This window comes from Hippocampus bargibanti, linkage group LG10 (genome assembly GCF_051943395.1).
Source record: "Hippocampus bargibanti isolate YZ-2025 linkage group LG10, ASM5194339v1, whole genome shotgun sequence".
In the NCBI taxonomy this organism is placed as follows: Eukaryota; Metazoa; Chordata; class Actinopteri; order Syngnathiformes; family Syngnathidae; genus Hippocampus; species Hippocampus bargibanti.
The window spans coordinates 8,786,591-8,858,679 of record NC_142743.1 but is presented as its reverse complement, the minus strand read 5'-3'; the positions used below and the strand labels follow the sequence as shown (position 1 = coordinate 8,858,679).

The 72,089-nt window shown below is 41.3% G+C and overlaps 3 protein-coding genes and 1 long non-coding RNA gene across 6 annotated transcripts in view; 1 reads left to right on the top strand and 3 right to left on the bottom strand.

The window, feature by feature from the left end:
* Positions 1 to 14,852: 14,852 nt before the first annotated feature.
* LOC148892304 (uncharacterized) lies at positions 14,853 to 34,984 on the bottom strand. Of its 3 annotated transcripts, XR_016116289.1 has the most exons (5): positions 17,970 to 20,091; positions 17,694 to 17,859; positions 17,368 to 17,514; positions 16,635 to 16,701; positions 14,853 to 15,891 (listed from the first exon to the last, which is right to left on the bottom strand). It is a non-coding gene; the product is annotated as an uncharacterized LOC148892304 (long non-coding RNA). The 3 variants fall into 3 exon arrangements; XR_016116288.1 differs by lacking the exon at positions 17,970 to 20,091 and adding an exon at positions 34,970 to 34,984 and having other exon boundaries at positions 16,635 to 17,514; XR_016116287.1 differs by having other exon boundaries at positions 16,635 to 17,514.
* Positions 34,985 to 39,012: 4,028 nt separating this feature from the next.
* On the bottom strand, positions 39,013 to 48,622 carry cfap97 (cilia and flagella associated protein 97). The gene is made up of 4 exons (XM_089006681.1): positions 47,138 to 48,622; positions 45,272 to 45,543; positions 42,617 to 42,761; positions 39,013 to 40,530 (listed from the first exon to the last, which is right to left on the bottom strand). The coding sequence occupies exons 1-4, from the start codon at positions 47,661 to 47,663 to the stop codon at positions 40,409 to 40,411; spliced, it is 1,065 nt and encodes a 354-aa protein (XP_088862807.1). The 5' UTR covers positions 47,664 to 48,622; the 3' UTR covers positions 39,013 to 40,408.
* A 1,359-nt stretch (positions 48,623 to 49,981) lies between these two features.
* On the bottom strand, positions 49,982 to 55,741 carry ufsp2 (ufm1-specific peptidase 2). The gene is made up of 12 exons (XM_089006677.1): positions 55,640 to 55,741; positions 55,397 to 55,484; positions 54,874 to 55,057; positions 54,739 to 54,802; positions 54,325 to 54,479; positions 54,050 to 54,242; positions 52,621 to 52,767; positions 52,392 to 52,556; positions 50,729 to 50,853; positions 50,586 to 50,662; positions 50,335 to 50,459; positions 49,982 to 50,241 (listed from the first exon to the last, which is right to left on the bottom strand). The coding sequence occupies exons 1-12, from the start codon at positions 55,640 to 55,642 to the stop codon at positions 50,155 to 50,157; spliced, it is 1,413 nt and encodes a 470-aa protein (XP_088862803.1). The 5' UTR covers positions 55,643 to 55,741; the 3' UTR covers positions 49,982 to 50,154.
* Positions 55,742 to 60,462: 4,721 nt separating this feature from the next.
* The window catches only part of gucy1a1 (guanylate cyclase 1 soluble subunit alpha 1), an 18,130-nt gene continuing 6,503 nt past the window's right edge, over positions 60,463 to 72,089 (top strand). The window contains exons 1-5 of the mRNA XM_089006673.1: positions 60,463 to 60,910; positions 61,030 to 61,088; positions 62,772 to 62,851; positions 65,710 to 66,422; positions 71,889 to 72,089. The exon at positions 71,889 to 72,089 is cut by the window's right edge and continues 285 nt beyond it. Coding sequence (XP_088862799.1) covers positions 60,674 to 60,910; positions 61,030 to 61,088; positions 62,772 to 62,851; positions 65,710 to 66,422; positions 71,889 to 72,089 — 1,290 coding nt within the window. The 5' untranslated portion in view covers positions 60,463 to 60,673. The remainder of the gene's footprint in view (positions 60,911 to 61,029; positions 61,089 to 62,771; positions 62,852 to 65,709; positions 66,423 to 71,888) is intronic.

The window sequence follows — 72,089 nt, the reverse complement described above, 5'->3', positions numbered from 1 at the left end:
CCGGGGTTTCCGTTGCGCCACAACAGTTTTTTTGTCATTTCATTTCAATTCCAGGACCCACAGACTATTGAGTTTTTGGACCACATAAACATTCAATGTAACGTAAGAAACTTTAGGCTCTCTTTTTTCATTACAAACATAGTTAATTCCTAAATTATATAGGTCTGGAGTTATATGAGCTTGAAATGATGGCGGCTGTCCATATTACAATGCAATGCATACATATTGGTTTATATAGCGCTTTAACAACCGCTGAAGCTGGAACAAAGCGCTAACACGGACAAAAGTGAAATGCTGCCCACTTGTGGAAAAGAAAAAACAGTTCCAGAGGCCATGGCCAGCACTTTATTGGCATCCAAGTATGAAAAAACAAAACCAAAACAAATTTGGGAATGGTGTTCTACGTAATATCTTCAATAGATGTCACAAAATAAACCGCCGTTTGAACAGGGGTTTGTAGACTTTGATGGGAATTCTTTGTGGAGGATGCTTCAGTGAAAGATGTCCAAGTGACGGCGGACACTGCAGCTCACGCGGCTGCGGGTTTAGCGCACAGGGGCAGTTGCCAGCACACATGTGGGGGGGGGGGTCGCGGGTTCATGGGGTCAATCGTCGGCCGATCCCTTAATCAAAGGGTCAGCAATACATTGTCCGGGGCACACAAATTGATTTATCAGACCTCCGTGTACTAATGGGTCTTTTCATGGGCTATCTTAAGTCATTCACTGCCATCCACAAATTTATGTGGGAATTGAAAATATGATGTAGAGCACGATTCCTGGATTTGTTTTTTTTTTCTTGTTTGGGTGCCGATAAAGCGCTGACCATGGCCTCTTGCTATGTTTTTACCTTTCCACAAGGGGCAGCATTTCCCTTTTTTCTATGTTAGTGCTTTGTTCCAGCTTCAGCTGTTGTTAAAGCTCTATATAAACCAATACGTATGTATTGCATTGTATTTTGGACAGACGCCCCCATTTCAGGCTCAGATAACCAGACCCATATAATTTGTGAATTAACTATTTTTTTTCTCATGAAAGAAGAGAGTCTCGGATTTCTTCTTACACTGCATTGAATGTTTATGTAGTCCTGAAACTCAATATTCTGTGGATCCTGGAATTTGAGTGACAATGACAAAAACCCTGGCACTGGAGTGGACACCTTTTTGCACATGTCTGGCATTGAATGAGTTAATGACATTTTCAATTAACTGTTGACCTCTCAGTATTTTTTGGACATGTATGACGACATCCCGTACGTTGTCTTGGAAACCTTGTGACTGTTAGCTAGTTTTGAATCCTTAAATGTAGCATTATTGGAAGAAAATGTGAAATTTTCCATCTAGCTGTTTCACTGCATGTCATTCTACTGTTGAAGTGTACCGAATAAATTGTCAGGGGGGGGGGGCTTTCCAAGCACGTTCCCCTCCTGTTGGGACTGATCTTGTTATCCTCCAACATGGACTGTGAGCAACGTTGACTTTGTCTCATTCATCCAATTTGGTGGTGAAGATTCCAACTATCGGCCAATAACCTGTCTCTCCACAACATGGAAGCTCATGTCAGGCATCATTGCGGCTAAGATAAGTGGACACATGGATCAATACATGAGCAAAGCACAGAAAGGCATTAGTAGAGATACTAGAGGTGCCAAACATCAGCTGCTGGTTGACAGAACAGTCGCTCAAGACTGCAGGTCCCGACATACCAACCTGTGCACAGCCTGGATTGATTACAAGAAAGCATATGACTCGATGCCACACACATGGATCAATGAATGCTTGGAGTTGTATAAGGTCAACAGGACCCTGAGAGCCTTCGTTGCAAACTCGATGAGGATGTGGAAAACCACACTTGAAGCCAATGGCAAGCCACTAACGCAAGTGTCCATCAAATGTGGCATATATCAATGTGATGCACTCTCCCCACTGCTGTTCTGCATAGGACTGAACCCCCTCAGCCAGATAATCGCCAAGACAGGCTATGGATACCGCCTCAGAAATGGAGCTACGATCAGTCACCTCCTCTACATGGATGACATCAAGCTGTATGCTAAGAGCGAAAGGGACATAGACTCCCTGATCCACACAACCAGGATCTACAGCAGTGATATCGGAATGTCATTCGGGCTGGAGAAATGTAGTCGGATGGTGACTAAGAGGGGCAAGGTAGTTCACACTGAAGGGGTCTCACTCCCTGAAGGAACAATAGCAGACATTGAAAACAGCTACAATTACCTCGGTATACCACAGGCCAATGGCAACCTCGAATTAGCAACAAGGAAAGCGGCTACGACCAAATACCTCCAGCGGGTGAGGCAAGTCCTCAGAAGCCAGCTCAATGGCAAGAACAAGACCCGGGCAATAAACAGCTATGCCCTGCCAGTGATCAGATACCCTGCAGGAATAATAAGGTGGCCAAAGGAAGAGATTCAGACCACGGATGTTAAGACCCGAAAACTCCTCACCATGCACGGAGGGTTCCATCCCAAGTCCAGCACCCTGAGACTGTACACAAGCCGTAAGGAAGGAGGCCGGGGACTAGTGAGTGTGAGAGCCACTGTCCAGGATGAAACATCCAAGCTCCATGAATACATCAAAGAGAAGGCTCCAACGGATGATGTACTCAGAGAATGTCTCAGTCAATGGGGAACAGAGGATGAGGTGCTGGAAGAGGGACAATCATGGGAGGAAAAGCCCCTACACGGGATGTACCACCGAACCATAGCAGAAGTGGCTGATCTCAAGAAGTCCTATCAGTGGCTAGAGAGGGCTGGCCTAAAGGACAGCACAGAGGCACTCATCCTGGCTGCCCAAGAGCAGGCCCTGAACACCAGAGCCATAGAGGCAGGGATATACCACACCAGACAAGACCCAAGGTGTAGGTTGTGCAAAGAGGCACTTGAGACAATTCAACACGTAACTGCAGGGTGTAAGATGCTGGCAGGGAAAGCCTACATGGAGCGCCATAACCAGGTGGCTGGCATAGTCTACCGAAACATCTGTGCGGAGTATGGACTGGAAACCCCAAGGTCAAAATGGGAAACACCTCCCAAGGTGGTGGAGAATGACCGAGCAAAAATCCTGTGGGACTTCCAGATACAGACTGACAAGATGGTAATGGCCAACCAACCAGATATCGTGGTCATAGATAAAGGGGAAAGGAAAGCCGTTGTCGTGGATGTAGCGGTCCCGAGTGATGGGAACATCAGAAAGAAGGAACATGAGAAAATCGAGAAATACCAAGGGCTCAGAGAGGAGCTGGAGAGAGCCTGGAAGGTAAAGGTGACAGTCGTGCCTGTGGTGGTCGGAGCACTTGGGGCAGTGACCCCCAAACTCGACGAGTGGTTGCAACAGATCCCGGGAACAACATCGGATATCTCGGTCCAGAAAAGCGCAGTGCTGGGAACAGCACGGATACTGCGCAGAACCCTCAAGCTTCCTGGCCTCTGGTAGAGGACCCGAGCTGAAATGGGGACAGACACCACCCATGGTGGGTGAGACGAGGATTTTTTTTTTTTTTATATATATATAAAGTCATGTCAGCATTCTTTATATACTGAATACAAACTGTCGCATAGAAAAAACAATTAAAAACACGTTATTATCGTATTACCTTTACTTATAAATGAAGTCCAAGTCTCTCTGTCTCAATGGAGATCACTGCCAGTGAATAAAGTCGTCCTTGATCAGTCCTGTTCTGACTGTATACATGTTTTCAGTCTTTTGTGCTGAGAATGAGCGCTCCACTGATGCTGTAGTAGCTGGAACATTGAGCACAAGCTGGAGCAACTGTGTCGCCTCAGGAATAGTTTCAATGAGATCCTTCTGTGCCAAAAAGCTGAGAAGCTGTCCAGGAGATTTACATTCATCCCTCGCCGTTTGTGAACTATACAGTTCGGTGTTGGTCTTCCTTTAATTATTATTTCCTGCTTCGATTCAATTTATATATGTAATCCACCATTCTGAAAATAAAGCCAAGCAACACGAAAAAATGACTGGATGGTTGCACTTAACTTGCTAACTGTTTACTGTAGATTGCTGTCACTAATTCTATTATTCCGCAGCTGAGGAGTCGCAAGAAGAATCTCTGGAATCACCAGCGCCCCCTGTCATGAGGCAGGAAAACTGTGCCTCACTTACGCACACACTTTTGATCAAATTAAAATAAAATAAACACTGTTGAACAGTGTTTATAATGCACAGTGACTCTAAATTATATACACCAGCTAAACTGTAGCAATTTAGTTCGTATACTAAAAGCTTTTGAACACTTTAATACGATATGCATAGGGACAGCAATGCGGTCTCACTGCAGAGCAAGCCAGCACAGTTCGCATAGTGATTGCGCAATCCATGGTCTGACACCTTCAAAGAAGTACAGATGACGGCTGAAGAAACCTTTTCATCGATGGACCACTCCTATACGACTGAGAACTGAGAACACAAACGCCGGGGTTTTCGTTGCGCCACAACAGTTTTTTTTGTCATTGTCACTGAAATTCCAGGACCCACAGACTATTGAGTTTTTGGACAACATAAACATTCAATGTAACGTAAGAAACCTTAGGCTCTCTTCTTTCATTAGAAAAATGGTTAATTCCTAAATTATATGGGTCTGGAATTATATGAACTTGAAATGATGGCGGCTGTCCATATTACAATGCAATGCATACATATTGGTTTATATAGCGCTTTAACAACCGCTGAAGCTGGAACAAAGCGCTAACACGGACAAAAGGGAAATGCTGCCCGCTTGTGGAAAAGAAAAACCAGTTCCAGAGGCCATGGCCAGCACTTTATTGGCATCCAAGCATGAAAAAACAAAACCAAAACAAATTTGGGAATGGTGTTCTACGTAATATCTTCAATAGATGTCACAAAATAAACCGCCGTTTGAACAGGGGTGTGTAGACTTTGATGGGAATTCTTTGTGGAGGATGCTCCAGTGAAAGCTGTCCAAGTGACGGCGGACACTGCAGCTCACGCGGCTGCGGGGTTAGCGCACAGGGGCAGTTGCCAGCACACATGTGGGGGGGGGGGGGGGGGGGGGGGGGGGGGGGTCGCGGGTTCATGGGGTCAATCGTCGGCCGATCCCTTAATCAAAGGGTCAGCAATACATTGTCCGGGGCACATAAATTGATTTATCAGACCTCCGTGTACTAATGGGTCTTTTCATGGACTATCTTAAGTCATTCACTGCCATCCACAAATTTATGTGGGAATTGAAAATATGATGTAGAGCACGATTCCTGGATTTGTTTTTTTTTTCTTGTTTGGGTGCCGATAAAGCGCTGACCATGGCCTCTTGCTATGTTTTTATCTTTCCACAAGGGGCAGCATTTCCCTTTTTTCTATGTTAGTGCTTTGTTCCAGCTTCAGCTGTTGTTAAAGCTCTATATAAACCAATACGTATGTATTGCATTGTATTTTGGACAGACGCCCCCATTTCAGGCTCAGATAACCAGACCCATATAATTTGTGAATTAACTATTTTTTTTCTCATGGAAGAAGAGAGTCTCGGATTTCTTCTTACACTGCATTGAATGTTTATGTAGTCCTGAAACTCAATATTCTGTCGATCCTGGAATTTGAGTGACAATGACAAAAACCCTGGCACTGGAGTGGACACCTTTTTGCACATGTCTGGCATTGAATGAGTTAATGACATTTTCAATTAACTGTTGACCTCTCAGCATTTTTTGGACATGTATGACGACATCCCGTACGTTGTCTTGGAAACCTTGTGACCGTTAGCTAGTTTTCAATCCTTAAATGTAGCATTATTGGAAGAAAATGTGAAATTTTCCATCTAGCTGTTTCACTGCATGTCATTCTACTGTTGAAGTGTACCGAATAAATTGTCAGGGGGGGGGGGCTTTCCAAGCACGTTCCCCTCCTGTTGGGACTGATCTTGTTATCCTCCAACATGGACTGTGAGCAACGTTGACTTTGTCTCATTCATCCAATTTGGTGGTGAAGATGCGGGTACTTCCGCTTACACGGACGGACAGGGGTCATGGAGCTGCTGTGTAAACTTTTGAACCCTGACAAACTGACAAATCGGACCACAAAAGGGAGCGGAAGACTTTTTTTTTTATCCCTTTTAGTTGTTAGTACCTTTGTAAACGTTTTGACTTTTTGAACCTTAGACACAATGTGTACGTATAGTGTACGAGGAGTCAAGCTTCTGCTTCATGTTTAAATGTGCACTCTAGAAAATAAACAGAGTTGATTTGTGGGTGCGAAAATGGCACCTTTCAATTCTTGTTCAATGTGGAAGATTATAATCTAAATATTTCTTCTAAAAATAGCAACATGGTAAAGGGTGGTTTTAGATTTACTCAAGAGTCATGGTTGACTCTCACCCGCAGAAAAAATATCCTGATCCTGTGACTGTAAAGTGTCCTTGAGAGTTTTGTAAGGCGCTTATAAATGAAATGTATTATTATTATTATAAGCCTTAACCAAAATCGTAACCTAATTTTTAAACCAAAACCAACATATTACAGACACTCCCCAATTTACAAACATTCGAGTTATGAATAATAGTACATACGAACATTTTGAGAATGTTCGGACAGAGATGCTTTGGCGGCGGAGAGTATGTGGGCGGGGAGGAAATCCCTCTTCCCAGTTGATGCTCCAGGAGGACGCGATGCTAATAAAAAGCAATGGCTGCAGGCACGTAATTCAGTAATTACATGTCAACAGCTTCAGTAATGGTTTACTGAAGACTCAAGGATATATGTTGTCGTACAACAATAGGTGTGAATTTATTTGACGACTGTTTCATACTTCACCGTTCTATATCCCATACAAAATACAGCACTGAAGCAACTTACAAACAAATTCGCCTTATGAACGCACGCTCGGAACGTATCTCGTTCTTAAAGTGGGGAGTGTCTCTACCTCTCACTTATCCTTTCGAGAAAGCAAAAAACCCAAAAGAATTATCATAGAGGACAACACCATTTTTTTGTTTCCTAACTAACATCAGAAAAAGGTTTTATAGCATCTAAAATACCCAAAACACACAGGTTGATATTTTTAGTCAAATGCAAAACACCAATACAAATTACTTAAAGTGTCCCAATACTACTTCAAAATGACCTCAGAAAGTTTCAGTTTCAGAAGGTCCCGCCCCCTTGTTCGTGACGTCACGCCAGGACGTCTTGCCTTGCTCTAGAATCAAAACAATGGCTTCAGATTCGGAAAAGAAGCTTTCTTGTTACTCATCCAGTTGTGAATATGATTTAAATAGTTCTGAAGAGGAAAGCATAAATGTTTGCAATCGATAAAAGAAGTCCTTCCGTATCGATTCGAGCCATCAATGACAGCAATGTAGCGTCCCAGAAAATACACAAGATGGCGCCCAAGCTCCATTGGAAATGGGCTGATTTGTCTGCTGGGAATTTGTGTCAGCGAATATCAAATAGTAGTCTCGGTGCAACACACAACGATTCACTATCGCGTTATTTATGTGTTTTCCTTCTAATTTCGCCATCAACACAGATCAATACAACGTTTTCAGGCCAAACAAAGTACCCAAAATGCATTGTGTGTCGCTTTCTCGGTCAGGGGCGTTCCTTCAGTGACGTCACGTACGGACTCGTCACCAACTCGAAAACAAGACTTCCTGAATATTCAGCACGAGTCTTAAAATGTGAAATATAGCTATATACGATGGAATCTTTGTAAAATACGCTCAGTAGAAGTCATTTGAAGTGATTTTACAAATTATGGACACAACTTGTCCGGAGGTGTCGGTTGTCCTTTCAAACTAACATCTTTTCTTCCTGGTTTCTCACCAATGCCATCTTTCAGTCTTTCGCTCTCTCCATCCATCATTACTATCTTCCGTCTCCATCATCTGCCCCCGTCCCCCTCGCTGACTGTGTGTCTCCATCACATCCAGATTGGTCACGCTGAAGCTTTGAAACTTCTGTCAAAAGGTACACACGCCGCATCCGCGCACGGCTACTTTGGATTTACATGGAACGAGGCCAAGAGAAGAGAAATAATCAAATAATCTTCTTTTGCCTGAGCTACAGCTCCAGCCAGCCCCCCCGACTGCCCCGTGGATTTGAGGCCACCGGCTCATCCTCAAAGAACAGTGGGATTCCAGTATTGTGGAGCAATAAACATGTATTTTTAAAATACTAATAAATTGGGAATTCTACATCAGAATCAAAACTGAATGAAGGAGAAGGTACACAATAAAATGGCATTCAGACTGTTGACTGTGGCAACGGTCTTCCTTCAAATCGTGAATTTCACCTTCACAAATGTCAAACTGACCAAAGCATATTTTCTAGTCTTTTGGTTTGACATGTCAACCATAAATTGCTCATTATGAAGACCGTAATTTCCAGTGTGTAAGGTGCACCGGAGTATAAGGCGCACTTTCAATGAAAGAAAAAAGTTTGCCAAATCTAATATACAAATATTGTCATGATCTGGTTGGCGACCAACAGGGGGGGGGGGCGCTGTCGGCCCCGCCTACACCTGCACAGGTGCTGGTCGTCCCGATCAGATTGGCGACCAGCGGGTAGCGACGTCAGCCCTGCCTGCAGCCTCGCAGGTGTTGGTCGTTTAATCATTGACACTTAAAAAAGGACACCCGGCACGATCATCCGGTGCCGGTTCATTGTTTGTTTGCTGCTTGTTGGCTGCATGCATTGTGTACGTGTTTGTTTAACCTTGGCGGACTTTTACTTTTGGTCTTCTTTTTACTTTGTATTTTTTCCATTCAGATGATTTTGATGTTTTACATTTTGTTCCTGCTGACTTTATTTTAATACAATTTGTCAAACACAACCTCCTGCTCCCTCCTGCCTGCTTTTTGGGATCCGCACCCGCCATCACCACCTCGCAAACCGTGACAAATATATACAAAAAAATCCGAATATGAGGCACGCCACATGCAGGTGCTACAGTAGAGGCTGGGCTTACACACGACTTCCACGGGGGGAAATAGAGCTGGTGGCTGCTGACAGTCTTTGCCTAACCTGTTGCGGCTCAATATGAGTTGTTCTATAAGGCGCACCTGCGTATAAGGCGTAGGTACATCTTTTGAAGAAAATAAAAGCTTTTGGGTGCGCCTTCTACACCAAAAAATACAATACTTATAATACAATAATAATAATAATAATAATAATAATAATAATAATAATAATAATAATAAGGCATGATTGAAAAAAAAATCATGCTTTCAATGATGTAAAAATATTGATTGAAAAAAATAAAAGATTTTATCTGGTTTTAACCAAACGAGAGCAATGCATTAATGTATGGTGCAATAAAATCTCATAAAATAGTACTTTGAGATAACATGACATATGAGATGAGGTGGGCTACCGTCAAGCAATTGGATATTGTCTATCTCCATGTGTTGCTGCACTATTTGTGTTCCTATATTTAATACTTACGTCATTCACTGCCATTCACGAATTTATTCCGGAATTGAAAATATGACATAGAGCGCCATTCCTAATGTGTTTGGTTTTTTTCATGCTTGGGTGCCGATAAAGCACTGGCCATGGCCTCTGGCTAGGCTTTTTTCTTCCACAAGGGGTCAGCATTTCCCTTTTTTTACATGTTAGCGGTTTGTTACAGCTTCACCTGTTGTTAAAGTGCTGCTATAAACCAATATGTATGAATTGCATTGTATTTTGGACAGCCGCCGTCATTTCAATCTCATATAACTCCAGACCCATAAAATTTAGGAATTAACTCATTTTTTTCTGATGAAATAAGAAAGTCTAAGGTTTCTAACGCTGCATTAAAGGTTTATGTAGTCATAAAACTCAAAATTCTGTGGGTCCTGGAATTCAAGTGAAAATGACAAAAACCCTGGCACTGGAGTGGACACATTTGCACATCGTCTGGCAGTGAATGAGTCAGTGAAATACTAACAATTTCAATAATTGCACTTTGGAAGTCAAGCACAAGCAAATAAGTTTCTAGATCTGCTCCATGCTAAGATGGGACACTTTAATTTGTGCTTGTCACCCTTTAAATACACATTAACTATCGTCAAATGGAACTAATAATCCTTATAAACACACACGCGCGCACACACACACACACTTTCTCCCAATACGTCACGGTAGTGACTGTAGTGGATGTGCAGCGCTTTCAGTGAATGTTGATGAGGGTCGTGGGGTGTTTTTTTTTTTTTTAACTGTCTGACACCTGCAGCTCTTCATACTCAAAATGCAAATCCCCTCCATGATCCCCTCCCTCAAACTGACAGATCTTATCAAGAAACGACTTTTTTTTCCTCATGCTCAAAATCTTTACCCAACCTCATCACTGAATGATATCACACTGTATATAGAAACTTGAGAAGGCAAGTTGCGGGGTAAAATATTGTAAAAGAAAGTGAAAGGTCAGAAATGTAGAATGCAAGGGGGAAACACTGACTTGTCGTATTCATAAAAGTAGCTAAAATCATCGTCATCAATGAGGATTTTGTATGAGAATTGAACACATATACGACGAACAATTTGAAGTTGGAAAGTGAAAAATGTTAAAGAAAATAAATTGATTGATGTCAAATGTTGATTCATTTTGGAAATTTTGTGCAGAAATGCACAATTCTGAAAAATTCATTCACTGCCAGATGTGCAAAAATGTGTCCACTCCAGTGCCAGGGTTTTTATCATTGTCAGTCGAATTCCAGAACCCACAGAATATTGAGTTTTAGGACTACATAAACATTCAATGCAGCAAAAGAAACATTAAACTCTCTTCTTTCATCAGAAAAAAAATAGTTAATTCCCTAAATTATATGGCTCTAGAGTTATATAAGCTTCAAATAAGTGTGACTATGACTACTCAAAATACAATACATAGAGCTTTAGCAACAGCTGAATCTGGAACAAAGCGCTAACATGGAAAAAATGGAAATGCTGCACCCTTGTGGATGAAAAAAAACCTTGCCAGAGGCCATGGCCAGCGCTTTATAGGCACCCGAACAAATTCGGGAATGGCGCTCTACGTCATATTTTCAAATCATTAATGGCAGTGAATGAGTTAAAGGTGAAAAATAGGTGTTGAGATCTCTTGAAATAGCTTAACATTTTTTGTCAATTTAGAAATGGCGTGGATAAAAAAAAAAGTCTGATTTAATTTGGGAATGCTGTCTTGGAAAATGCGGGTAAAAAAAGTATCTATAAAATGTATTTCATTTGTATTGCAATTTGTATTTCATTTGTATTTCCAAATGTATTTCATTCACTTCGTTTGTACTCACTTTGACTTTTACATCCCAAATTTGTCCACGGGTGTGCAGACTTTTTTATCTCCACTGTTAAAATACTATCGCTGTCGTGTTGACAGTGCGGGACGTTTTAAATGAGATCAGATAAATTGCCGATAATGTAGGATGTCGGCCACAACAAGTGGAGCGAGTTTAGGAATAAGCCGTAAGTGGCAGGTGCAAGCAATGCCTGCTGCCCTGCCGGCTGCGTGAAGAGCTCACGTGAGAGGGACACTCCATCCCCGGCAAACCTTCTGTGTCTGCCAGCTGAGATTCAACTCTGACCTCGTGGGGGGTTGGGGTCGGGAGCCCCACTCAGTCTGGGCTGCTCCTCCATGCCAAGGTCGAATAAAGTGCGGTGTTATTTCTAATGTGTCGCCCAATAAAAGCCTCCCGTTTGAGAGTTGCCTCTTAGCTCATCAGTGCCACCGACTGGCCGATGTGGGAAGGTCAAGGAGCGGTAAAAGTCTAGTAAAACCCAGTGGTGGGCCGTGGATTTCATTGCTCGGCCTTCAGTAGTGCTACGTCTGAATTAATCCACAGCTGCGACTGAAAAAAGTGTGGTGTGATTTACTACAAGTTCACTAAAGGGTACCATTAGCCAGAAAATAACTGACCAGATTTCTTAATGATGTCCATTTTTTCTTCAAAAGTCCATCTTAAAAATGGCTTTAACAGTAAATCTCCAAACTAATATATTCCTTCCTCACCTTCAGCCATTGTGGGTTGACAAATATAATTGTATTTTATTTATTATTGTATCTATGCTTGTCTGTGACTGTAAAGTGTCCTTGAGAGCTTCGAAAGGCGCTTGAAATAAAATGTATTATTATTATTATTATTATTATTATTATTATTATTATTAAAACCACTATTAAATCAACTCAACATATTTGTTAATGCTAGTAGCTACCGATACAGTGTGCTAGCTCTGGCCAGTATGCGATTGTAACTAGCAGCTCGTGATAAGAGCAGATTTCGCAAACTATGATTGGCCAATCACTCGCCAATCATAGTTTGCGAAAACTGCAAGAAGGCGTTGGTACCGCTTTTGGGATGCCAAATCGAAATCTGATTGGCTAAAGCAACCGTTTGATCCACACATTTGATGGGACAGGACCCGCAGAACTGATTGTGCAGGCGTCCATGTAGATTTCTGACCCTGGTAACAAATGATAGCGGAACTGTGATTGGTTCATTGCTGAAATACGAAAGCACACATCTGGAAGCAGCGCAACAGGGGAAAAGTAATGAAAGGGAAACTGAAAGACAATTTGGAATTACTTAGTAAAAATTCATGGACAAAATATAATTAACATTAGTCTGTGATACAGATATTTTTAGGCCAGCAGAAAAGGCTTTGCAGGCCTTGACGGTCCGCCACTGTTAAAACCATTTTGAGCTGATGCGTTTTTATTTTGTATCTAGCCTCAGAAATATGATTTGAGGGTCATATTTCTTGTAATAATTTAGTTTTCACCTAAAAATGCTGTATGTTCAAATTCTTTTGTTAGCTTAGGTCAAGGCTTGATTCCCTGCAGATAAAAAAAAGATTAAATGGTAAATGTGACCCATAGTATTTATTATTTAATAATAACCTGATTAATCGTGAAGGAATAAACCCTAACATCATTAATTAATAATAATACATTTTCAAAACTCTTAAGGACATTTTCTAGTCACAGGATTAATTGTAATTATCATTTCCTAAAATTCACAATTTTAATGTTTATTTAATTATGATAAAAGATTGCATACATTTTGTTATAAAAATATATTATTTATAAATTTCAAAAAATAATAAAGAATCACTGATGAGATATATTTTAAATATTTTTACCTGTACCTTATAAAGTGACCAGTGAATACTGTCCACTGTCGCCACGGTGTGGTGTTAAAGTGCGCTGCAGCACAATTGAGGTTGAATTTCCCTTTTCACGATTTTGGCTCAAGTTGTTGTCCAAATAAATACGTTTAAATCATCAAATACTGTTAGTTTCATTTGTTGTGTAAAACCTGCATTGTTAGCTAATTTTTTCAAACATCAATGTCATGAGCGAGTTGACAGCGGGGCGGGGCCTCCGCTCCCGACGCCCGCCAGCTTCTGTCAATTCCCTCATCACCGACTGTTGGACATTTAAACCCGACGCTGGCACTTACCCAGCGTCGGAAGATACGTCGTCTCGCGCCTTGCCCGTACCTTGAACTTTAATTCAGTACGTGAGTTGCTTCGCCCGAGAATTATCTAGCCACGATCGCGTCTGTTTGTATGTATACGATGCGTATGCTATTTTGCACCCTCGCGTGCCTTTTATTTCGTTAGTTGGTGTGGTTGGGTGGATTGCCGCCGCCCGCCCACTAGCCTTGCTGTTTTTGTCACTTTTGTTTTACAAACCTTTTACCGGGTCCGTGTCATCTTGAACCCGCGCTTTCTGTTAATAAATCTTCTGCCTGCACCAACGCCTCTGTCACCTGCTTGGCGATCCACTACCACTCCCTACGTTCCCACTCGTCAGCTGCCACTGTCGTCGTCGGAACGTGCCACTATTGAGCAGGTGTTCAAATAAATCGAACGAATTGTGAGGGCTAATGTGTCTAGAAGAAGTGTGGTCGTGAAAGAATATTCTTCCCGTGCGTAAAAGTTGATGACGGACGCTGAAACGCGCACCAGGCGTTGTCCATCAGGATTATTAATTGACCACATTTTATGCATGAAAAGTGTGAATAAGTCAGAGAATCGAATGACAAACTACTGACTACCAACTACTGAAATAAACCAATCAATTAACTCGTGCGAAAAAGTTAACGAATCAAACGTGCGTAAAAGTGAATCAAGTAATTAAAAACATTAAGAGGAGCGTCAAATTTACATGCGTTAGTTAACACAATCGCTACCGAAGTGAATTAATCAAATCTCCATGTTCATAATTCGTGGGCAAAACTTGCTTCCGCCTTACGTGTTGTGAATATGGAGCCGAACTTTTTTTTGAACGCACAGCAATGATGGCTCTCACCTTGCCAAGTTAGATTTCTGTGCATCACCTTTGAGGCTCATTTTACACTTCTGTGAGTCAGTTTAATACTTGACTCGATCAGAAGCAGTGAAAGGAAAAGTGCCAAATTTAACTTGTGGACCTGTAACTTCATACTCAGACGTTCTCAAGTGAAATTGACATGAATTAAAATATATAATGAGGTAACCTACACTTCGCGTTTTCCTCAAAGAAAATAATGGAAGGATGGAGGGGGCAACTGTAAAGACAGGATTTTCACTCACGGTGGCACACTGTAAAACCCAACAAGTTGAAACTACTCAAAATGTTTGTGGCAACTGATTATGTCAACATTTTTGAGTAGTGGAAATACATTTTTTTGTAGTTTGACTGAACTTAAAAGATGTACTTTCAGTTTACTGTAATGTTTTTTTGTTATCTTAATTTTTAAGTTAAAATTAGGTTTCATATTTAAGCTTAACCAACTCAAATTTATGTTACATGAAAACATATATTCATGTATACTGTACTTACATTTGCCTTCTATGTCTAAAAACAAAAAACACACCTCACATGTCTGTTTTAGTTCACAATTTTTATAAAGGTTTAAACCAACCTTTGATAAAACAATGATAACATTACCAAAATACACAGCATCTCCACGTACCAAAACAACAAATAAACCCCTGAGCAGTTCTTTTTTAGTAATTAACACAACATCATGATAAAGATGTGAAATAAACACAACAAAACAAAACAGAAAAAACAACAAATTATACTCTGCTGTTCTGTTAAAAAACACATTCATACATAAGCATATACTTGAATAAATACAAGAGAATATATTTCAATGTACTCGCTTTTACCTTGATTTGCACCTTAAGGTGCAAATCAAGGTAAAACTTACTAAAGACAAACAGTATTCATAAAATGAAAAAAGACATTTTGGTGGTATCCAAGTTTACACATCAAATTATTAATAGAAAATCAGTCACAAACAGTACATCAATGTTGAGGTATACAAAGCAGAGTAAAACTATGAAATTACTTATCCAGTGTTGCTTTGTTCCGTAATATTGGAGGCACTGGTGCCTTAAATGTTGCGGAATAAAGCATTTTTCAAACTTAGCAGGCGTGGTTTGAGTGGTCTTTTATCATCAAGACACAGCAGTATTTTCTGAGGTGAATGTGAATCTGTGGATTAATTTTTTTGGATAATCTAAATGCAATGTGTGTCGCTTTGTGCAAGCGGGTTCGGTAAATGATACAACTTCTGGATAGAGTTGAGGTTCTTTATTAGGACGGCTGTGTTGGTTGGAGGGAGAAGTAAATTGACATGTGTGGCTCTCGTAGTCTCTCATCAGACTGACTTGCGCGCATGCTCCTTTTGTCTTTAGCCAGGCATCACTAGTTGAACATGCAAATACGATATGATCATATCATTACACAATGCATAGATTACACCAAACAAGAGGAGGTTGTGCATCAGCCAACCTGGGGAGACATCTCACAATAATGCCATCTTCTATCACAACAGAAATGCTGTCGAGGTTAAACAAGATGGCGCTAGTGAGGTTGTCAGTTGTCACGGAGAGAAGTGCGACAGGAGTGTTTTCAATGTCTGGATCCTCTTCCCACTGCAAAATACACACACACATACACATACAGAATAAAGTAAAAGGTTATAGAGATGAGTCAAGAAACTGGATTTGGTGTTATGCACTGGAATTACATGCAGAAATAAAGATGAGTTTACATTTCCTTGTCTTTAAACAACACTTGCATGCAATTTAGTTAAGTTAGTTGGTTAAATTAACAGGCTTTTAGGAGTCATGATTTGTTCTCTTTATCTTGACTCAAAAATCTCAGCCAAGTGTGATTTTGGGATTTATTTTCACATTAGGAACCCAGGTAGGCACTTAAGTATTCTTGGGCCCAATGTCTGTTTTGTTTGATAAGAATTAACACAAACATGCCGGTGCTCGGGCACTATATCGAGTACAGTGCCCGAGTACAAGCATGTTCGCTTGAAAAGCTGGTCTCGTGCTTGAATTGCTATTTCAGGAATGGAATACTAGAGATGTGAATGCATCAGTTTGACAAATAGTATGAGACAGATATTCTTTCTTCCTCGATATTTAACTTTGTTTAAACTCAACTACTTTCTACATTCAACAAGAGGCATAAATTTGTCACAGATTTCTTAAAAGCTTGGCCGTGCAAAAAGAAGTGATGCCTCAGCACCAATAGGCCAGGCCAAATAGATGATCACTGTGATTTTTAAGAAGACAGATTTTGTTTGCTCAAAAAAGATAAACAACATGTATAGTATATATTGTGGCCATAGATAGACATTTGTGTTAAGTCAGGCAATACATACATTGCATGTCTTGAAGAACTCTGTGTCATCTTCTTGTAGGTATGATGGGAGCGCAGGAAGGGCCAGACTGCATCTCATCATGGTGTTCCATTATCAAAAGTAAGAGGAGACAAAAGCAGTCTTAATTTGGAGAAAGCGACATGATCTTAACATTGCAGCACTTGTCTGCAGCATCTCAAAACCAAGACAGTACATGCCCTATATAGAAAATTAAGTTTAACTTCCAAAAATCCAAAAGATGGCAAGAATTTGTTTTTAAGTAGCTTTTTTAAACCTGAGAGGAAAAAAAACAAACACATCCTATTTTAAAAGAAAACATAAGTAGAGCAGGAGTTTGTCAATAGCTCAGTATAGCTTCAATTTACCGTATTTTTTGGATTATACGTCGCTCCGGATTATAGGTCGCACCAGCCAAAAAATGCATAATTAAGAAGAAAAAAACATATATAGGTCGCACTGGAGGATAAGTCGCATTTTTGGGGAAAATTTGATAAAATCCAACACCAAACAACATACATGTCATCTTGAAAAGCAATTTAAAATAAACTAATTAAATTAAAATAAAGTAGAGAACATCAGGCTCCGTTTCACTTCCTTTTTTTTCCCAACATAACACCGCAGCTCTCGCTCTACGCAACTCCGATGGACACACCTCCTTTTTGGTAACCCAGAACAGTCTTTTACAAGAGTTATTCAGATAACTCTAGCACAAAGGAGATGTTAACAAGTTTACCAAAATATCAGGTTTTACTCCAAATCACCAAATCCAAGGAAATCTTCATCCTCTGTGTCACTTTTAAATAACTCCCCCAACTCGGCAGGTAGAAAAGGCGCCACTTCCTCTTCTCTGCACTCTTGCGGTTTAATGTGAAATGATACACTGTAATAAAAAAGCATATATAAGTCGCTCCGATTTATAAATCGCACCCCCGACCAAACTATGAAAAAAACTGCGATTTATAATCCGAAAAATACGGTACTTCTTCTTCCTTTTGGCTTTTCCCTTCAAGGGGTCGCCAGCGAATCAGTAACCTCCATCTTCAGAGGTCTGATACTTACTTGCTGGTCATAAATCCTTAATTCCCTGCAGCGCCTTTGCTGTCTTGCCCGTTCCAGAAGCCCTCTGCCTAAACAAGGCCACCAGTTGTGGTGTGTGTCTATCAAGCTCACGGTAGAATGTGATGCGTAGGTTCACATTTGTGATGTGATGGAACTCAGCAAACACCTGGGAAAATAAAAACAAATGTTCAGCTGAAAGCAGTTACACTAGTACATAATCAAATTATGTACTAGTCTTGAAAAGCATGGTCTTTGTGATACATGAAAAGTTTTTACCTGTAACTCCATTTTCATTTTCCATGCACAATTTCTTGGCGACGGAGGGCAAAGGTTGTCTGCATGACCTTCTCAATTAACCTGATTTTTCCCTATCTTTTCTACTTCTTGAATAATTTCTTGTCCAGTTTGTTCCAGAGAAGACTGGCTTTCTCCTCTGGGAAAGTCCGGCAAGAAGTTAACTTCAGCCCGTCTGGCCTTTTGATATTCGAGTGGGGATGTTGATTGTCAGGGTCGGCATTGCTTCTCCTGCCTGTGTTGATGGACACCTCGGCACATCCTATTCTAGCCAGCTTTGTCCTATAATTCTCCACCTTGAACTTCAAGCTAACCGTCCATCCATACCAGTCGGGCGTGCATCCAGGTTCCCTGAGACATGGATATGATGTAACGAGCGCTTCAGCAGCCATTCCTACTTCCCTATCACTTCACATCTGAATGCAATGAACTTGCAGCTGCAGGGTCGGGATCGTCTCATCTCTGATATGTACAGTACAGTGAAGGCATTTAAAACCAAACTGACTCTGTGGGAGATGCAGATGCGAAAAGAAAATTTGAGCCACTTTCCCAGCTGCCAGACCATGAAAGAGAAGCTCTCTACCAGTGCGTTCCCGAGCGCACAGTTTGCTGACTTCCGACGCCGATTTGCTGACTTTGAAGCACAAAAAAGCAGGTTTAAACTGCTCTGTAATTCATTTGCCGTTGACGTGGAAAGCTCACCACCAAACCTCCAAATGGAGTTGATTGACCTCCAATGCAATGATGCACTGAGGGCAAAATATGCCGCAGTGGGTGCTGCGGAGTTTGCCCGTTTCCTTCCCGACACAATGCCCCAGCTGCGCATCCAGGCTGCTCAAACGTTGTCTATGTTTGGCAGCACATACCTGTGTGAACAACTGTTTTCTTTGATGAAGCTGAACAAAACATCACACAGAAGTCGACTTACTGCTGAACACCTTCACTCAATTCTGAGGATTTCCTCAGCTCAGAGCCTGACTCCGAACATTGATGAACTTGTGGAAAAGATGGGACACCACCAAGTATCTACCTCAACCGAGTGAACATTACTGTGCAATCACATATTTAGAGTTTTTACTCAGTTTAAGTTTAAAAGTTTAATATTTGTTTTCATTGCATGTTACTTCTCCTTGAAGAAAGTGTTGTTTTTGATTAATAGATTTTTGCACTTTATTTTATTGTACTTCAATCCAATTATATTTTAAAAATATTTCAGTTGAGTGGATGATAGAAAATTGCTTTTTTTTCTTTGAAGTAAATTTAGCCCATTTTTGCTAAAATAGAAAATATAGTCTACTGATGGTGCCTTAAATAATACAGGTTTCTTTCATTTAATGTTCATGTTATGGGGATTTTTATATAAAGGGAATTTGTCTTTTGTGTCTGTTGAAAATTAAAGATTTCTGACAGAGCCATAAGAAAATATTGCTTTATTTATCTGATCATATTAGAATATTTGTGAAGTTTTCAGTAGGGTCAATTAGGTTCACTAGACTATATGCGTCATTTAAAACATTTTCAATGAACATTCAATCAGTCCGGCTACATTTTTTTTGGCCCTCCATCCATTTGACTTTGACACCCCTGATCTAAGGTGTGTTTACATTTTTATTAATGCTACATGATTAATTACCCGATGCATATTAAAAATAATACATGTAGGTACTTTTTTATATTGAACAGAATTTTACCTAAACTTAATTCTCCATAGCGTATGTACTGTCTTGGGTTTGAGATGCTGAAGACAAGTACTGCAATGTTAAGCTGCTGTCGCTTTCCTCAAATTAAAACTTTGCTTTTATCTCTTCTTGCTTGGAACAGCATGATATACACGAGATGCGGTCTGGCCCTTCGTGCTCTCCCTCCATACCTACAAGAAGATGACTCAGAGTTCAAGACATGCAATGTATGTATTGCCTTGACCTAACACAAATGTCTATTGATTGCCACAATATATGCTATACATGTTGTTTATCTTTTTTTTTTTAGCAAACTAAATCTGACTTCTTAAATATCACATTGATCATCTATTCGGCCTGGCCAATTGGTGCTGAGGCATCACTTCCTTTTGCAAGGCCAAGCTTTTAAGAAATCTGTGACACATTTGGGCCTCTTGTTGAATGTAAAAAGTAGTTGAGTTAAAAAAAAGTAAAATATTGAAATAAGAAAGTATATCTTTGTCTCATATTATTTGTCAAACAGATGCATTCACATCTATAGTATTCCATTACTGAGATAGCAATTCAAGCCTGAGGCCAGCTTTTCAAGCAAACATGCCTGTACTCAGGTAATGTACTCGATACAATGCCCGAGCACAGGCACGTTTGTGTTCATTCTTATAAAACAAAACAGACATTGGGCCCATGAATAGTTGAGTGCGGAGCTGGGTTCCTAATGGAAAAAATCCCAAAATCACATTTGGCTGTGATTTTTGAGTCAAGATAATGAGAACAAATCATTATGACTCCGAAAGCCTGTAAACCTGGGTCGTGTTGTGTAAAGACAAGAAAATGTAAACTCATCTTTATTTCTGCATGTGATTCCAGTGCATAACCCCAAATCCAGCTCATTGATTCATCTCTGTAACCTTTTACTATATTCTGTATGTGTATGTTTGTGTGTATTTTGCAGTGGGGAGATGATCCAGTCATTGAGAACACTCCTGTCGCACTTCTCTCTGGCAGCTGACTGGCAGCTGACAGACAACCCCATATGTATTACGTTTAGATTATCCAAAGAAACTAATCCACACATTCACCTTTCAGCATTCAGCAGTCGGAGCTGCAATCATTGATGGACTGCTTCTCTCGAGCTTGCAAAGACTTTGGACTGACCATCAGCTTGGAAAAGATCAATGTGCTTGGGTAAGATACCCCATCAACACCAGTCATCAACATCGATGACTACGAACTTCAAGTCGTCCACCAGTTCACCTACCTTGGGTCCACCATCACTGACAACCTCTCGCTTGACACAGAATTGGACAAGAGGATTGGAAAGGCTTCTACAACACTCGCCCGATTCACAAAACGAGTGTGGACAAATCATGATCTAACCATGAAGACAAAGATGGCCGTGTACAATGCCTGCGTCCTCAGCACCCTGCTCTACGGCAGTGAAACATGGACCACACATGCACGCCACGAAAAGAGACTCAACTTATTTCACCTGAGGAGCCTTCGCCGCATTCTCTGCATCTCTTGGCAAGACAAGGTGACAAACGTTGAAGTCCTATCCCGTGCAGGTCTACCCACCATGTACACCCTGTTAAGGCAACGTAGACTACGCTGGCTGGGCCATGTGTATCGAATGGAGGATGGCCGCATTCCCAAAGACATCCTTTATGGGGAGCTTGCCACAGGGAAAAGAAACACCGGCCGCCCCCAACTGAGGTTCAAGGATGTGTGCAAGAGAGACATGAAGAGCCTAAAAATCAACACAAAATCCTGGGAGGATCTTGCCCCAGACCGCTCCAGCTGGAAAAGCACGCTCCACTTTCGGCTGCAGGACGGCGAGAAAGAACTGACAAATAAGGCAGTGGAGAAACGTGCACGCAGAAAGAATTCCGCAGCCAACAAACCGGGACCATCACCAGCAAACAGACCAACAGCATTACACATATGTGACTCCCATGGCTTTTCAGCCATGGGAGGCACTGTACAAGCAAAACAACATAGGACAGTCATCCATGGTCAGCCATGACCGATGGAGGCCGACGAGTAATTAGGCATAATTTCAGAGTTTTCCTCTGCTTTGTATACCTCAACATTGATGTACTGTTTGTGACTGATTTTCTTTTAATAATTTGATGTGTAACCTTAGATTCCACAAAAATGTCTTTTTTCATTTCATGAATACTGTGTTTGTTTTTAGTAAGTTTTACCTTGATTTGCACCTTGTAGCGAGTACATTGAAATGTATTCTCTTGTATTTATTCAAGTATATGCTTATGTATGAATGTGTTTTTTAACAGAACAGCAGAGTATAATTTGTTTTTTTTTTCTGTTTTGTTGTGTTTATTTCACATCTTTATCACAATGTTGTGTTAATTACTAAAAAGAACTGCTCAGGGGTCTATTTGTTGTTTTGGTATGTGGACATGCTGTGCATTTTGGTACTGTTATAATTAACGTTTTATCAAAGGTTGTTTTAAACCTTAATTAAAAAATGTGAACTAAAAAAGACACGTGAGGTGTGTTGTTGTTTTTAGACATAGAAGGCAAATGTAAGTACAGTATACATGAATATATGTTTTCATGTAACATAAATTTGAGTTGGTTAAGCTTAAATATGAAACTTAATTTTAACTTAAGATAACAAGAAAACGAGTAAACTGAAATGACATCTTTTAAGTTCAGTCAAACTCATAAAATTTATTTCCACTACTCAAACATTTTGAGTAAACTGTACTCAAAAATTTTGACGTAATCAGTTGCCACAAAAATTTTGAGTACACTCAACTTGTTGGGTTTTACAGTGTATGTACAAGGTCATCAAGGTAGTGTTAACTGTTCATTAGAATCACAAAGGAGATCAGGCACAAGATATTTTTTTTTCAGAAGGAACGGTTTGGTAATATTGTGAGTAACTAAGTTACTAGTAATGAAGGGGCATGCTCTTTCATTTTGTTAACAACACACTGGTTCATGCAAGATACTTTTTAATGTAGTGAGATGAACCGCTTGGGTGACAAGAGCAGCCTACCATTTGTGTGGTATGCAAAGAGAGGTGATGTGTCATTGAGGTCAGATAAAGTATCAATAGTCAAACTCTGAGGAGAAAGTTCATACGATCGTAGGTGTTCAATGTAGTAAGACTTGTGTGTTCTGCTCAGGATGACAGAGTTGTTCACAAGGAAAATCTGCTCAACTTTGCAAAACTGAGGCAGTCCGCCCTCCTGTCCCACAGACACAAACATTTCCACACCATAATCAGTCCCATCAACATTGACTTTTGATGTACTGTAAATCATGCTGCTGTCTGTTATGTGTTCAACATATACCTTTGCAACATCAGGAAGTACTGAAACCATCACAGAATAGACATTTGATGCCTGCTGATGAGATGCCTGTTTAAAAAATGATGGGCCACTGAGATAAAATGCCACCATGTGCTGATGCCTGCTTGCTAGTGTTTTTGGATTGGATTTGCCTTTATTAGTCTCGCAGTAGAGACATTTACATTTCACAGCAGCAAAGTTATGAAAATATGTTATGTGTTTTTAACACATTCTTGAAATTTTGTGTGTCATGCACAACACGCTTGAAAAAGTGGTGTTTGCCCTCGAATCTCATTGTCCACAAATGGACAAGGGGTCCAAAACAGCGAATGAGGTCAGGGTAGTGTTCGATGTAGTGATGTTTAGGGAAAACCTCCTGCAGCATGTTTCTGTGGTCCAGTCTCTTTGTTTGCAAATACTGAATGGATTCATCTGTGAATACTGGGAACAATACTATCTCAACCACCTCCTTCAAGTCCATCAACACAGTCCATTCTCCGTTTCCTTCAGGTACCATGTGACCAATCATTAGAGGGAGCAATCCGAGCAATGTGGCATTTTCATGGGCATTGCATCCAAGTATGTTCTTTAGTGCAAAAGTCTTGGAAATAGTCTGAGGTCGGACAACCTTGTCTGTGTGCTGGTATGGAAACGACACAATCTTGTTGTTCAAATAATCTAATGTGAAGTATTTGCTTCGGATCATCTCTATTATACACAGAGCCATTTCTGTGGGCACAACACCCTCAAAAAGATCATGGAGAATATCCGATGTGAAACCTGTGACTGTGTGAAAATGCTCCAGTGATCGACTAAGGACACACTCTTCTTGAACACACACACTGGCTCAAAATGTCCCCATGCATCACAGCATGCACATCATTGTCATGGCTGGCTTTAGTTCTTTTACTAAATTCTTCACACCCAGCATTATGAGTCTGAATGGTGTCTTGCGTAGCTGTGCAGAATCTGCAAAAATATTTTGCTCTGAAACACTTGGTAAAGCCTGCTAGCGTATGGGCTGCAAGATTATCAGAAACCACACACATGACCGTGCCCCGGATTGCCTTACCAATGGACTCAATGAAAACCCCATCTCGCTCAAGAGTATGGAGATCTCGCAACAAAGGACCAAGAGCTCTTTCATCGCCGAACATCTGAATGTGAGAAACCTTACATAGTGCTGCCAGTTGAATCACATGCATGCCAGATCTGTATTTACTGGGAATATCGGCAGGTATCCAGTAAATAGAACAGTTTGTGGATCTTCCTTGAAGTACCCAGTGGATTCGCTATTTCTAGATCAGGGGTCGGGAACGTATGGCTCGCGAGCCATATATGGCTCTTTTGATGACGACATATGGCTCGCCAAACAATCATAAAATAAGAGTAAAATAGGACTGAAGCCAAGGTTTATTGACAAAAAGTATTGGTAGTTTTGGTGCCAGGAGCTTCCCACCCATAAAAAAAAAACTTCTCACTGATGAACCAAGTACCAGTTGGTACTGGTAACTGTCGTTGTTTTCATCGGCCAATAATGCCTATGTCGATCATTGTTCGGTAAACTGGTAACCGCCCACTTTTTCATCAGTCCAGGCAATGTCGAAAAGAAAAACAGAAGACTATCGTTCATTCAAAGAGGAATGGACAGAAGAATTTGCCTTTATTGAAAGAGCGGGTTCTGCGGTGTGTCTACTTTGCAATGACAAAATTGCATCGATGAAACGGTCGAATGTAAAGCGGCACTTCAACACACACCATGCTAGCTTCGCATCAAAATACCCCGCGGGGGACAACAGAAAGAAAGCGTGCCAAGAGCTACTGGGCAGGGTGCAAGCCAGCCAGCACAACTCCGCGTTTGGACGCGCCAAGGTGACAATAACTCTGCTAGCTTTGCTGGATCGTTAGCAATAGTGAGGAACTGAAAACCATTCACAGATGGCAAGTACGGAAAAACTTTCATGCTGGATATAGCCAAGGAACTTTTTGATGATTTTCCAAACAAAGATAAGATTATCAAACGGATACAAGACATGCCTCTGTCGGCAAAAACTGTTCATGATCGCACCATCATGATGGCAAACCACATCGAGGAAACGCAAGTGAAGGACATAAATGCAGCGCCGTTTTTTTCTCTGGCTTTGGATGAGTCGACCGACGTAAGCCATTTGTCACAGTTCAGCGTAATTGCAAGATATGCTGCAGGTAAAACACTGCGCGAAGAATGTCTTGCTGTTTTGCCCATAAAGGGGTCCACAAGAGGTGAGGATTTATTCAAGTCTTTCATGGCGTTCGCTCAAGAAAAAAATCTCCCCATGGATAAACTTATTTCGGTGTGTACCGATGGTGCTCCGTGTATGGTGGGCAAAAACAAAGGATTTGTGGCGCTTCTCCGTGAACATGAAAAAAGAGACATCCTAAATTTCCGTTGTATTCTACACCAGGAGGCACTTTGTGCTCAAATGTGTGACGGCCACCTTAGCGAAGTGATGTCATTGGTCATTCGTGTGGTCAATTTTATTGTTGCCCGGGTTTTAAATGATCGGCAGTTTAAAGCACTGTTGAAAGAAGTTGGGAATAATTATCACAGTCTGTTTTTGCACAGCAATGTGCGTTGGTTGTCGAGAGGGAAGGTGCTTAGCCGTTTTGCGGCTTGCCTGGACGAAATCCGGACTTTCCTTAGAATGAAAGGCGTCGAGCATCCTGAGCTAGCAGAAACTGAGTGGCTCCTTAAGTTTTACTATCTGGTTGATATCACTGAACATCTGAACCAGCTTAATGTGAAAATGCAGGGCATTGGAAATACAGTGTTATCCCTTCAACAAGCATTATTTGCTTTTGAAAACAAGCTAGAGCTCTTTATCGTGGATATTGAAACAGGTTGTTTGCTGCATTTTGAAAAATTAAGACAATTTAAAGATGCATGCACTGCAAATGAGCTCGCTCAACACTTGGATCTCCAGCAGCTCGCTGTCTTCCCATCCAGGCTCCTGCAGTCATTCAAAGCACGCTTAGGAGAGTTTCGTAAGCACACTCAACTTTTTAAGTTAATCACCCATCCAAACGAGTGTTCACTCAACACAATCGACCTGAGTTACATCCCTGGTGTCTCCAGCAGAGATTTTGAAACAGAAGTGGCTGACTTCAAGGCCTCAGATATGTGGGTGAATAAGTTCAAGACACTGAACGAAGATTTGGAAAGACTGGCACGACAGAAAGCAGATTTGGCGAGCAAGCACAAGTGGACAGAAATGAATAAACTTCAACCCGAAGACGAGCTGATTCTCAAAACTTGGAACTCACTTCCTGTCACATATCACACAATGCAGCGTGTGAGTATTGCTGTATTGACCATGTTTGGATCCACCTATGCATGTGAGCAGTCATTCTCACATCTTAAAAACATTAAGACGAACCTTCGATCTCGTTTAACGGATGAAAGCCTCAACGCTTGCATGAAGCTCAAACTCACCAAGTACCAACCAGACTACAAAGAAATTAGCAAATCCATGCAGCACCAGAAGTCGCATTAATTGTAAGTGTTATTTAATTTTTTTTTAATTTTTGAACTTTATTAATCTCTTTGGAGATCCTTCAGGAAATTAATTCTCTGCATTTAACTTCTCATCACAGGTGAGCCATCGCCTGGGGAGCAGTGCTTGACGATGATAGTTGGAGGATTTGATCGTGGGGCCTGTGGGACCGAAGTTCGCTTCCTGAACACTTAACCACTGTCTCTAAATCACAAGATTATTAAAAGAATAAAGGCTTATTGTACAAACATCTACTCGTATTTTAATTCTTAAAAATATATTATAGGGCTCTCGCCAAAATTAATTTCCAAATATTTTGCCTTTATGGCTCTTTCAGTCAAAAAGGTTCCAAATATTTTGCCTTTATGGCTCTTTCAGTCAAAAAGGTTGCCGACCCCTGTTCTAGATCATCAATGTACAAAATTAGTGGCAGCTTTAGCTCATCTGAGGAACCCAGTCATTCTCTTTAAAATATGAGCCATCTTGGTGGCATGGTGCCATCTTTGTTTCTTGCACTTTGTCCAAAATGTCAGTATGTCTGAAGAGTTTTGTAACATCTCGAGAATGGGCATGCAGACTGTTGTATGTCCAGAAGCTATTGTATACTGCACAGGAATTACCACAGGGTGGTTTTTCTCAAAAAATGTTTTCCTTCTCTTGGTTGTCGATAGAACCCCCCCTTTGGCTGTGGAAATTACAAGTATGTTGCTATCCATCACAGCACTAACTACCGCATCCAAAGCCGTTTCACTAACAGTGACATCATGAATCTGTAGGACCTCTCTTATAGTCTTTTTGATAAGAGGCTGGGACAAAGAAAAAATCTGAGCCAGATGATTCACTATTTCCTGACATGCCATGTCAGACACATGAAGGATACTTTGCATGTTTAGGAATAGTGATGCCAAGTTACGTTGTAAGACAGCTGTGTCACATTGACTCTCCATCTCAGGGAGAACCAGTTCCTCTGTGCTTTCACACTCAACATTACCTTAAACAACACTTTCTTCTTCAGCCGTTAGGACCTGGTCACTAACAATTTCTGCTGAGAGAACTCTAACATCAAAGACTGAACTCTCTCCATGCTTTTGTGTGCATTAAATGATGTGTAAGCATTTGTGCTGTAATTACAGTTTCTAAAAGGGCATATAACCATTTCGTGATTTCTTAAACCTCTTTGACCTCTCAAGTGTCCAAACAAAGTTGCGTTAGAAAAAGGCTTCTTAAAGTCACACAAAGAACAGGTGAAAAATTGCATATGCTGCCTGCCTGTACTCTGTCAGTCAGTCTGTGTCATTATGATAACGCGACAGATGGGGTTTCATTGCATTAAATGACTGAAAAGTGCAATTGCTGTCGAGACATGGCAGTGGGCTGACTCTTGAATACTGGAAATGTTGCAAACGATAATGGCTAAATAACTTCGCCCGAGTAACCAGGGATGTAGAACAGTTTGCATCTCCAGTCCATGTTAGGCCTGCAATTACATTAAAAAATGTCAAGAATGAGTAAGTGGTTGGATAAGCAAAGTAAAGTTGGTGTAAATCTAGTGGGTGCAAGTTAGACAGTTATGGATTGTTATAGCTCAAATCCAAGCATATCCTTCGTAAAAGTTTGGAACATCCCCACTATCCCTATCACATTTTTACAACTGCGTCACTGTAATGATTAATGAACATCAGTTGCTCGTGTAAGAGCAGAGGAGAATGTGATCCTTATACATGAGGCACCAGAGTAAAACCAAAGAGAGACAAAAGGGCAAATTTCAAAAATTACTTTTACAGAAACAATCACAGCTACTTGTAAACACGGGAAAAATTAGGTATGAGCAGATTTCAAGGGAGAATTGGATAAAAAATTTGTCAGACAGAGATCTCTCAGAGATAGAAAAGGCGGTACTAACCAAAGGTTTAAATTTCTCAGTAACTCCTAAAACAATACCTACAATAGACTACATCACAGCTATCGGCTATTAAAAAAAACTTTCCCATGCAGAGGCAGATGATCTGCGCATTAAAATATCAGCCCTTCTTAGAAGTGCCAAACCCCCTCCGTCCAACATAACATTAGAAGTGTCATGAGCGAGTTGACAGCTGGGCGGGGCCTCTGCTCCCGACGCCCGCCAGGTGTTGGACATTTAAACCCGACGCTGGCACTTACCCAGCGTCGGAAGATACTACGCCTCGCGCCTGGCCCGTACCTTGAACGTTTATTCAGTACGTGAGCTGCTTTGCCCGAGAATTATCTAGCCACGATGGCGTCTGTTTGCACCGCGTCGTATGCTGTTTTGCACCCTCGTGTGCCTTTTTATTTTGTTAGGTAGTGAGGTTGGGTGGATTGCCGCCGCCCACCCACTCGCCTTGCTGTTTAGTGTCACTTTTGTTTGTTCTAAAAACTTTTTACCAGGTCCGCGCCATCTGGGACCCGCGCTTTTTGTTAATAAATCTAATGCCTGCACCAACGCCTCTGTCACCTGCTTAGCGATCCACCACCTATCCCTAACGTTCCCACTCGTCAGCTGCCACTGTCGCCGTCGGAACGTGATAGAATCTTCCGACCACCATGGATCCCGCAGACAGTAACCGTATATTCTCCGTCCTCGCTCAGCAGGCGGAGCAGCTCGGTCAATTGGTGCCGGCCCTCGCGGAGGTTCGCCGCGACATCACCCGATTGGCCCAACTGGTAGAGAGACTTGAGACCAGTGGCGCCTCCGCCTCAGTGGCCGTCCCTTGCCAAACTATTAGCCGCGAGCCCAACATCCCACACCCCGCCCGTTATGAAGGGTAGCCCGTACGCTGTGCGCAATTCCTGCTGCAGTGCTCCATAGTGTTCGACCAACAAACCTCCGTATACACCACCAAGGCGGCAAAAGTGTCGTATGTTACCATCCTGCTTGCCGGCCCGGCAGCCGCTCGGGCGTTGGCCGTCTGGGAATCTCAGCCGGAGCTCCGAGCCTCCTTCCCGGACTTCATCGCCGAGCTGCGGCAGATGTTCCATCACCCGGTGAGTGGCCAGGAAGCATAGGGCCAGCTGTGGATTTTCCACCCGATCGGCGGCGGAATATTACGTTGCCTTCCGCGTCCTGGCCGCCGCCAGCGGGTACAACGAACGACGGGGGATGTTTCGGCGCAGGCTCAATGCGGCGCTGAAGGACGAACTTGCCACCCGCGACGAGTGCTCCAGCCTTCGCGAGCTGATCTCCCTCACGCTGCAGCTGGACAATCGGATGTGAGAGAGGACCCGGGAGCGTGCTGCCCAGGCCAACCTCGAGCCACCGGCGGGGACCCGAAGGGGCGGTGCCCGGACCTCTCTGCGCGGGAGGCACGCAGCTGCCACAACCTACGACAGGCGTTCAGCCAGGAAAGCACCCTATCCTTGCCACCGCACCGTCCCTACAATTGCGCCATTGACCTCCAGCCCAGCGCTCCGTTCCCCAGTTCTCGACTAAACCAGGTCTCCCAACCCGAACAACCGGGCCGGGCTCATTCGGCCATCGCGGTCACCCTTGGGAGCGGGGTTCTTTTTATCGCCAAAAAGGACAAATCGATGCGTCCCTGCGTGGACTATCGTGGACTCAACGAAATAACAATCAAGAACAAATACCCGCTCCCATTGATTGATTCCGCCTTCGCGTCCCTCCAGGCCGCGACCTTATTCACGAGACTGGACCTCCGGAGCGTGTACAATCTCATTCGGGTTAAAGAGGGGGACGAGTGGAAGACCGCATTTAAGATGCCACTGGGACACTTCGAGTACTTGTTGATGCCATTTGGCCTAACCAATGCACCCGCAGTGTTCCAGAATCTTATTAATGACATCTTGAGAGATTTTCTGAATATTTTCTGTTTTGTATATCTGGATGACATTTTAATTTTTTCAGAATCCCTCGAGGCACATCGCCAGCACGTCCGGCTGGTTCTGCAGCAGCTGCTGCGGAACCGACTATACATCTTGGCCGAGAAATGCGAATTCCACACTCCCTCCTTATCTTTCCTCGGCTTCATCGTGGAGCGGGGGCAGATCCGGGCTGACCCCGCCAAGACCGAAGCGGTGGTAGAATGGCCCACGCCCACCTCTCACAAACAGCTGCAGCGTTTCCTGGGCTTCGCCAATTTCTACCGCCGCTTCATCCATGACTACAGCCAGAAGGCCCTCCCTCTCACCCAACTCACCTCCACTCAGACCCCGTTTAGGTGGACGGAAGAGGCGGACACCGCGTACCGCCTGCTTAAACGGGCGTTCACTCACCCCCCTGTTCACCGTCACCCTGATCTCAACGCCGCATTCATTGTGGAGGTAGACGCCTCTGATTCGGGAGTTGGGGCGGTACTCTCCCAGCGCTGCTCAGTCGACCAGGAGCTCCACCCCTGCGCCTTCTTCTCCCGCCGCCTCAGCCCCGCAGAAGCCAACTATGGCGTGGGCAACCGGGAGCTGCTCGCCGTCATGTTGGCTCTTCAGGAATGGAGGCACTGGCTCGAAGGGGCGAAAGAGCCGTTCACCGACCACAAAAACTGAACGCACGCCAGGCACAGTGGGCGCTCTTCTTAACCCGCTTCTCCTTCACCCTCACTTACTGTCCAGGGACCAAAAACACCAAGTCCGACACCCTCTCGCGGATCCACGAGCCAGCAGGCCAGGAAGACCTCGTGGAACCCATCGTGCCCGGCCACCAGATCATGGGGGCGCTCCAGTGGGATGTAGTATGGAGGGTCCTGGAGGCATCAAAAGGTACCCCGGCTCCCGATAACTGTTCCACAGGCAAACTGTTCGTTCCCCAGTCGCTGCGCTCGGAGGTGCTGCAGTGGGGGCACGCCTCCAAGGTAGCTTGTCACCCAGGGGTGAGCCGCACCAAGGACCTCATCTCCCAGCGATTCTGGTGTCCGCGGTTCCGCGACAACGTGGCAGACTTCATTAAGGCCTGTCCGTCGTGCGCCTGTGGCAAGGCTTCCCATCGGCCCCCGGCAGGACTGCGCCGCCCCCTACCGGTTCCACCGCGCCCTTGCTCCCACATATCATTGGATTTCATCACCGGCCTCCCCCCATCCCGTGGTAAGACGGTTATCCTCACGATAGTGGACCGGTTTTCCAAGTCTGCCCACTTCGTGCCGTTGACCAAGTTGCCGTCCTCTATCGAGACGGCGACGCTTTTGGTCAACCACGTCGTTTATCTCCATGGGATCCCTACGGATATCGTGTCGGACCGAGGGCCCCAGTTCGTGTCCCGGGTCTGAAAGCGTTTCTGCAGGTCCATGGGGGCGCCGGCCAGCCTGTCTTCCGGTTACCACCCACAGTCCAACGGCCAGACCTTCGGCCTAGTCCATCCATCTATCGTGGGTGGAATATGCCCACAACACCCTGGTCTCCTCAGCCACAGGTCGGTCACCGTTCATGTCGGCCTATGGCTACCAGCCGCCGCTCTTTCCCACACAGGAGGGGGAGGTAGAGGTCCCGTCGATACAACGACATCTTTGGCGGGCCCATCGTGTATGGAGGGAGACCAGGGCAGCCCTATCGCGCACGGCGGCCCAGAACCAGAAGGTTGCGGATCGCCGTCACCGTCCCGCGCCGGTTTACCAGGTGGGCCAGAAGGTCTGGCTGTCCACAAGGGACCTACGGCTGGCCAGGAATACTCCCAAATTGGGGCCGGCTGCCCGCCTCCATGAAGGTCCACCCGGTTTTCCATGTCTCACTCCTCAAACCGGTGGAATCCAGCCCCTTTCTTCCACTTATGAGCAATTAAAAAGGGACCCTTCCAACAGTTAGAGAAAGGAAAACATATAGACACACAGATGTATTTTAGATTATACCCAGGAGAGGCCACGCATCTATGGCCTGCCAAAAATACATAAAGGGTTCCCCCTCAGACACATTGTTTGTAGCATTGACTCCTCAACATACAATGTAGCTAAATATTTAAAAACTATCTTAGCTCCGTTGGTTGGTAACACAGAATATCACGTAGAGAACACCACAGGGTTTGTAGAGAGGATCAAAGACCTCATATTGGATCCTGAGGAAACTTTGGCATCTTATAATGTGACTTCTCTCTTTACATCTGTCCCAAACCCAGCAGCACTCTCAGTGGTGAGGACGAGACTGCTGGCAGACGTTTCCCTGCATGAAAGAACCAAACTTAAACCGGAACACATCTGCCAATTATTGGAAATCTGCCTTAAGACTACGCATTTTCAATTTAGGGAGAAATTTTACAAACAAATACACGGTTGTGCTATGGGCTCACCAGTTTCACCCATAGTGGCTAATCTGTACATGGAAGAGATGGAGAAAAAGGCCCTCACGTCCTTCCCAGGGACAAAACCGAGACACTGGTTTAGATATGTGGACGATACTTTTGTCATAATTAAAAAACAAGAAATTCAATCCTTCATAGATCACCTCAACTCGGTAGACATCAACATTAGATTTACTCGTATTTACTCGTGAGGACATTAAAGAGAACCAACTAGCCTTTTTGGATTGTAAAGTAATTATAAAAGAGGACAGAGCGCTAAAAACAGAAGTCTTTAGGAAGGCTACGCACACTGACCAATACTTACTTTTCGATTCTAACCACCCTTCACAACACAAACTAGGAGTTATCAGAACGCTCCAGCATAGGGCTAAACTAATACCAACAAGCGTTGAAGGTAGAGAAAAGGAGTCAAAACATATCAGGAGAGCACTCACAAACTGTGGGTACCCTCAGTGGTCATTTAACAAATGTCAGAAAGAAAGAATAGAGATTGAAACCAAAAATTCTGAAGATACAAAAAGGAGAGGAATAGTACCTCAGCACCTTACATTGCAGGAGTTTCTGAAAAACTAGTCCTTTGGCAACACAAAATTCCTACTTATTTCAAACCGATAAACACTAAGGCAGGGGTCGGGAACCTTTTTGACTAAGAGAGCCATAAAAGTAAAATATTTAGAAATGTTTTTCAGCGAGAGCCACACGCACGCGCGCGCACATACAAACGCTCGCGTGCGCGCGCACGCACACACACACACACGCGTGGCCACTTTTCAACAAAATATCAGAATGTATTATTTAAAATAACTTTGTGATAGTACTCACCGTTAACATGGATGGTTTTCCGTTCCTCGTGTTTGGTAAAAATATAGGAAAACGATCAGAATGAAATTCAATTAGCCGGTCCAGAGGCGAAGTTACTGCTAGCTAGCCTGCACACGGCTCATAAGCTTCCACACTTGCTATCTGCAATCTACTACGTTAACATGGGGCTTGTTAAAATGTCACTGACATTCGACTGTTTCATCGATGGTATTGTTTCATTGCAAATTAGAATCAGAACATTTTCTCTCCTCTAATGCTCCGGTGCTTTCACGCTGAAGTGCACTAGTTGGGCGTGAAGTGCACTAGTTGGGCGTTTACCTGTTTCAACATGACGGCCACTATCATCCAATCAACATGGCGCTTTCGGCCATTCTAGGTCAGCGTCATCCAATCAAAATTGTGCTTTCCGCCAACTGCAGCCCCAACGGGAAATGAACGACGAAAAAAATGACAATATGTATTATAATATGTAATATTTATCGGCGAGCCATATGCAATCATCAAAAGAGCCATATATGGCTCGCGAGCCATAGGTTCCCGACCTCTGCACTAAGGCAAAAATTAGTGCATCCAAAAGATAGGCTGCCAAATGGAAAGGAATGTAGTTTATTCAATACATTGTAAGAATGAAAATTGTAAAGAGCAGTACATTGGGGAGACTAAACAAATTCTAAAAAAAATACTATCAACGTCGCAGGGATAATACTAGTGGGCCTCAATCGGCAGTACATATGCACCTAAAAGCTAGCAACCATTCATTTGACGACAATGAGGTTAAAATCTTAGCGAAAGAACATAGATGGTTTGAAAGGGGAGTAAAAGAAGTGATTTTCATAAAACAACTAAATCCTTCATTAAACCGGTTTGGTGGGGTGAGGTTCAATTTGGATCGTTCATACAATAGCCTGCTTAGGCAACATAGGATTAGTAGTACTGACGAGATGATACCGGTCGAAGTGGGGCAATCAGGCCAGTCGTTAGTCAGAAAGACAGGAACTATCGGTGGAGCCGCTGCAGGGAGTGGACCTCTGCTCCCCCCTACCTAAAAGCGGGGACCTATCATAGCAGAGTCCGGCACCGCCATGTCTGGACAGTGGGGATATATATTTAGGGCATAAACTACCAGTAAGACTTTAGTTTGTTGACGACGTTTCTTGGATAAGAAGCGAAACGTCCCACACCTTCAAAGAAGTACAGATGACGGCTGAAGAAACCTTTACATCGATGGACCACTCCTGTATGACTGAGAGCTTACACAGACGTACTTCAAAATATGTTAAAAAGGTAAAATTCTGTTCAATACAAAAATACCTACATGTAGTATGATATTCATCAGGTAATTAAGAATGTAGCATAAATAAAAATGTAAACATACCTTAGATAACGGTTGTGTTGCTCAATTTGCACCCGGGGGCTGAAAGGTTGAAGAGATAAAAAACCTGACAATTAATGTAATCATTTAATTTAATAAAACAAATTTATCCATGTTCACTTTTTCAGTTTACTAAATCTAATGTACTAGATTAAATGATGCAATCAAACCAGTCAGAAGTTTTCAGTTTGATGACTTGGTCTCCAGCAGCTCTCTCGGTATCCTTAATATGCCAAAAATACATTTAAAAAAGTGTATATTTAATTTACACATGCATAACCATTTAAAACTGCATCTATTGTACGTATTCCAATCCACTGTACATTTTATTTGGCTATAACTATATTTACTTAGTGCCTTCTTAAAACTGCAGCACGACAATGTATAGAGCGCTTGTGTTGGGCAATGGCACGCGGTGCTGTCGTTTGCAAACAAGTTAACTCAAGGCGCTAACCCGCTGGACGTTGCAGCCTCGATGTGGAGAATTTCGTGTGACTCTTATGACTTTTGAAGTTCATATAAACCTTAATTTTACACCCATTTGACGATTACTCTCGGACCTTTGCGGACACAAACATAACCTGCAACAGATATTACTCCGCCACCGCCCAACTAAACCTGCGCGGTACTATTCTCTAAATAACACTTCTGTGTCTTTCAACAGACAAGAGACGTTTAAGAAAAATTCATACATATATAGCCACAGAAGAGCGCTTAATATAGGAGAAGTCCCGGGCTCAAAACAACGCAGCTGAAACAGTGGAGGAGAAAGGCCTCAAGTCGCAAGCACGACCACTAACTAGCATCTTTGCTAACTTGTGAAAGGCGGCAAGTTCCACAAACTGACTTTCCAATTTTGCCGTCGTCAAAAACACAACAAAATATTCCTTTTCTGTGCACCGACTACAGCATTGATACACTGGGTCCTTGTAATATTAAATAATGTTGTTTGTCTTCCCACCTTAATTCGTGGGCCTCTGCAAGCTTCAGCCGTCGAGAAGGAAAAATGCGCCCGGTGAAATCACGCATGCAGTGACGTCATCATGCAGCGTTCTGCCGTTTACTCACAATACATATATGAGTTTATGACAGCCATTAACTCAAAAGTATTGATGTGCTGCAAATTAAAAACGCATGACTATTCAGAAAACTCAAAACGTTTAAGTTTTTGAAACAAAAAAATCGGCTTTTGAGTTGACTGACCTTAATGACTTTGAGTCAGTAGTACTGTTCGGGTTTACAGTGCAGCACTTTATAAATTAGTGTATAGATTGTGAATAGAGTGCTGATTTGTTAATGAAAATTAATGGCCTAAAACACTCAGTACAGTATAAAATTATTGGATTGGATTGGATTGGATTGGATATGCCTTTATTAGTCTCACAGTGGAGAAATTTACATTTCACAGCAGCAAAGTGATGAAAGGAATGAAAGTAGAAAAACAAAATACATGAGCTGCTGGAAAGGCAGCCACTCTCGGGGCGCCGTCTTGAAGTCAAAATAACCTAAATAACAAATAATATGACGGCATAGAGACAATATGACAAAACAAAGACACAGAGAGACATTCATTCTTCAGGACTTGCTGTACCCTCTTTGTGATGACATGAAGCAGTTCTAGATGAAAGAGGAGAGGATCAAAGCGTCTTTCCACCAGTGGATCAGGGCCATCATGGTGGAATGTGCACGTCGACTACAAGCTAAATGTTGAAAGCAAACACGCAGCTGTAGCATCCATTGACGAAAAGAGATTGTCTCACATCTCCTGTTCCACATAAATCTGCTTCAATTCCAAGCCACAACAGTTCCACATACGCATCAGCGCTCTGCGCTGACGCTCCTTTCTTCTTATCGCGGGTTCCTCAAGCCATGCATCCATCCAGCCGCAGACTGTCCAACAGCACTGACCTTTCCACTAAACAAAGCAGGGCTGTGAAGATGCTGCCCATTACAGGCTAAAAATGCCCTGTATGTGATAAAATTCTATAAAATATATGACCTGATTGCTTACCAAAAAAAATCAAAAGTATTTAAAAAAGTTCCTAATTAAGTGACATTTTATAAGTGGACCATAAAAAAAAAAATTCTGAACTGAACAGTCCATAGGCAGTGTTTGAAATAACGTCTGCCCGGAGACCCCGAAGTTGTCTGTCTCGGCCCAGGTGGCCGACAAATTCTTCAATAAAAAACAACATATACTTTCAAATCAAATGTTTGTTTTATTCTATAAAGCAAAAGCTACAAGCGAACCGCTACAAGCCACATGACTTCTCTTTCAAAACTTTCAAGTACACTTTTCAGTCATAGTATACTCCGAAGCATGCAAAAGGCTTCTGATTGGCTGCCATGCCGAGTATGCAAATTGCCGAACGAACGTTCATTTGGCAATTTGCACTCAGAATATATGCATTGCAGATTTTTAATTTACCTTAATTTCCGGAGTATAAACCGCAAATTTTGTCATAAGCTTTCAACCCTGCGGTTTATGGAACGATGCGTCCAATTTGTGCATTTTTTATAACGGCCGCCACGGGGCGCTCGAGTACTAAAGTTAAGAATGAGACCCGCGGATTATATGTGCCGAGGAAGACTCAGGTTAATGTAACTACGGTAACTACGCGTGTGAACCGTGCATTTTATATACAATGACATGTATACGATGTCGAATCTGCTGTTTTGAAGCAACATTTTCTATTGAACACTATAATATACTGTACCAGACTGTTTAGTTTATTTATAAATTGTATAACTTTTTTAATCATCATTTTTCTCATTTTATATTATCAATTTATTACTGTATAAAACTGTACCTGTAATGTATACCAAACTGTTTACTACGCAGTTCATTTATAAATGTTACTTACCATTTTGTGTCGTTTTTATCATTTCATATTCTCGTTTTGTATTACTGTATGACTGTACCTGTAAGGTATACAAAACTGTTTACTGTACAGTTCATTTATAAATTTTATACTTACCTTTTTGTGTCATTTTCATCATGTCATATTATCAATTTATATTTTATATCTAGATTTTGGGTTAAAGAAAACAAATAGAATACAGCATTATTACAGTATTAAGACAACATATACTATAGGTAAATACAAAATTAAGCATGTAAAAAACTATAAAAAGGCAAAATACGTAGGTACATATGTACAAAAAAATGCCTGATAAAGGCCAGAAGAGGTCGCCCAACACACACGCTCGGACTCAGGCTGACGCCGAAGGAAAAAAGCAGTGTACAGTACAGGAGATGTTGCCGAGACGGTATCTGCACTGTATAACTACTGTATTGAGTATAGTCGCGCAGTAGATTGCTGTGCAGGTGTGACATGCTGGCTGGCCAAAATTGTAGTACGCGTTGCCGGCTGCTTGCGCGTTGCGGTGCCAGGCGGTCATGGTCGTAAGTACGGGTGGTCGTAACTCCCGCCGGTTGTAACTCAGATGTTACCTGTATAACGTGATTTATTTTCATGCAGCGGAGATCACGTACGAGGGCACGATGGATTGCTGGAGGAAGATCGTCAAGGATGAAGGTCCCAAAGCCTTTTTCAAAGGCGCTTGGTTTAACGTGGTTTAACAGAGGCATGGGTGGGGCTTTTTTTTGTTGTACGTGAGATTAAGTACACACAGGCGACCGACCGCTTGTCACCATGGAAACCCTCCAGGATGCTCACTTGTCTTAATTATGCCCAAAAAGATTCTGTTGAGAATCCGCGGCCTTGTATCTCACTTTTTTCTCAAACAATATTACATTTGGAAATTACTTCTTAAATCTTATAGCTGTCAAATGATTGAAAGCAGGCATTGACATGTTAACAAATATTTATGTTCAAATTTATGGAGGGTCACCATTAAAAGTAACAGACTGAATTTAATTAAAATGGCAATTTTGTTGAATTTATAACGATAATGTGATGTCTACATTTTTAATTGATAACTTATTAAATGTATAATTGAATAAAAAATTAGAATCAGAAATCAGAATCAGAAAGCCTTTAATAGTCCAACAATGGGGAAATTTGCTGTTTATTGAGGCTAAAAGTAAGACTGAATTTCATTAAAATGGCAATTTTGTTGAAGTTGTAATAATGTGATCTATATGTTTTTAATTGACAACTTTTCAAATGTATAATTCAATAAAAACATTTATATTCAAACTTATCAGAATCAGGAAGTCTTTAACTCATTCACTGCCAGACGATGTGCAAAAATGTGTCCACTCGAGTGCCAGGGTTTTTGTCATTGTCACTCGAATTCCAGGACCCACAGAATATTGAGTTTTAAGACTACATATACATTAAATGCAGCGTAAGAAAGATTACTCTTTTTTTCATCAGAAAAAAAGTTAATTCCTAAATTATATGGGTCTGGAGTTATGAGCTTGAAATGAGGGTGGCTGTCCAAAATACAATGCAATACATACATATCGGTTTATATAGCGTTTGAACTACAGCTGAAGCTGGAACAAAGCGCTAACATGGAAAAAGGAAATCCTGCCCCTTGTGGAAGGGAAAAACATTGCCAGAGGCCATGTCCAGCGCTTTATCTGCACTCAAACAAGAAAAAAAAAAACAAATTCGGGAATGGTGCTCAACCTCATGTTCAATTCCCGAATAAATCTGTGAATGGCAGTGAATGAGTTAATAGTTCCACAATGGGGACACTTGCAATTGATTGAGGCTCACAATTAAAAGTACCAGGTTGAATTTGATTAAAATTGCAATTCTGTTTAATTTATGAGTATTTGTGATTCATAAATTTTTAGTTGATAACTTTTAAAATTTGTATATTCAATTAAAAAAACCTGATATGTACATCCATCCATCCACTTTCCTAACCGCTTCATCCTGCTGTAGCCTATCCCAGCCGTCTTCGGGTGGGGACACCCTGAATTGGTTGCCAGCCAATCGCAAACAAAGACAAAACAACCGTCACTCTCACACTCACACCCAGGCACAATTTGGAGTGTTCAATCTGCCTGCCATGCATGTTATTGGAATGTGGGAGGAAACCGGAGGACCCGGAGAAAACCCACATGGTCCCAGGGAGAACATGCAAACTTCACACAGGGAGGCCGGACCGGGTCTTGAACTCACGACCCCTGCACTGTGCTCACCACAATATTTGCATTTTACATTGTTCGTGCAATGTAGGATCAAAAAAAATTACATGGCATTTTCTTCATAGGAAAACTTTGATTTGATATCAAATGACTCCAAAGCACTATTTAGATTCTTAAAAATATACAATTTTAATGTACAGTATAATTTCATCGCATTTTTTTGTGTGGAAAACAACTATTGTTATTTACCCTGCAGCCAGAAATATCCCTGCTCTATTTTTCTGATGTTTTAGATCACTCATACATTTCCTATGGTAAAATCAACATTTAATAAGTAACTGAAAAAAAACATTCACGCCATACGACACAGATGACTAGCAACAGAAAGGTGGGCGGGCCGCGAGGAGTGCTTTGGACCTGGTTACATTGGAGCTTGCGGAGGTGACTCGGGTTCCCATTTGGGAGGTGCTTCCCCGTATGGAGCTCAAGCCGACCACTGCGGATCAGGACAACGTGTCATATTTTTACAAAAAAAATCAAACATCATACATTTCATAGTATATGGACAGGGGTGGGAGCTACATGGTGACCAGGGGTGGCCATGGGCCCTGAACCAGCCTCATACCTCTGAAAATTTTGAGCGCTGTGATTTTTTGACCATTTTTAGATGGAAGCAGGATTCTAACCACCCTTGATATCAAAATGACTTTCACACCATCGCTAGTCAGCAGTTTAAAAGCAGTACCTTACTAAGTGCATACCTGCCAACTTTTGAAACCAGAAGAGTCGAGTACAGTGATACTTCGGTTTACGAACCCCTTGGCTTACGAACTTTTCAGTTCACGAACGTTAATATGAACTTTACCTTGGCATACAAACTTTTTTCATACACGGAGCTGCCTCAATGAGTGATGTGTCGTTCGCAAACGAGCCCGTTCTTCTAACAACAAAATGGCAGCCGACTGTTTTTGTCCTCTATTCCCCGCCGCCAGTCTTTGGTTAAAGCCACGTGATTGGTCAAGAACGCAGCAGTGAGGGGAGGTGGTTTTAACATTAAAGAGACAGGCAGACGACAGTGAGAGTTTCAACTTTGATAGTTCAAAGGCAGAGTGTAGACTGCAAGGTTAAAATATCCCATCAATCAGGCTCCACAAACAACCCACACAAGCTATCTGTACACTTGATGCAAAAAGCTATCAACCAAGCGAAACAGAACACAATTGATGAGGAAAAAGGTAAAATTATCGCAGAGAAAGCACCTCCAAGGGATCCTTAAGATGGTGAAAGAAGCCTATGTTCCTCATCAAGTGTTTAATGCTGAGGAAACCGGACACTCCATTCCATCAAGCCATCAATGACCATCACAAAGGTAAATAAAAAGACTTTATTATACAGTAGTTTATTTCTTTAATTATAATACCATGGCACATGGTATTATAAATAGGTATAGTTTGTGTAGTTTTAAGAGTTAGAAAATTATTAATTATTAATTAAAAGTGGAAAATTATGTTTTATTGGGACCTGGGAACGGATTATTCTCATTTTAATGGTTTCCTATGGGTAATTAATTTTTGGGATACACACTTTTCACCTTACACACTCTGTCTGGGAACCAATTAAGTTTGTAAGCCAAGGTATCACTGTAATATGCCGGGGGCCGATTTAACATTACAGCTACTTAAAATGAAGCTAAAAACACCATACAAATGATCAATGTCAAATATATACTTGTGAAAAATACCTATCCGTATTTCATCCTGTCAATCATGAAAATATCATGTTTTCTACTATTTTAAGAAAAAAAAAGAAATATTTTACAATCTACCATTTAATAATCATTCTCGTTTGAAAAGTACAATGAATTGTAAGACATTGTTAGCAACTTGTAATATTTCACATCTAAAGTCCTACGGGTTGACAAAAATAGCTATCAACAAACTCAAATGACAAACTTGCGTCATTTTCACCTTGTCTTGACCAAAGTATAACTCCTGGAAATGTTTGGGAGTATTCTTCACAAAATGACTGTACATTTCTTTTAGATGTCACACTTTTTGTTGCTTTTTCTCCGGCAGATGCCATTACAAGACAATGATAAAAACGATGCTGACTCTCGATTCCAGGAATGACCCGTGGAACGCACACTAAAGGAAGCTAACAGCTGGCACTGAGCCGATCGCCTGTTCTAAATTTAGATACGGTACTTAGCGATCTCGTGTTTTGAAAGAATGTTGGGTATTTACTATTTTGACCATTTTATTGTTTTTATTAGAAAGCGTAATTTTCATTTATAAACCGTAACCCAGAATGGGATAATGAAAACAGTACTCATTACGGCAAAACCGGAGTCGTTGGCAGGTATGTATGTAAGTGTAATGGGCATTATTCTGGAGAAGATTTCATGAAATCTTGACGGTAGAGGGTATGATTAAGAATGACACATATGTGCAACCATTTTTTGTCGCTCAGGCCACCCCACTTAACGATTTATGGCTACACCCCTGCATACAGAACCAAATGCACATTTCCTTTAATGCTGTCATGCTTTTGCCGACATTTTGGTGTGTGCGTTGAGATCGTACCGCTGGATGGAAGTATATTGGTCGCAGCGTCACACACTTCACACGGCGTAGCCTGAAATCTGGCCTGACGTTGGTAATCAGACAGCTGGTTGGAACGCTTGAGTGTCGGCGTGGACTTGACGTACTCTAACCGCTTCAAGAGGGCCTGCGAAGAAAGCAATGACGGCGTTATGGATACAGGTAACTCCTAGAAGGCATCTTCTAACAACCAACACGTCGCCAACATTGTTTATATTGATGTGTCAGAGAGTGAAAACCACAAGACTCAATAAAAAGTGATCAGAAATTTCATTAAAAAGTAGTTAATACCTAAATGATATGCGTCTGGAGTTATATGAGCTTGAAATGAGGGCGGCTGTCAAAAATACAATGCAATACATACATATTTGGTTTATATAGCGCTTTAACAACAGCTGAAGCTGGAACAAAGCGTGAACATGGAAAAAAGGGAAATACTGTCCCTTTGTGGAAGGGGTAGAAAAACATTGCCAGAGGTCTGACCAGCGCTTTATCGGCACCGCAGCAAGAAAAAACAAAACCCAAACAAATTCTGGAATGGCGCTCTACGTCATATTTTCAATTGCCAAATAAATTCAGGAATGGCAGTGAATGAGTTAATCACATCCCAACATAACATATCTGAGCATAAAGATCGAGATGGTAGGTAGTTTGGATGATAAATGGATAATAAAATATATTAATTATTATTATTATTATTATTATATACATTCAGAGGCCTATTGCAATCACTTTTGGGTCATCCTCCAATATGACATAAAAAAATAACTTAAAGGACAACCGACACCATTTTTTTTCTTTCCTAACTGACATCAGAAAAACGTTTTATCGCATCTAAAATAACCAAAACACGCAGACTGATATTTTTAGTTAAATGCAAAACACACAAATAAAAATGACTTAAAGTGTCCAAAAACTACTTCAAATTGAACCCGGAAGTGGCCAGTTTCAGAAGGTCCCGCCCCCTTGTTCGTGATGTCACGCCAAGACGTCTTGCCTTGCTCGAGAATCAAAACAATGTTTTCAGATTCGGAGAAGATGCTTTCTCGTTACTCATCCAGTTATGATTCAAATTGTTCTGAAGAGGAAAGCCTAAATGTTTATTAAAGAAGTCTTTCCGGGTCATTTTGAGGAATCAGGACTGATGTGTAGCACCCAGAACATGCAGAAGATGGCGACCATGCTCCGTTGGAAATGGGCTGATTTGTCTGCTGGGAATTTGTGTCAACTAGTATCAAATAGTAGTGTTTTATGTGTTTTCCTTCTAATTTCGCCATCAACACGGATCAACATAAAGTTTTCACAAAGTACCGCAAAATGCATTGTGTGTCGCTTTCTCGGTCAGTGACGAAACCTACCGTGACGTCACGATAGGTATCGTCACTAACTCAAAAACAAGACTTCCTGAATATTCACCGCGAGTCTTAAAACATAAAATATAGCTATATTCGGTGGAATCTTATTAAAATACGCTCAGCAGAAGTCATTTGAAGCCATTTTACAAATTATGGACACAACTTGTCCGAAGGCGTCAGTTGTCCTTTAAAGCAATATTTCCATGTACAAAAATAACAGTAAAACAGTGACATTCCTTACCAGCTTCTAATTTGCTTTTTTTTGGGGGGGGATGCTTAGAATAAAATAATTCGACCACAGACCAGCTATGAAGTCTGCCTGGCAACAAGTGGCCTTGCATGCGTGATAAGACGATTACAATAATGCCCGACATTAGTTTTTCAGATATAGTCCAAGAAAGCATCGCTCCAAAAAAAATATGCTCAGTATACTGATGGAAGAGCCAAAATCAATGCAGAAATTGGATTTTTCAACACAACACTCTAGTGTCTCCTCTCAGTGTGTCCACAATTATCAAAACTCAGCTGAGCAATCCTACATGAAACCTCGTCATGGGAGAATTTTATACCAGCATTGTATTCGGAAATATAGCGAGTGAAGCCTTTATTTTGTAAAACGTGACTCCCTGCCATTAGGCAGACTACTGAAACTGAAAAAAAAGAAACACCTCGGCATGTGTTGAGGAATTAGCATTTCATCACCAAAGAAGGCAATTTTTTTTCCAAAACTTTATATTTTTTTAGGTGGGGGAATCAATATTTAGACTTGAGTACAGACTCTCCCCACCTTATGAACGAGATCCATTCCGAGCGGTCATTTGTAAGGTGAATTTGTTCGTAAATTGCTTCAGTGCTCCATTTTGTATGAAATATATGTTTAAGTCAAACTCTGAATGGGGAAGTATAAAACAGACGCTCTAACAGTCGTAAAATGAATTCACACCTACTGTAGTATGATGACATTCAGTAAGCCATTACTGAAGCTGGTAGCACGTAATTACTGAATTACGTGCCAGCAGCCTTTAGTTGTTATGCATCGCGTCCTCCTGGAAAGTCAACTGGGAAGAGGGATTTCAACTGGGGAAAAGATGCGCAGTACAAAATCTAACTGACAGCATCGCTGTCTGAACATGTTATTTAATGAACTGTACCCGCAAAAATGCTCGTATGTATCATTATTTGTAACTCAAATGTTTGTTAAGTTGGGGAGCGTCTGTAACGTCATCTTTGTGGCACCCGAATCACATCAACATCAAACTATCACATTCAAAATGTGTCTCACTTGGTTGTCCTTATCGATGCGTTTCTGTTCCCGTAGGCGGTTGACGGAGCTGTGGGGGATGTGCGGGGTGGTGTTCTTGCGGGTGAACTGGTTCACGATGGCGCCGGGCGCTAAGGAGATTCGGGAGAGTACCCGCAGGAGTCGCTGATTTTCATGGTCAATGCGCCGGACTTCGTTGTTGCTGAAAGTAAAGTTTTTCCTGCTAGGTCGTCCTCTGCAGTGAAGGATGAGGTTCTCCTGAATGAGACTCCCACTTGCAAAAGACTCCGTGTCTGGAAGAATGCAAAAAAATTATTAATCAAAAGGAATTTAGTTTTTCACAATTTATTTTATATTGTTCCTGTTTGATTGTGGCTGCAAAAAAAAATGTCCACTCCAGCGCCAGGGTTTTTGTCATTTGTCCCTCGAATTCCAGGACCCACAAATATTGAGTTTTAGGACTACATAAACTTTCAATGGAGCATAAGGAACCTTAGACTCTCTTCTTTCATCTGAAAAAATAATTAATTTCTAAATTATATAGGTCTGGAGTTATATGAGCTTGAAATCAGGGTGGCTGTCCAAAATACAACGCAATACATACATATTGGCTTATATTGCGCTTGAACAACGGCTGAAGCTGGAACAAAGCGCTCACATGGAAAAAAGGGAAATGCTGCCCCCCTTGTGGAAGGGGAAAAACATTGCCAGAAGCTTTGGCCAGCGCTTTATCGGCACCCAAGCAAGAAAAAAACAAAACCCAAACACATTTGAGAGTGGCGCTCTACATCATATTTTCAATTCCCGAATAAATTTGTGAATGGCAGTGAATGAGTTAATGTTAAAATTTGTGAAAATAAAACAGTTTGTTTTTATTGTATTTTAGAAAGTAACTGCTTTAATTACACGTGTTTACAGTTTATGCTGTAAAATAGTTCAAACGTGATTTTAAAAAGTTGTTTTGTAGACTTGGAACAAATTTTTAAAAATACATTGATTATAATGGGAAGTGCTGATTCGGTTTTCAAACATCTTAGTTTATTTTCATAGTATTTTAGAAATTAAATGCTTTATTATGTGTGTTTACAGTTTATGTAAACACACATGTTTACATTTAAAGCCATCCATAACCTTGCCCCCCCCTATCTGTCTGACCTAATTCAAATCTCCGTTCCTTCTCGGGCCCTCAGATCCTCTTCCTCCCTCCACCTCTACATGCCCGCTGCCCGTCTCACTACGATGGGGTGCAGAGCTTTCAGCCGCTCCGCTCCTAAACTCTGGAACTCACTTCCACCCAACATCCGCAACATTGACTCCCTTCCTACTTTCAAATCTCACCTGAAAACCCACCTGTTTAAACTTGCTTTCATGGTCTAATTTATTCTGCTGTTTTATTATTTGTTTTATGCATGATTTTACTATTGTGTGTATTGTCTTTGTTGTAAAGTGTCCTTGGGTGTTCAGAAAGGCGCTTGTAAATTAAATGTACTATTATTATTATTATTATTATTATTATTATTATTATTATTATGTAGAAAAAGGGTGCCTTTAATAAGTTGTTTTCTAGATTTGGACAAAAATATATTGATTTTAATGGGAAGTGGTGATTTGGTTTTCGAACAAATCAGTTTTCAAACAGGTTTTTTGAACGGATTATGGTCGGAAACCGTTTTTTTTTTTTTTTTTTTTTTTTTTTTCATGAAACCCTAAGTGTGGTATGATCAAGAATGAAGTACGCAGGCTATTTGCATCCATGGATACTTTCAACCCCTCCCTCGGGTGTTGTGTCACACTGGAGACTGCCCACCACGCTGAGAAACTTCAAACGACGCCCCCCGTTGAGACGTACGAGTCGATTTAACAAGGAGTGTCCCAGCTACACTGCACCTGCATTCAATGTTTCTTCTGGACGGACGGCGCTGCTGGCTCGGGTCGGGGTCGCACTCTGTCGCTGCTTCCCCTTGGGGCTGCCTTCGCTGGGCTCCGCCAACCTGGAGCGCTGCAGCGGTGAGGAGACCGGACTGTCCTCGTCTCTCGGGGTGTATTCCGACCTATTGGACGCCCTGCTGGGGGCGCGGGAGGGCGGCGGTCGGCCTCTCGTCCTCGAGCCTCCCGGCGAGCTGTAGCGGCTGGACACTGTGGAGGAGGTCGGCGGTCGTTTGGCTCGTGAGGACCGCTCGCTGGTTGCTTCGGACGGCGAGAGCCGAGCTCCAGGTGGCCCCCGGGTGTCTTGCGTGCTACAGTCGCTGTCTCGGTCGTCTTCTAGCGTCTGGAGCGAGCCGCTGCGAGGGTCTTCCTCCGCTGCATTTTGCGTGCTGTTTCTACTTCCTCCACGCTGGTCTCTATCGTCGTCGCGGTCGCTGTCAAAAAAGGAGTGGTCAACGTCACCCTCCAAATCGCTTGGATTGAACATGGCCGTCCGGGTAACCCTCGAGCGCTGCGTTTGAAACTAGGAAAGCGAGGAACTAGGGGAGCTAGATGACGTCACTTCCCGGCACCGGTTGTTGTGCGTCGCGGTTGCCAGATCGGTGCTTCCTTGGAGACACATTTCAAACTCGGAGCGAGGCCGAACCAGCCTCGAAGGGGAGCTCGAACTCTGATTTAAAAAGCGCATCATCGCTCGCACGCATGTGGTGAAAAAGTGACACTATGGTTTTAATCAAAGCAGCACATCGATGACGGCCCGTAATTACATCAGCGTGCCAATTACACCGATCAAAGACCTTACGTGTTGTTGTCGGCGGATTTCAAGGCTAATGTCAACCTCTGACGAGGATGACGTGTTTAATCATTGACAGCGTTTGTCCACTAGATGGCAGAGATTGTCAACACACAGGTTGTCGTCGTTTAACGTTTAAATTTTGGACGGAGATTGAAAAACAATGTCGAGCAAGTTTGGAATTCCTCCGCGAGGCCAACGTTATCACATTTTGTAATACCGTATTCGTGTTTTTACACGACACGTTTCACGTTCTTACATGATGATTTTCACGTTTTTACACAATAAGTATCACCCTTTCCATCGTAATGTTCGCGTTTTTACATGATAATGACAGAGTATTGTAGACATGGTATTAAACAACATTTTGATCTCTTGAAACTACAAATCACATGATCACAGACCTCTTGGAGTTGCTTACGATATTTTATACAGACACTACAATAAATGCTACATCACTGCAGCCCAAATGAAAGCGTCTGTGAGCAGTAATTTGATAGTGATTTCATTAGCTCAATCAAATATGTATACTTAACTGCTCACTTTGCTGCTGTGAAATGTAAATTTCTCCACTGCGAGACTAATAAAGGCATATCCAACATCCAATCTTACATCCAACAACCACAACAGTTGTACAATCTAATGTCTATCTAATCTACTCTAATCCATAAATCACATGGATATATAAATATTGTACATTATTGGCACTGTATACTAGTACTGAATAAAATACTGTAGAGTGGACCCATAAACTCTTTGTAGAGGGTAAACAACTGAGCCAATCTGCAAAAAGTACAAACACTCCCCGATTTACGAACATTTGAGATACGAGCAACAGTACATACGAGCGTCTTTGTAGTAACATAATGTAGTCTTCCCTCCAGACGTACATTTACATATCTTTATAGAGCATATATTTTATTAAATGTTTATTTTTCAGTACAAATCAGTACAGGTTACTTATACGTGCCTTACACATACTTATATAAAACTTAAGCATACATTCCATGCAAAATATAGCACTGAACCAATTTACAAACAAATGCACTTTACGAACGAGCATTTGGAATATATCTCGTTCGTAAATTAGAGAGTGTCTGTAATCTGAATCATTGATGTTGCCCTGAAATTGATTATGACCTATAACCATCATTTTAACCATAAATATATCACGAACTATGATCCTTAAAGGACAACCGACGTCTCTGGACAAGTTGTGTCCATAATTTGTAAAATGGCTTCAAATGACTTCTACTGAGGGTATTTTAATAAGATTCCACCGCATATTGTTATATTTTACGTTTTAAAACTCGCACTGAATATTCATGAAGTCTTGTTTTTGAGTTGGTGACGAGTCTGTACGTGACGTCACTAAAGGAACGCCCCACACCGAAAAAAAGACATCATAGCAGTCATTCCATCACGTCAGTGTATTTTGCTGTATTGTTTGGTCTGAAAACCTTGTGTTGCACCCAAAAAGCCGCCAGAAGAGGGTGTCCAAGCTCCATATAAGGAATTTATCAGCCTGTGGAAACAGAGGTGGCCACAGGAGGTCGCCATTTTGTGCCTCTTTTTCGTTGAGACATCTCCCCTCAATGTTGCCTGATAATGGCACGGAATAAATTCTTTAATCGATTCCAAACATGTATGCTTTCCTCTTCAGAACTATTTGAATCATATTCGTAACTGGAGGACTTTCTAAAAATGCCCAATTCGCAGCTCAATTTTTTGCAGATTTTGGACACTTAAGTCATTTTTATTAGTGTTTTGCATTTGAATAAAAATGTCATACTGCGTGTTTTGGGTATTTTAGATGCTATAAAACGTTTTTCTGATGTCAGGTAAGAAACAAAAAAGTGACGTAGGTTGTCCTTTAAACACGTCAATATTTTAAATACAGTATACTCAAAATTTGCAGTTTTTGCAGACAGCACCCGGATGTATAATTCTGATGAGTAATTCACTTGTTTCACCCTTGTATGGTGAAATTCTGTCACAATAAGAAGAATAAATCAGAATCAGAAAGCCTTTAATATTTAATATTCCCACAGTGAGGAAATTTGCACATGATACAACTGCAAATGACATACTTGAGAAAATTAAAACCCAATTAGATTGAATTGGGCTTTTAATAATAATAATAATAATACATTTTTAGTCATTTTTTATCATCATGGCTTGTATATCAGATTGCTTTTGGCCTCTGGGGAAGACACATATTATAATATGCGGTTTGATCCCAAAACTCCGGTCCTTTCCAGCCACACCAACCCTGAGGAAAAAAACGAACACAGAAAAACCACAAAGTCAACAATATCTGTGAGGCAGACATGTCCGTAAGAACCAATTCATTTTGAAGGCCCACCTTGTCTGTGATGACCTGCAAGTCCTCTGCGCCTGTGTAATGAGGGTCCAGGATAAGGAAACGAATCTGCCCGCTGGTCTCGCTCCAAGCAACACCTAGAATAGTGTGAGCTAGAACCCCTCCACCTGCAAGGGACAAAGAACCCTTTCCATGACAAACAATAACATTTTCACCATACAGTTGCATCCCATTCAATTTTGTATCATCCAAAAGGTGTGAAACATGTTGAAAGGTCAAAGTGAAGAGCTCACCAATCATAACGGGAGTCCCCTCCGAGAGGAAGTGGTTGGCTAGTTCTCTGCCTTTGGAGGCCATTTCAGAACCCTGACTGAAAGAAAGTACAGCACACGTATTAAATCGAAATCCATCAGACTGGGATGCTCGGGAGACAAACCTGACAAATAAAATCTTGGACGTGACCCCGAGGAGTTGGTTGAGGACGGCGTGGACTTCAAAGGAACCAATCCACTGGCGAGACCCCACAAAAGACCCTTGTTTGTCACCGACATCCACTAAAGCCTAAAACAATAATGTAGCAGAGAGAAATAAAGCGCAATGTAAATCCATTAAGATTTTATATAAACTGAATAGCAGAATAAGCTTCTTTTTTTAAGTTGTTCAGAAAATAATTAAAATGTTTTAAAAAAAAATTAAAACCACCTGAAACTATACGATGAAAACATCATTGGCTTTCTTTTTGGTCAATTAACTCATTCACTGACAGACATGTGCAAAAAGGTGTCCACTCCAGTGCCAGGGTTTTTGTCATTGTCACTCGAATTCCAGGACCCACAGAATGTTGAGTTTTAGGACTACATCAACATCCAATGCAGCGTAAGAAACCTTACTCTCTTTTTTATCAGAAAAAAAGAGTTGAGTCCTACATTATTTGGGTCTGGAGTTACATGAGCTTGAAATGAAGGTGGCTGTCCAAAATATAATGCAATACATACATATTGGTTTATATAGCAATTTAGCAACAGCTGAAGCTGGAACAAAGCACTCACACGGGAAAAAGGGAAATGATGCCCCCTTGTGGAAAGGTAAAAACAATGCCAGAGGCCATGGCTAGCACTTTGTCAGCAACCAAACAAGAAAAAATAAAACCCGAACTTGGCAATGGCGCTCTGTCATATTTTCAATTCCCGAATAAATTTGTGAATGGCAGTCAATGAATTTTAGATGTATAGAATATTAGTCGAGTACAAGGTAAAAATAATAATAAATAAAAAGGCTAGAAAAAATTGGACCTGTCTTCATTGCAGATGTATAGCAAGACAAACATAAAACAATGGGCAGTTTACGATAATTAAAGTTTGTTTTGGTGTGTTTTTTAATATACATAAGATGTTTCAATGAGTTACTGCCCTTTTTTTATTTTACATTTTAAAAGCATTTTCATTAGCTATACGAACCTTGCCTTGCACTTGGAAAAAGTAACTACCTGTACTGTGTTTTTCTGTGTACAGACCCTTCCCTACTTACAACCGGAATCTCGTTCGTAAGTTGGGGAGCGTCTGTAATCAAAGTTTATTTTGGTTAGTTTAATATACATAAGATGTTTCAATGAGTTCTTTCTCTTTTTTTCGTTTATATTTTTTTTATATTCGTTTTCTTTAGCTATACGAACCTTGCCTTGCACTTGGAGAAAGTAACTACTGTATTTTCCGGTGTATAAGGCGCACCGGAGTATAAGGCGCACTCCCAATGAATGGTGTATTTTCAAACTTTTTCCATATATAAGGCGCACCTGACTATAAGGTTCACTTACAATGAATTGAAAATGTTTTACAAATATAATAAAAGTTTTCCAAGTATAAGGCACACCACATTATAAGGCGCTAAAGTAGAGGCTTGAGTTATGTACGACTTCTTCTACAGGGAGAAATGGAGTCGGTTGCTGCTGACAGTAGTTGCAAGAGCTGTTGTGGCTTGTTATTACTTCGCATATAAGGCGCAGGTTCATTTTTTTGAAGAAAATCAAGGTTTTTTTGGTGGTTGACTGAAAATTACAGTACATAAAAAATTAAAAAAATACTCCATCCGCGTCACATTACCTGCTGGATCTCCTTGTGGTTGGGCACAGACCGCTCCACGTAGCCTTGCTGTTGGAACCAGGAGCAGATGGTCTGCAGGGAGCGATAAGCGCAACCCCAGCCGTTGTCATCCATGCGGTTCTGCATGTAGTGGTGATAACTGTACACCCCGTGCACCAAGTATACCTGAAACAAAAATATCTCATCAAGACTGCTCTTCAATCAGTGTAAATGTTTTCAATAGATTTACCTTTCCGTCGTCCAATGTAGGATGTGTAAGAGCCAGGTGAGGGTTTCGGAGATAACCGTCTTTATAGGGTTCATTAGGGAAGTGATAAGCGTTGGCTCTTCGAAAATAGGGTCTGTCTTCTGGTAGCTTGAACCGCTCATGCAGCTCCTATTCAAGTCCCAAAAAATTCAAGGAAAATCTAAAAATGACATGATTTTTAAAGGACTACCGACGCCTCCGGACAAGTTGTGTCCATAATTTGTAAAATGGCTTCAAATGACTTCTACTGAGCGTATTTTACAAAGATTCCACCGCATATTGCTATATTTTACCTTTTAAGACTCGCGCTGATTATTACTAAAGTCTTGTTTTTGAGTTGGTGACGAGTCTTCACGTCACATCACTGAAGGAACGCCCCTGACCGAGAAAGGACACACTGTAGCAGTCCTTTTATCACGTCAAATCAGAAGGAAAACACACAAATAACGCGATGGTGAATCCTTGTGTGTTGTGACAAAAATGTTGAGCCAATTTCCACACGGAGCTTTGTCGCCATCTTCTGCCTGTTTTAGGTGCGACACCCCCCTCCCCCGTTTGCCTCAAAATGACACAGAATAAATTATTTAATAGATTGCAAACATGTATGGTTTCCTCTTCAGAACTATTTGAATCATATTCATAACTGGATGAGTAACAAGAAAGCATCTTCTCCGAATCTGAAGCCATTGTTTTGATTCTTGAGCAAGGCAAGACGTCTTGAGTGACACCACGAACAAGGGGGCGGGACCTTCTGAAACTTCCGGTTTCAATTTTTTTTGCAGTTTCAGCACACTTTAAGTCATTTTTATTGGTGTTTTGCATTTGACTAAAAATATCATACTTTGTGTTTTGGGTATTTTGGATGCTAAAAAACGTTTCTCTGATGTCAGTTAGGAAACAAAAAAGTGATGTTGGTTCTCCTTTAAGGTTTCGCATAATTTTTTTAAATCTGGAATTTCACTTCAATCAGCAACGGATTGCATCATCCACAAAACACTGAAGACTACACATGGAGGAGGAAAAGTAAGTTACAAAATGGCATTTACTTTCCTGTGCATCATTGACATATCGATGCTCCCCAACTTACAAACCAGATACGTTCCGAATGGTCGTCCGTAAGGTGAATTCATTCATAAGGTGAATTTGTTCGTAAGTTGTATAGAATGTATTTTTAAGGCTGACATAAGTATGTTTAAGGTTTATATAAGTAAGTTTAAGGCTTTTACAAGTAACATGTATTGGTTTGTACTGAAAAATATACATTTACTAAAATATATGCTCTTTAAAGATATGTACATGTACAACTGGAGAGAATACTACATATGTTACTACAAAAATGTTCGTATGTACCATTGTTCATATGTACCATTGTTCACAATGCAAATGTTCGCAAGTAGGGGAGCGTCTGTACCTTACGTTGATGCTCTAGCTTTCTGTCGGGTACCCCAGCAGGATATACTGCCGTCACCAGTCCTCTGGACTCCGGAAGCAGAAAGTGGAAAGGCTCCGGAACTGATAGCGTGGTGCCATTCATGTGGCGGAGCATCTCACGCTCCATCTCATGCAGTTGATGCATTAGCGCTTTCAACAGGCCCTCAATGGCACTGCATAATGAAATAGTGTTGAAATTCGAAGATTCTAGTCTGGTTTTTGGAACAAAAAAAATATTTTCAGCAGGACGGTTACTTTTTGATGGTGTCAGTGGAGCGGGTGTTGACAACACAATCCATGGGAAGAGTTGTGGACAGGAAGTGGGACTTTTGGATGGTTCTGCAGAGGATGGGTGCAGGAAGGGGGCCTGGCTTTGTCATTTCCATCATCAGGTCTATGCTGATAACTCTCTGAATGGAAAATCAATTGGTGATTTGATTAAACCGTCTCATGTACATTCTGTATAATTGTACTTTAATAATAACAATGTGTACGTATGGAGCACTGACACTATTCAGTGCTCCATACTTGTCATTGTATAGCTATTCTATCCTGCATTGTACTAGTGATGTAAAATGATACTTAAATGTAATCTATTTTAAACGGTCATTGCTACAGAGCACAGGAGAAAAATATAAAATACAAAATGATAAAATATAAAACGCATACAGCTACTGAGTTCTTTTTCCCCTTCTTTTTTGTAGACTTTTTAACAGCCATCTCTTCATCCGTCCTGAAAAAAAAGGAAAACAAAATGGAAACAAATGGAATGGGGGTTAGAAATAAAAACAGAACCACACTTACTGTATCCATTTATGTAGTTCTTCACATATTGTGCTAGCGGTTATTTCTCTCGGAGTCACATGAACACCTTTATTTGGCCAAATAATAACTGGGCTGTTCTGGACTCTGAGGACACAGGATTCCGAATTTACGTGAGCGCGTAGGTCCTCGAATGTTCTTGAGATGGTTTTACGCATGAGCATTACTGAAACAAAAAACAAAAATATGATGTAGTTTGTTTATTTTATACTCATGCATTGTAGTAGTTTGATCACAGTGCACTTAAAGACAAACAAGAGCTCACATTTAAACTTTCAGAAAATGTAAAGACTTAAATTAATTCATAGAGGTGTTTTCATACGACATTTAATTTAACCACAAGGGCTTGTGTTATTAAATGGTGAATACACTTCTTTTTCTTTCGGCTTTTCCCTTCAAGGGGTTGCCGCAGCAAATCAGTCTCCTCCATCTCTAGAGGTTTGGTGAATACACTCGTGAATAGAAATGTACCCATTAATTCGCATATAATGATATTCCCTCCTACCATCTGTGCTTTCCAGGATACATTTGAGCTCCAACGGTCCTCTCAAACGGAGAAAGTCTCCCGTCTCGACGACATTTAAATCCATAATCTGAAATAAAACAAGTTAGAAGCTTGGGGTGAGAAGTTTTGCATTTACATGTGTCTGGACTGCAAGCCACGACAAGCGAACGGCTTTCTGCGTGACGGTACTAAGCTCGGTAAATATTTTCACAGAGTGGTTTTTTTCATCATTAATATGCCCACCATGATCCGTTTTTGTTGTTGAAACGTAGAAACACTAAGCGATGTCGTTTATTCACAGGAGGCGGCCATGTCTGTTTGACAGTGGTCAACGTGTCTCTTTACGCGGCAGCTGATTGGACGATAACATCGCCACCGACACGTGTTGCATTCAATGATACTCGTAATTTACCTATCTAAATGGAACGATCATATGAGTGGTTCGACTGAATACTTAGTCGTAAATGTACCGTTAATGATAAGTGTTGATATGAAAAGCTCTTTTCACGTTTGACAAAAATATTACACCTTAACAAAAGTGGGGCAATCAGCCCAGTCGTAGACCTTACACTCAGGCAGAACAATAGAAGTAATCCGTCAGGACAATAGAAGTAATCAGTGTTGCCGCAGGGAGTAGTCCTCTGCTCCCACCAACCTGAGAGCAGGGAACGATCATAGCAGAGTCGGGCACCACCATGTCTGGACAGTAGGGATATATATAGGGCTGAAACTACCAGCAAAAGACGTTAGTTCGCTGACGAAGCCTCTTGGATAAGAAGTGAACCGTCCGACACCTTCAAAGAAGTACAGATGACGGCTCAAGAAACCTTTTCATCGATGGACCACTCCTGTACGACTGAGAGCTTACACAGACGTACCTTAACAAAAGGGGAATAATTATCTTACTATGTTTAGAATAGGTGCGATACAATGAATTCTGTGCAAACGTTCTACAGGACGAGATATGACATTGTCAGGAAACTTGAATATTTTGTACGGTTTTCTGTCGTAGAAGGGCTGGCCGTCCCTTGTCCACGCAATGACCGTGTTGTTGTCACACATGATAACCTGTTCCCCTACATTGACTTTTATTTTTCCTTCAATGATGGCAACACTCCCCAAGGGGACTTAGTTTGGGTCCAGACCGTTTTGGAATGTCTGTTTCTGGGAACAAACAGAGAACAATACTTTTAAGGGAAAAGAAACAAGAGAACCATGAAAGGGCATGGCAGTTCTTGTCTTGCAACGTCTCCTAATTGATAATACTATACATTTTAAATCAACAACATTAATGTATCCTGACCATAGAACCCAGAGGGATTCATGAGCCTGTCATATAGTGTTTGTATTCAAATTTAACAGTAGGGAGGCTGTACATCAGAGATGTCAAAGTCAAGGCCCGCGGGCCAAATCCGGCCCGCCACATCATTTTTTTCGGCCCGCGAAAGCAAATCAAACTTGTTAAATTCCATGATGATTGCTAAAATCTGAGCCAAAATTTCATATTTTTGAATGTCAACCACAATAAAAGTCATTATTCTTGACTTCAGATTTGAAAACGAGTTATTCATTAATTTGCTGTGTGCTCTATATGTAATATTTGAAGGGATTTAAACATTCTAATGGGTTCCCCAAATTCATAACGGCCCTTGAGAGGAAACCATAACTACAATGTGGCCCGCGGCAAAAAATGACTTTGACACCCCTGCTGTACATCTATAAATGTGAGTCTCTACTGGTGGGCAGCATCTATAGGATGGAGTGAGGCATACAATATCGAATTATTCCAGCATCAATGCCCATGTCACCCATGCTATGCAACTTGGGACAACATACATTGACATTTTCTTGACTACATTGACATTTACAAGAATTCATTTATTGCCTGTTTGTAGTGGGAAACCAATGCTCGTACGATTTTCACTGTAACAGAGAAGAGCAAAAGTGTTTCTTCATGCTTTGCTTGTTTGCCTTGGGCAGCAGCACAGCAGCCATGCATGCAAGACCAGGAAGATTGAGTGGACACAGAGATGGTAAAAGTGTTTAGTAGCAGCGCTGGATGTGCAATAAAAATGTGAGCCTGAAATTTATCATCATAGAAAAATTTGGCTGGGTGATAATTATTTTTGATTTGATGCTAAATGTTTGCTGTGTCAACATTTTGTGATCAACTGGCCAAAATAGTGTGTGTGTGTGTATTATAATATCTAGCTATAGATATATTATAATCAAAATGAAATACAAAAACTGCAAAAACGGGAGTGTGCATTGTCATGTCGGTAATAAAAATTATATTTTTATCCAGAGGAAGAAAAACTGAAGGCTCTATTTTAAGTATGTTGCTTATTTCTTCTAATGGACATGATCCATTCTTGTCGAGGCCACCATTTCTTTTCCAACATTAGCTTCATAACAGTTCATCTCATCTTAAAATGATGAGCATTTATTGTAAACACATCTTGTAGACCCCCCCCCCCCCGCCCCCTATATGGATGCTGCAATCTATTTGGAGCCAGGTTTGCTTGACGTTGACCTCACACAGCTCAAGATGGAATCTTGTGCTGTTTATCCCTGGTGAAATCTCACCATGTCGGCCATGATTTGCAACAGTGATGTTTGCTATCTTCTCCTGAGTTTCATAAACAGGATCTGTGCACTGCCTGAACATACAGCATATGGGAACACACTATGTGCTCCCAACGCCGGGCATCTATGCACATCCAGTATAAGCATCGTGTCTATCTTTTGCTCGATTGTGATGACATTTAGATGTATACGTTATGAAAACCAGGTGTGTTACTATTCAGATAGAATAGATCATTCCTGATAGATGATCTTGAAATGTACAGTCCCATCCACCTGATCAATTGTCTTTTTCTATGTCCAGTTGATATTTGAGTTTCAGATCGGACGATGAACATGAGACTGAAATTCAGAATTGCAGCTTTTATTTCAGTCCTATAAAAGTATTAGAACTAACATTATTGAATTAATTTATAAAACAAGAAAAAATATTTATCCCACAATGGAGGGATTAGCAATTTACATCAGTATAAATGTACATTATATCTAATATACTGTATGCTGACATCAGCCGAACACCACAATCACTTTCTGTGGGTGGATTGTGGTTGTCCCCGCTTAATTTTGATTTGAACCCAGTCTTTGTCCAAATAATGATCCATCCTGCGCAATGACTCCATTTCCCCAAACTTTGAGTTGTTTTACACAAAACAAATGATCAAGTTGGGTCAAACTGATCCATCTAATGAGATTGTCTTTTTTTTAACCAAAATTGCTTTGAAGTGCATACTTTAACTCATTTGCTGCCAATTATTACTATTATTACCTATCTATTAGCTAGCTAGCTAACTTTCTGTCTATTTCAGGTTTTTCCAGTTTGAGTGAACGCTGGCGCGTGTGGCTGCCGCTGCTCACCCACAGAAAAACTTATCCTGTGACTGTAAAGTGACCTTGAGCGTTTTGAAAGGCGCTTATAAATCAAATGTATTATTATTATTATTATTATTATTATTATTATTATTATTATTATTATTATTATTATTATTATTATTATTATTATTATTCACGAATGTATTCAGGAATTGAAAATCATGACGTTGAGCGCCATTCCCAAATTTGTTTGGGATGTTTTTTCTTGGGTGGGGGGTTATGGGTGCCGATAAAGCGTGGTCAGACCTCTGGAAATATTTTTCCTTCCCACGAGGGGGCAGCTTTTGCTTTTGGTACAACTGCCCCCATTTTAAGATCAGATAACTCCAGACCTAGATGACTTGGGAATTAACTCACTCACTGCCAGACGATGCGCTAACATGTGTCCACTCCAGTGCCAGGGTTTTTGTCATTGTCATTTGAAGTCCAGGACCCAGGAGAAAATATTGACATTCAATACAGCGTTAGAAACCTTAGATTCTCTTCTCACATCAGAAAAAAATAGTTATTTCCTAAATTATATGGGTCTGGAGTTATATGAGCTTGAAATGAGGGTGGCTGTCCAAAATGTCACGTTTTGCAAGGTGGTGATGGCGGTTGTGGATCTCAAAAAGCAGGCAGGAGGGAGCAGGAGGTTGTGTTTGACAAATTGTATTAAAATGAAGTCAGCAGGAACAAAATCTAAAACATCAAAATCATCTGAACAGAAAAAATACAAAGTATCAAAAGAAAAACCAAGATTAAAAGCACAAGCACAGCATACAATGCATACAAAGCATACACTGCATACAATGCGTTCAACAATGACCCAACACCGTATGGTCGTGCCGGGAGTCCTTTAAGTGTCACTAATTGTAACGACCAGCACCTGCGAGGCAGCAGGCAGGACTGACAGCGCTACCCGGTGGTCGCCAATCCGAACGTGGCAGTGCGCTAAGGCTCGGGACGACCAGCACCGGTGCAGGTGCAGGAGAGGCCGACAGCGCCACCCGTTGGTCGCCAACCAGATCATGACACAAAATGCAATGCAATACATACATATTGGTTTAGATAGCGCTTTAACAACAGCTGTAGTTGGAGCAAAGCGCTAATATGGAAAAATGGGAAATGCTGCCCCTTTGTGGAAAAAAAAAACGTTGCCAGAGGCCATGGCCAGTGCTTTATCGGCACCCAAGCATAAAAAAACAAAACTTAAACAAATTTGGGAATGGCGTTGTGAGTCATATTTGTGTGTGTAAGAAACATGTTTTGGGATTTGAAAGGAAGCCAGTCGGACATGCAAACTCCGCACCGCACATCTAGGCCAGAACTGGAATTTCTAACCAAGATATCGGGACTGTGAGGCATGCGTGTTAACCACTACACCATCATGCTACAGCCAATTGCATATTAAGTGCGATAGGGGATGTGTATTGCATGCGAGAAGTCATCTGGAAATAACGTCTCCTTGCTGATAGGTCGCTCAGCTCCACCAGTCGTGCTTGAGCATGGATTGGCCTGCAGCTCTCTGCCTAGCCCTCCAACACCCCCCCCCCATCCCCCATCTCCTCCCCTTCCTTCTGCTGCTCATGGCCTTTTTTTTTGTTTTTTTGTTTATTTTTTTATGGGCGCTGATTGTTCTGTACTATCATCAGTCCAAAAGAAGCAGACTCCAGGAGAGCATCGCATCACCCCCTTGGAGGAGGTGGCTGAGGAATTGAGCGAGGACGGAACGCCAAGACCAAAATGAAATGCGCGCACCAGAAAACGACATTCTGGCGCGTCTGTCTGCATGCACAATGAGCTCAGCGCCCGTGTGGTGAGGATATCGCAGCACCGGTGAAGATGTTCTGCGCTAGGTTGAAGGAGTTGAAGATATCCGGAGAGTGTCCTTTCTCCATAAGCGAACAGCAGAAGCAGAAAGAGGAGAAGGGAGAGGAGGAAGAGCAGCGTGGAGATGCCGGAGAGAGCTCGGCCGCGCACGGCGGGAGAAGTGCGCATGAAGCCGCACAGAGGATCAGCAGAGGCAAAGTCAACCTACATACCCTCGGAGAGAGCATTCGCAAACTGGCGTGTCCCCAGGTGGGTGCGAGCAGGCGCTAAATTGCGAAGAGATACAAATTGGCTGCCATTTTAGAAATGTTCTTATTTTATCCGTCCCCTGCACCCTCCCAATTTAAAATGCCTTTTTAACTTTACAGTTTCAAAGGCTGCACGTTGCCCTCCAAAGAATGATGAGGCAGAGCAAGGAAACGGAAAGGTAATTTTAGATCTGCTAGTTTTGCTCTTAAACCACATTGGAGAATATTAGGGACAGGTTCACTTTTGTTTTTGTATTTTGTTTTTTTATCAAATCCACCAGGAGGCTTACAGTGATGATGATGAATTTGCTAATTCAGCCTCCATCTTCTGAACTATTAGTAGAATTAACTCATTCACTGCCAGCCGATGTGCAAAAATGTGTGTACTCCAGTGCCAGGGTTTTTGTCATTGTCACTCTAATTTCAGGACCCACAGAATATTGAGTTTTAGGATTACATAAACATCCAATACAGAGTTAGAAACCCGAGACTCTCTTCTTTCATTAAAAAAAAGAGTTAATTCCTAAATTATATGGGTCTGGAGTTATCTGAACTTGAAATGAGGGCGGCTGTCCAAAATACAATGCAATACATGCATACATGTATTGGCTTATATAGCGCTTCAACAACATCTGAAGCTTTAACAAAGTGCTAAAATGAAAAAAAGGGAAATGATGCCCTTTTGTGGAAGGGGGAAAAACATTGGCAGAGGTCTGGCCAGCATTTTATCGGCACGCCGGCAAGAAAAAACAAAACCCGAACAAACTCGGGAATGGCGCTCTACGTCATATTTCCAAATCCCAAATACATTCAAGCATGGCAGTGTATGAGTTAATCACAAACATGAATATCAAAACTAACAGGATGAATCATATAACACAGATTGCGAAACATTGTGAGCTGACAATACATGAAATCAAAACAAAAAAGGGATACATTGTTAAAGTAAAAAAACTCCCATGCATCATGCGTGTTCTGGGTTGGTGGTCCCAGTTTTTCATTTTCTTTATCATAATTTTTTTAACAGTTTGCAGTTAAAATGTTTGTGACTGCTTTGTTTCCTCCATTATACCTGTTCATGTTAAGCGCTTTGTTGCAGCTTCAGCTGTTGTTAAAGCGCTATATAAATCAATATGTATTGTCCAGACTGAATGTTATTTTTTTTAGTTAAGTGGTACAAATATTGGTTACACAACGTACATACGTACAAATTGGAGTATTCCATGAAAATTACAACACTACCGCATCTGAATGATATGCAACCATTATTAATTTTCATGCACAAGAGGGCAACTGTTTTACACTGTCCAGAGTTGAAAGCAGCCTAGTTTTTCCAGTTCAATTTCAAAGCATCTTTAATCCTGCTTTTAATGCCGACAGAAACCAATGGCCTTCAAAATAGGATTGAATAAAAAAAATGTTCATTTTTGTTGTTGCAATATATTGACAGCTGTTCCCAATGTATAGATAAATACGGCAATTATTTGATGAATGCTATTGTGTTGGATTACATTTATACACATGTACAGTGTGAATAAATAGATGACATCTGAATAAAAAGTCTACAACTCTGTTCAAATACCATTTTTTGGGGATTAAAAAAAATAGACCTAGACAAATCATTTCCAAATTTTTCCATGTTTAATATGGCAAATTTATTTTGTTTTCATTTGACGACAATCTTTCCAAAATGTTGTTACTTAGAGGAAATGACCTAATTTCTCCCCAAAATATTTCATTTTCATTTGTTCACCATGTTCTCATGCTCTGTATCATTTTTATACCGCATCACAATTTTTATCAGTTTATGATAAAATGCTGAAATATTGAGCAATTGTAACATTTGACTTTTCTCTTTGCAGCATTGTTGTCTTTTGCAAAGACTGTAGAGAAGAACCAGAGCATTTAATGGAGTTGATGCACAGTCACTCAACTCAAAGAGGTAACCTTAAACTCGACACCAATAATACAATTTACCAGTTAACTCATTCACTGCCATTCACAAATTTATTCGTGAATTTAAAATATGACATAGTGCGGCATTCACAAATTTGTTCGAATTTTGTTTTTTCTTGTTTGGGTGCCTATAAAGCGCTGGCCACGGCCTTTGCCAATGTATTTCCCCTCCCACAAGGGGCAGCATATCCCCCTTTTCCATGTTAGTGCTTTGTTCCAGCTTTACCTGTTGTTAAAGCAATATATAAACCAATATACCATATAGTATTGCATTGCATTTTGGACAGCCGCCCTCATTTCAAGCCCATATAACTCCAGACTCATATAATTTAGGAATTAACTCGTTCTTTTCTGATAAAAGAAGAGAGACAAAGGTTTCTAACGCTGTATTGAAAATGTATGTAGTCCTAAAACTCAATACTCTGTGGGTCCTGGAATTTGAGTCTTCTTCTTTTCCTTTCGGCATTTCGATTCTAGGGGTCGCCACAGATAATCGGTGTCCTCCATCTTCAGAGGTTTGATTGGCATGTTTGTTTTGGCCAAGCTTTTACGTCGGATGCCCTTCCCGACACAACCCTCTGTATTTATCCAGGCTTGGGACCGGCACAAGAAGACTTATGTCCCCTAGTGGCTACAGAACAAGCAACTCGCTCAGTAAAAGGCTCCCAAACACAAAATGGTCATCGGTCACGGGCAATATCATGAAAATAACATGACTGTTTTTGGTATGTAGAAGATGGTACTAATAATACAAATATTACTAATACTTATACTACTAATACTTGTACCACTAATACTACTAATAATACTAATACTTGTACTAAGTTCATCGTGTCTACTTGATATCTAATTTAAAACAGATTCTACTCTGACAGACACCTGACATGCCTCGGCGCACAATTCCGCCCCCGCCAGAGTGTCCATCTCTGACGAAGGCGGAAGTACACGCCGAAACATGCCAGGCACCCGAACACTCACAATACACCGTCTGCAAGAAAAGAATCCGCTCTAAACCAGAAAACTAATACTACTAATACTACTTTTTCTTTAGGCTTTTCTACTAATACTACTACTACAAATAAATAATAATAATAATAATAATAATAATAATAATAATAATAATAATCATCATCATCATCATCATCATCATCATACATTTTACTTTTAAGCGCCTTTCAAAATTCTCAAGGACACTTTGTCACCCAAATCTGGAATTTGAGTGACAATGACAAAAACCCTGGCACTGGAGTGGACACATTTTTTGCACATCGTCTGGCAGTGAATGAGTTAATGATACGACACATCTATTCAATAACAAGAGGATGCAAATACAAACTTTGGGCTGATCTTATTTTGTAGTTTTAGCAATGCTAGTAATTAGATAACGTAATTGGAATGTCAATGACAGTTGGGAAAATAAGTGGTCTTGTTTGACTGTAAGCTTGTTAGTCATGAGGCTGTTTCCGGTGACCATGTATGATTATTGTATATTTTTATATTTATGTCACAATTTTTCCCCCCGATAGAAGTAATTTTTAGACCCCCTCCCCCCCAAAAAAATAAAAATAATATGTGTAAAAGTTCCAATGAATGAATAGTTTCAGAGGAACATGACTGTCAGGTACAGGTACAGTACTTCTGAAATCAGGCCCTGGCAAATGTCTACCGGTAATGTCACAATTTGAACACTAGGGGCGCTATGTAAAAGGATTAGCCAGCTGGATCCACCGCCACAATCTGAACGAGGACAAGTGCCGTAAAAAAAATCGCTGGATGGTTATATCAAGATGACAGTTCTGGAAAAGTTTGTTAACATAACAAAGATATTTGCACAGTAATGTCGCTCTTAATGTTATTGTATTTTTTTTCATGGGGCAACACTGAAGAACATGACACTGCAATGTAAACATCACTGGCCTGCTTGTATGGCAGCATAAATTTACTGTTTCTTCAAAATAATTCCACATCGCGATTACTTTGAAAGTTTGAACCGCTGGCAACAAATGTGAGTACGCCCCCTTTGTGAAAATATGCAAATTGTCTCTCACGTGTCCCACATTTTGTGTGGTCACCATGGTTTTATTTCCCTAACACTCGCTAGGACATGGCGTTCACGATAGCTTGGGTAATTCCCACTCTTATCTGTGACATCACCGAGCTGTGTTGGAGACATTGTGCTTCATGGTTAACTGTTTTGAGGATGGATCGCAAATTAGTCTTTGGCCTTGGCCATTGTCACATATTTTTTTAGTGTAATCCTCAGAATTTTTTTTTTTTTGTCAAGAGATGCAAGACGGATTTCGGGCATGAAAGGCTGTATGTCGAGTTATCTTGTAGGAACAGTACATTTATGCTCTTATTCACAGGTGTCAAAGTCAAGGCCCACGGGCCAAATCCGGCCTGCCACATCATTTTTTTCGGCCCGCGAAAGCAAATCAAACTTGTTAAATTCCATGATGATTGCTAAAATCTTAGCCAAAATTTCATATTTTTGGATGTCAACCACAATAAAAGTCATTATTCTTGACTTCAGATTTGAAAACGAGTTATTCGTTAATTTGCTGTGTGCTCTATATGTAATATTTGAAGGGATTTCAACATTGTAATGGGTTCCCCAAATTCATAATGGCCCTCGAGAGGAAACCATAACTACAATGTGGCCCGCGGCAAAAAATGACTTTGACACCCCTGCTCTTATTAGAGAAGTTGGACAATGACTACATTGGAGCAAAGTTTTGTTCCATCAAAAGATGCAAAAAGTATTTGGAAAAATGTGAGCTTTGTACTCTCTTTGGGGAGTTTGTGTCTGGACGACTTCTCATCGCCCCTGCTTGTATCCCACAGGCATCCCAATTGAAGCTTTAAGAGTGTCTCTTGGCGAAGAGCTCTTCAACATGTGCTACGAGGAGGACGGCCACATTTTGCGGGTGGTGGGGGGCGCTCTTCACGACTTCCTTAACAGCTTCAACGTTCTCTTGAAGCAGAGCAGCGCCCCCCGAGCAGAAGGAGGGCATTGTTTAAACGAAGCATCCGTACTGTGCTTAGACAAAGATCCGGGTCTGCTTACTGTCTACTTCTTCAACCCCCACCCCACCACCGAGCTCTTCTTCCCCGGCGTCATCAAGGCGGCGGCCCGCCGGCTCTATCACACCACCGTGGATGTGCTGATGGATCCCCCCGGCGTCAAAGACAGCATCCTTCAATCCAACCCCCAGCACAGTCTTCTATACACTGTGATTGTCAAGGGGGATAAGAACCTGAGCCCCAGTCCGTTACGGGCGACCTCAGCTGGGACCCTCCCGACCGCTCTGTTTTCCACTATCTTCCCCTTCCATCTCATCCTGGACCAGGATCTGGTTCTGGTACAAATTGGACATGGGCTCAGGAAGAGACTAAGCAGGAAGGATGGCCTCAGGCGCGTTTCTACTTTCCAAGAACACTTCTCCATCGTGTGCCCTCAGATCAAATGCACCTTTCAAGGCATCCTGACCATGCTCAACACCCAGTTTGTCCTTCGGATCAAGCATGGGGTCTCCGGAGCTGACAACATAGTCAAGGTACTTTTTAGGACAAGAATTGTTCCATTACGATGTCTCTCATTTGGTTTCTGTCGAGGTCATTAGCGGCACCACTCGGCCTAAGGTGGAGATCAACATTCTACCAACAGCTGAGATCACAGGCGAATGTCAGATGGTTTTTTTCCCCCATCAAAGGCTCAGTTTGCCAGGATCTATTTCTGGATGGGTGCAACTGGTCTCCATGACAAGAAGTGAGAAGTCTCTGAGTAAACACTGATACCCATTTGTTTGAATATGCTCACAGTAGCAGGAGAGGCATTTAGTGAAGCCATTGTAGAGTAATCCCTCACTTTTCACAAGAGTTCAGGGGCCGAGTCTTTCTGTGAATAGTTATAAAAAAAACACACCTGCTTTGATATTTCCACACACTTTCACTCCTACGGGCCTTTTACGTCACGCCAGCCACAGAAGAATGGCAAGATGCTCTTTGGGTTGCAACAGCTTCCCATATATTTACGGTGGCTGCGAAAGGGGATGCATTGTGATGGAGACCACCCACCAGACAGTGCCTTTTCAATGCAGCTATTCAATTTTTGGCAAGCGGATGTCATCCATCCGATATAAGTAATCAATCAAGCGTAGAGGTTGCATTGGGTATCAGTCAGAAGAGACGCTTATCTGCTATGAAACTTAGCTTCCGAACCGCGGCCATTATTCTCAAGGTAAACCCTGACAAAGCTGCAACGAGGCGTTCTTCATGTGGATACAGCATCTTATAAATAATAATAATAATAATAATAATAATAATAATAATAATAATAATAATAATAATAATAATAATAATAATAATAATACATTTCATTTATAAGCGCCTTTCAAAACTCTCAAGGTCACTTTACAGTCACATGATAAGTTTTTCTGTAGGTGAGCAGCCGCACAGACCAGTGTTCACTCAACCCGGAAGTAACTCAAATAGACAGAAAGTGAACGAGCTATCTAATGTATAGCTAATAGCTATCTATCCTAGATAGCTAACCAGTTATATAGCCAATAAATAGCTAGCTAGATCATTAGCCAGCCAGCCAGATAGCCACCAGATAGCTAATAGATAGTTAGCTAGAAACCTAGCCAGCTAGATAGCTAGATAGCTTATAGATAGATATCTAGATTGCCAGCCATCTAGATAGCTAATAAATCCAATGAACAGTTTCGCTAGCAAGCACAATTACCTACAGTAATTATGTGTGACACAAAATGATGCATCTGTTCCAGCTATTGTGGAAAGGGACTCAACAACGTTACACCTTAATCCATTCCAACTTCATTTCGGAAACCGTTAAGATAACATTCATGACTTTTTAGGGAAAGATACACTGGACTGTAGAGACAAGACAAACACTGGACACATAAAAAACAAAGACAAACAAGAAAATGAACTGATAATAGTTTAGCTATTTGTAGCATTGTTCAAATTTAGCATTTTTATTCCTCTGGGGCCGAAGAAGTCTCTGCTCCTGTTTTTCTTAATTCCCCTGATGGAATGATCTCAAACCAAGTGGACAATTTCATAGCCCATCATAGCTTTGGCCTTTGAAGACGAGATTGTCAAAATTTGCTGTCAGAGCAGTCTGTGGGGCACAGACGAGTTGGCTAGCCACTTTCACAATGAGTGCCATGTTTATGATCACTCTAGTGCTGCCATTGAAAGCAATAACAGCTAAAAAAAAAATCATTTTTTTTAAAGCTTGCCATCTGGTGTGGAGAGAACTGACATAAAACGAGGAGATCAAGTCAACTTGCGAATTTATCGGCATCTGACAAGCATAGCAAGCAAGTATAAGAGTAAAATCAGTGCCACCGTAGTGTGAAGTTTAGCACCAGAGACTCAGGAACAGGACCTTACTGGTGGCTGTTCCAGACACTGCAGTGGACATTGCTAGAAATTGACTAATGTAATTGCACGAAAAATGTCCCATAAATAAATGCTCATTGAAACTACCAAGTTATGTTCTATATTAGCTACCGAGCTGGCAGGCTGGCTATCTAGCTAGGTATCAATTAGCTATATAACTATCTAGAAAGCTAGATAGAAGCTATCTATTAGCTATCTGGCTGGCTATCTATCTCGCTGGCTATCTATTAGCTATCTAGCTGGCTAGCTATCTAGCTATCTATTATCTATATATTAGCTGACTAGCCCGCTTTCTATCTATTTGAGTTACTTCTGGGTTGAGTGAACGCTGGCGCCTGTGGCTGCCGCTGCTCACCCACAGAAAAACTCATCCTGTGACTGTAAAGTGACCTTGAGAGTTTTGAAAGGCGGTTATAAATTAAATGTATTATTATTATATACTTATTTACACAAATGACAATGTTCCAATTATTCAAGAATGGTTTTAGTGATCCATTAAACCAATGCGTTCTCGTTATGGAATGTAGCTGATTAAAGACTAAGGTTATGAATCCAGCCTTCCATTAATGAGAAATTGGAAAGTCCCATCTGGATCTGAAAAAGTAGAGTTAAAGACAAAGTGGAGTTTGGTTGGATGGCATTTGTCATGTTTAGAAATAGCATTCCGCTAAAATATAAATAAATATTCGACTCTGGCATGGCTGACGCAGTTGCACATTGTCGAGATGCCAAAAGTTGTGGTCATAGTCATACTGTACGTCCTGAGAAAGTTTATTGATTTGTACATGATGTTTTGCCCAAAGGAAATAAATCTATTTTAGGTAAACTTTAGTAAAAGACAGTTGAAACAAAAAATGAATAAATAATAAAAGCTGGAAGAGTTCCATCCTGGTCCACGACTGGCATTGGTCCTTTTTTGATTAATTGAAAAATTAACTAATTAACTCATTCACTGCCATTCCCAAATTTCTTCAGGAATTGAAAAGCACGACGGCGGCCGGGAAGTCGAGTGGTTAGCACGCTGGCTTCACAGTGTGGAAGTCGCCGGTTCGCGTCCCGGTCCGGCCTCCCTGTGTGGAGTTTGCATGTTCTGCCCGGGCCGGCCTGGGTTTTCTCCGGGTCCTGCGGTTTCCTCCCGCATTCCAAAAACATGCATGGTAGGCAAATTGAACACTCCAAATTGTCCATAGGTGTGTGTGTGTGTGTGTGTGTGTGTGTGTGTGTGTGTGTGTGTGTGTGCGTGTGCGTGTGCGTGTGCGTGTGCGTGTGTGTGTGTGTGTGTGTGTGAGAGAGAGAGAGAGAGAGAGAGAGAGAGAGAGATTGACTGGTTGTTTGTCTTTGTGTGCCCTGTGATTGGCTGGCGTCCAATTCAGGGTGTCCCCGCCTCGTACCCGAAGACAGCTGGGATTGGCTCCAGCACCCTCCGCGACCCTAATAAGGAATAAGCGGTACGGAAAACGGATTGATGGATGAAAAGCATGACGTAGAGCGCCATTCCCAAATTTGTTCGAGTTTAGTTTTTTTCTTGGGGGTGGTGTTCGGAATCCAGCTTCGGTCAGGCCTCTGGCAATGTTTTTGCCTTCCACAAGGAGGCATCATTTCCCTTTGTGCACGTTTTGTTTAACAGTTGTTAAAGCGCAATATATATCAAGATGTATTGTATTGAATTTTGTACAGCCGCCCCCATTTCAAGCTCAGATACCTCCCGACCTATAAAACATGGGAATTAATTACGTCTGTGTAAGCTCTCAGTCGTACAGGAGTGGTCCATCGACGAAAAGGTTTCTTCAGCCGCCATCTGTACTTCTTTGAAGGTGTCGGACGTTTCGCTTCTTATCCAAGATGCTTCTTCAGCAAACTAAAGTCTTACTGGTAGTATAGGCCCTATATATATATATATATATATATATATATATATATATATATATATATATATATATATATATATATATATATATATATATATATATATATATATATATATATATATATATCCCTACCTGTCCAGACATGGCGGTGCCGGACTGGCCTGATTGCCCAATTGGCCCTGGTATCACCTCATCAGCATGACTAATCATATGTTGACTAAACAGTCTATTGTACGAACGATCCAAATTGAACCTCACCCCACCATTATGGCTAAGGGAAGGATTTTGCTGTTTTATGAAAACAGCTTCTTTTACCCCCCTTTCAAACCATCCATTCTCTTTTGCTAAGATTTTAACCTCATTGTCGTCAAATGAGTGGTTGCTAGCTTTTAGGTGCATATGTACTGCCGATTGAGGCCCACTAGTATTATCCCTGCGATGTTGATAAAGTCTTTTTTTGAGAATTTGTTTAGTCTACCCTATGTATTGCTCTTTATAATTTTCATTCTTACAATGTATTGAATAAAGTACATTACTTTGTTTTTCATTTGGCAGCCTATCTTTTGGATGCACTAATTTTTGCCTTAAAGTGTTTATCGGTTTGAAATAAGTCGGAATTTTGTGTTGCCAAAGGACTCTGTAGTTTTTCAGAAACTCCTGCAATGTAAAGTGCTGACATTGAGTTCAGTTGACATCAAGTTAGAAATGTTCGCCAGCAGTCTTGTGCTCACCACATCTTAAGATGCCAATGATTCCTCAGGTTCCAATATGAAGTCTTTGATACTCTCTACAAACCCTGTGGTGTTTACTACGTGATATTCTGTGTTACCAACCAACGAAGCTAAGATAGTTTTAAAATATTTTGCTAAATTGTATGTAGAGGAGTCAATGCTACAAACAATGGGTCTGAGGGGGAACCCTTCTTTATGTATTTTTGGCAGGCCATAGATACATGGCGTGGCCTCTCCGGGGTATAATCTAAAATACATCTGTTTGTCTATATGTTTTTCTTTCTCAAACTTTTGGAGACAGTCTATCATTTCTTTCTTGTATCTATTGGAAGGGTCCCTTTTTAGTTGCTCATAAGTGTTAATCACTGATTAACCTATTTATTTTGTCTTCATAATCCAATGTGTTGAGAAGCACTGTACACCTACCCTTGTCTGCTGGCAAAATAGTAATATTTTTATCTTTTTGTAGAGGAGTTCACGCCTTTCTCTCTTCTACTGTTATGTTGGATGGAGGTGGTTTGGCACTACTGAGAAGGGCTGATATTTTAATGCGTAGATCATCTGCCTCTGCATACGAAAGTTTGTTATTTTTAATAGCCGATTCAGTGCGCAGTGATGTAGTCTATTGTAGGTATTGTTTTAGGAGTTACTGAGAAATGTAAACCTTTGGAATTAATTCCAAACGTGGAATTAATTATTATTTTTCTGATGAAAGAAGAGAGTCTAAGATTTCTTATGCTGCATTGAAAGTTGACATAGTCCTAAAATTCAATATTCTGTGGGTCCTGGAATTCTAAGGACAATGAGAAAAACCCTGGCACTGGAGTGAACATATTTTTACACATCGTCTGGCAGTGAATGAGTTAATTAATTACATTTTCAATTAACTGTTGACCTCTCAATATTTTTATACTAGGTCAGCCTAAAACACATTTGCGGTTCAAGAATGGATTGCCGGACCCATGGATCTCTAAAATGTGATTTGTCTTTTCAGCTGATGGACCTCAAGGGCCAAATGATCTACGTTTCCGAATCAAACGTGATCTTGTTCCTGGGCTCTCCGTGTGTGGATAAGCTGGAGGAGCTAACGGGCCGGGGCCTGTACTTGTCCGACATCCCGATTCATAACGCACTGCGTGACGTGGTCCTAGTCGGCGAGCAGGCCAAAGCACAGGACGGTCTGAAGAAACGTCTC

Excerpts from the sequence above, each read along its gene's own strand:
- cfap97 (XM_089006681.1), bottom strand. The coding sequence starts at position 47,663 with ATGTTCAATCCAAGCGATTTGGAGGGTGACGTTGACCACTCCTTTTTT. Across the intron at positions 45,544-47,137 it reads AGAAGAAACATTGAATGCAG|ACACGGAGTCTTTTGCAAGT; the intron begins GTGCAGTGTAGC and ends GCATTCTTCCAG. Across the intron at positions 40,531-42,616 it reads CAATATACTTCCATCCAGCG|TGGTCGGCTTGAGCTCCATA; the intron begins GTACGATCTCAA and ends CCTGATCCGCAG.
- ufsp2 (XM_089006677.1), bottom strand. Across the intron at positions 52,557-52,620 it reads CTACATTGGACGACGGAAAG|GTATACTTGGTGCACGGGGT; the intron begins GTAAATCTATTG and ends TTTTTGTTTCAG. Across the intron at positions 50,663-50,728 it reads TCCAAGATTTTATTTGTCAG|TCAGGGTTCTGAAATGGCCT; the intron begins GTTTGTCTCCCG and ends ACTTTCTTTCAG.